Below are 72,089 nucleotides of genomic sequence, written 5' to 3' on the forward strand. Positions count from 1 at the left end.
TGGAGCTTTCCCCTGCGCCCCATTACAAAACCTATGTGCTCTGCCATCCCGCTCTGCACCCTTGCTTGCTCCCTGCTGCATCCCAGGACCGGGCCCTCTCGGCACAAGGCTCCTCTCCCTGGATGCAGCCCAGCTCCCGGCGAGCCAGAAGCGGCGAGCGTTGTGTAAGAGTGTTGTATAAGGGTGCGGGGATGAGCCAGAGATAGCAGGTGTTGCAGGTAGGGTTACAGGAGGGACTCGTGCGGATGAGCCAGGTCACCCCGTGACCCTGCCTCTGGCTTCTAAAAGGGGATGTCCATGGACAGTCGGTGAAGGGCAAGGAGCCAGGTGCCTTGTCAGTGCTTCTGAAAGGTGCAAAATCCCTTTTCCCACCCACTCCTGCCTTGAGAATAAACAGGAGGCAGCAGTGCTGGCCCCCCTGTGCTGTCTGGGGCAGCTGCTGCCATGTGGGAAGGCACGCCGGGAAGCGTGTGGTTCATGATGCGGACAGAGACCGGGATTCAGACCACAAAATTACCGTGCCCCTGGCCTAGGGGAGACTGGCAGCCACCATCTAAACCTGAAACAACAGAGTAAGGTCAAAAGCACCTTCATCCCCAGAGCAGCACGACCCTTTCATATATCCACTGGTTAATCCAATGCATTTGTGTGAAGGAGGAGGCACTTGGTGAGAGTGGGAGAACGCTTAATCACATTGATTAATGTTAATTGGTTAATCACCTTTCATTATGGGAAAAGAAAGTAAGTGCAGTAATTGGCAACATGGCTTGACAGTGTTTCTAGATTGGAGACCAAAGCCTGAGAATTAATTCCAAATATCACTTTTTCAGGCCAGAGGAGATGAAGATCCCAAAGATGTCTTTTATTTTTAATTTGGGGCAAAATAGGAATATTCTTTTCCTGGTGCAGGGCTGTAGATCTGAAATACAAATCAGTATCAGAGTGGAATGAGCATTTTGCAACTTTTATTTGAGGTATCCAGTATGAATGTGAGGGCTACCTTGTTAAAAAAAAAAAAAAAAGAAAAGAAAAAGTAGGGTTGAACTTGAGTGATGGAGAAAGAGCACACTGCCTGGTCTGCTGCCTTGGCTCTCTGGCGGGGAGATCATGCGGGATGTGAGATAGCAACCTCTGACGTTCATGCTGCGCGCTCGGGGCTTGTGACTCAGAGCCACGAGACCTCGGATAGCTCTTTGTGGGCAAATGAGTGCTCGACACACAAAAGATAATCTAATGAAACCTGCTCCCTGTGATGTTAGCAAAGCTTAAACATAAAAATCGTGTCGCTTTTGGCAAGAAAGAAACTTACTCTGCAATGTCCGTGAAGACTCCCAGACATTACTGGCCTGATGTGGTGGAGCCTCGCCTGTGACTCATCTGCATCCTTCTCATTTCTGCCTGTTCACATACTTTTTAGTTGTAGACTCTGAAAAAGAGTCTGATTTCCTCCGGCATCTTCTGCATCTATGCCTTGAAAAGGAACTTGATATAATTAATGTAGATACCACTTATTTTTCTTGCTCATGTAAAGTAGCAGCCGTGCTGGGCCTTCAGAACACAATCAAGGTTTGGGGTGCCAGAATGGTTAAATAGCTCTGTACTTATGTTTCCATCCATGTGGCATATTCCTTAGAAGGAAAAATAGAAAATTACTTCTGGCATATGAAGTGCAGGATAAAAGCATTCTTTTGAAAACATTTCCAATACATTTGGAAAGATTATTAAAATCACCATCAGGTGCAAAGCAGGTAGTACAAATGGGCTCAATTACTCTTTCTTTTGGCAGCTGCGAAGTTGACCTAGTGGAGATGCTAGATGGGTGAGATGCTGTACATTCACACAGCAACACCAAGACCTGCTCCGATAAGCTTATTTTCTAGACAGATAAGAGGAGAAAAAGAGGATGCACAGTCTCCATTTTAAACTGTGGGACACATGAAGACTGTGCCAAAGCTAGATACGTTAGTATAATGCTTTAAACAAAAGACTATCTTTTCCTACAGTCATTTCGTAATTAGTTTTTTTACACAAGTGACAGCTGCCTTCATGCCAAGTCCTGGTCTCATCAGGGAAAATGGCAAAGCTCCCAGGATAGCTGGAATTTTTCTTTTTATACAGAATTCATTCAAGAACTTTGTTATTTCTCCTTTTTTTCCCCTCCTTTGTAATAGATTGGCGCAAAAACAATAATTTTAGGATTAGTAACTAATGATTTACAGGAGGGGCAGAATTTTTATTTAAAACACTCAATTGTTTACTTCAAGAGCACTTGTGTGTCACTGAGTCACCAAACCACAATTAAATTCTGGGAAACGGCTTATTGTTGAGGTTTATGGGGTCCCATGACATGGTGGGATGGGTCAGAGTCTGATTTTAATTGGAGGCCTGATCTAAATTTGTATCCTCTTTGATCTTTCGATTGACAGACTGTGAAGGATTTTGAAGTTCCACAAGATGTCAGTAGCAAAAGAAAGATCTTGTATCGTCGCCTCTGGTTGTGTTGTTTGTACATGGCAAATATCAAGCGGAGTATTTGCTTTTCCCTTAAGAGCTGAAGGAGATAACTGTCTTTTCTGAGAAGAGCCCAGACGCAGTCTCAGGTGGTTTGCTTGGAAGAAGAGACAAGGAGATAAAAATACATTGTAATATGTATGCTGGAGGATATTTTACCAGTTCCTGCTGTAAAACTTTGAGTAGGTTTTACTTTGCACTTGCTTTACAAATACAGTAAACATAGTGGGGGTTCTTTTCCCCTTTTTTCTTGTTTTTTTTTTTTTTTTTTTTTTTTTTCCGGGGGGTGTGTGTGTTTTGTTTTGTTTTTTTTGAATCATGAAGCAATTCTGAATCTTGGAGTAGCAATTTATTTCGTTTAAAGATTTACCAGATATGCCCGGTTAATGTAATGAGGCATAAAGTGATGAAAAAGGGAATACATTACGGAGAAGGTAACAGAGCTTTTAATTCGGAAGGTCGAGGTTTGCATGGAAAGAACACACACACACACACGGACGGTGCTACAGCGCAGCCGTGGGCGCGGTGCGCAGCGCGGGGAGGCCGCCGCGCCCCACGCGTGGGGCCGAGCCGCCCGCGGCGCGTTGGGCGCTCCCGCTCCCCCGCGGGCTGCTCCCGCGCCGCCGCCAGGGGGCGCCGCCAGACTGCGCCGCGCCGCGCCGCGGCCGGGCCGGCCCGGGGGTGCTTGTGAGAGGGGCCGCGCAGCGGGGGCAGCTCCGCGCCCGCCGGCCGTGTTGGGAGTGCGAAGGGGCCGCGGCTCTTCCCTGCGCCTCCTGGGCGCGGGGGAAGGCGCTGGCTCCCACCCCGTCTCGAGTAGCGGGACGCGAAGCGGCGCCTGGGGCGAGGGGCCGGGGCGGTGCGGGGTCCGCAAAGCGCGGCGGGGGCGTCCCGCCGCCATCTTGTGGGGCCTTTGAAGGGTGACGGCAAAGCCTCGGGTGTCTGAGCTCCCGGCAGGGTGTTCTGCCCTCGCCGGTGTAAGCGCTGGCGGGGTCGATGAGCTTAGGTGAAACTGCGAGGCAGCGTCCCAGATACATTAATTACACGGTACATGCGACTGCTGCAGTTCACCTGCTTTCTCATTCTAGCGTTGTAGTCTGTGCCTACGTAGAGCAGATGCGCGCGATGTCCTTTCAGCCTGCTGGTGGTGGAGGATATTCATTTCAAGCACAAGGAGGATATTCATTTCAAGCACAAGGAAGGGAAACGCTCCCCGTGTGAGGAGACAGTGCTTGAGAGGCAATACAGACAGGGCTGTGGCGCCGAAAGGATGGAGAGAAATAAAAAAACAGAAGCTCGTTAACAAAGCAAAGACCAAAGGACAGTTTCTTAACATAAAATGTCGATCAGGACAATCTAAGAGAGGTTCTTCTTCCCCTGTAAAATGTCACTTGCATGCTAACATTAAAAGATACGTGTTGCCTGATGATCGAGAGAGCGTGACGCTGATCCCGGGCTAGTTTTCCGCTGGCATTAGTGGGGTCAGTTGTAGGCCTGGGATTTCTTATTTAAAAATTCTAATGAGATCTTGTCTCTATTCTAGTGTAATGCCTTTAGGATTGTCTCTGCTCGAATTGGATTGTTGGTGCTTAAACTAGGGAGCGAGCCGGGATCATCCAGCTGGGCACCGTGTTTTGGGCTGGGATGGCTGAATGAGGGCAGGCTGCCTATGATACCTCTGTTCGGAAAACATTAATGGCCAGTACAAATACAGATACTGCTGAAGGAAGATTCCGTGACTGGTATCAGTGATTTTCCCTCCTGACACAAAATTAGCTTGCAGGGCTTTGGTCTTTGCTACCAGACAGAAAAGGAATATAGTTAATATGTCAGTGTGTATGTATGGACATATGAATGGGGGAGGCAATCTAAATATTAAAACCATGACTTTAGGATGCCAGATCCAGTTCCTCACAGCTGCAGTTATCTCTTTAATAAAACAGAAGATGCCATTGTTCAAAACTTAAGTAATAACTACATATAAATTAGTTTTCTACCAAATGAATAAAATTACTATTTACATCTCCAAACTTTGTAAAAGTTGATAGACTTCTGAGTTAAAATTATTGAAGATGAAGAAGAATCAGTGTAACTGTAGACAGAGAAGTTCCAATTCCTTTGAATCCTCTGTTCTTACTGCAGCTGAGCGTAGTGGGCATATATCATTAGAAACTGTAAAGTAAAAAACAATTAGCTCCTAAAGTTACATATTAGACCTAAAGGAACTTCTGCAAAAAATTAAGGGAAAGTGTTCCATGAACTTCACAGAGCATTTTTTTTCTGCATCAGTAGCTGCCAGCTTTTTCACCTTGCTTCCAAATCCCTGTTACCCACAGCTCCTCCAGTCCACCAGGTTTTGGACCTGTCTTGTATTCAATGCCTCATGCAGTTCAGCAAGGTGCATTGAATTTAATGTGTTAAGCCATCAAATGTGGACCGTGGTATTCAAGATCCAAAATGTTCCATCCTGTTTAAATGTTAATGGTATTCTGCAGATTTGCATTTATGGACGTATTACATGGGATTTTTTTCCTTTTTTTTGCCAGGTGACTTTGGTGACGGAAGAAGAACGAGAATGATTACATATCCATAACTCCCAGCAGTATGTCAGGTAATCATGTTTTGTAAGAACATCTATGCAATATTTCTTGCTTTGCTGGAGTGATTATTATTAAATATTTACTGCAGTATACTGCTTTAACAAGTTCTGAATGCATTGGTGCTGGGAATTGAAATCTTTCCTGTACCCAGAGAAGAGAGATGTGGGGGCACATAGTAATCTTCCCCAACATTTTTGTGCTGAAACTCTCATCCTGCTTGCTTTTCCTTCAGAAACAAAGTTGTATTTTGTTCTAAACGCACATTCCAACTTCAACATTTCTGCTGAAACTGCTGGTACAGTGATGGTTTCTGCTGAGTATGTTGGCCTAAGTTATTTTGTAACATGGACATATCCCCTGTGGTTCAAAGTGAGTGAGACAGTCAAATTCATTTTACATTGATTACCAAGTACTCTTCAGATAATAATTGACTAGGTCTGCAGGTGGGCTGAAGATCGAGAGTTGAAATGACCATTAACCGTTTTAAGTCCCCTTAACCATCTTATCCCGGCCAGTTGCAAAGCATTTGAAAGCTATACATAAATTAGCTGTGTTGAAAAAAAACATATCTTCTAATCCCAGAACAGGGTGTCTAAAAAGATGTAGTTATTATGTGGAGATCATATAGAAAGCCAGAGAATTTCAGACTTCCAGAATTTGTTTTAGTATTCATCAAATAGCGGAACATTTTCTTTTCTTATGCAGATGCTGTTTGTCATTGCGTATTTCAAGAGCCAGGTGCCATAAACAGGACCTTTTAAAAGCCTGTTTGTAAAATGCAGCATGTGCTACGTAGGGAAAGTCGTAACAAACAAGACTGAATTCCTGGTGTTATGCTCAAGGGACAGTTTATTTTTACCGACTGGGCAGATCAGATATCCTTTCCTTTCCCCTAGAAGACTCCCATCCTTTTGTATTGGCCAGCAAGGGGTAACAGCTGCACTCACCAACCAAGCTGGTCTTTTAAGTTTAGGGTCCTACATATGAGGGAGAGAGTAAAATTCATTGGCAAAACCAGAGTATTATTTAAATGCATGCTTTCATAATAAAATGTATTATTTGATAATTTGCAAAGATGTGTCATTTGACTTCTGTTTTTATGGTTTCATTGCTGTCATTGAGGTGGAGGTTAGGCAGAGATGAATATAAGATGGAGGCAGAGGGCTCTTTGTGGAATGAAGTGGAATACCTGACCCTTGGTTGATGTGTCAGGCTCTGGATTAGCATCACCACCACAAGGATCGGGAAGGAGTTAGTGTCCTTAGGCTACATTGGCAGGGCCCACTAGAATGTTTTTGCATTCTTCTGCAGGCATTCTAGGCATGGTAATTTCATTTAGCAATTACTTGTTTTGGAAGAATTTGTGTAACTCAGTCTCTCCAGCTCTCTGTTGTGCTCTCTTCTGTCTTGTGTTAAACTGGGGTTTTTTTTGACCTTTTACTACAGGGCTTCATTTTGCTGTAGTTTTGGAGGGAGCAATTAGTAGCTTGTGCTATGTGATGGCAAGAGATGGGGAAGGAAATGCAGTGTACCCACTTTATACTCACCTTATCTGTTTGGGGTGTAGCTTCCTACAGAGGGGGATTTTCTGGAGAACTCCCACTAGCACTTCTCCCTGGACTTCCCCGTGGCAGGGCAGCTCTGCTAAGCTCAGTGAAACACAAAGCCTAATTGGAAGGACCTGCATTTTCTGCATTTCTTTTGAAAGAAGTGGGCAGAATATGTGCAAAGAAAATAATCATCAGGCAAAAAAAAGGTTCATTGCAGAAGATGACTGTTGGTACAGCTGTAGATGTCCAGCACTTTTCATTATGAGCAGTTTATATTTTCTGTTTCTCATTATAGGAATGAAATTCCCTACATGAGTGTGAATGTGAAAAGAAGCATGGATGAAATAAAAATCTTTCAAACTCTATAAAAACTGCATAAATACCACTGTCCAGAGCCAGACAGGACTCCTTTCCTAATGAGTGAAAATGAAAGCTTAGGTTCTGTTACTGAGTCACTGGAAAGCAAGAGCAGAATCTAATCCAAAATGAAACCAGTTGCCTAAAATAATAGGCTGTATTATTCTGATTTTTTGATAGTTTCTCTGCCCATATGTTACATTTTTACTGCAGTAAGAATTTTCCCCTTGTAGGCACTGCCCAAAAGCCTCTAGTTTCTAGTGCAAGCGAGAAAAGTTTTCCTGACAGAAGATTGTAGAATTTGGCCTCTGGTAGTAAAGCTGGGCTTTACTACATTTTGCAGTTGCCATAGGAAAAATATTTTTAATATTTTGACATCTCAGCTTCAAAAACATGTACTGGTGTGATTATTTTATGGCACACGTCTGTAATTTTATGTGCTTATAGCTTTTAGTAAAGAGAGAGTTCCAAGTTTTTCAAAATTATTTTAGGAACTTCAAAGTTATGGGTAACATTTTTCACAATTTTAATTTCAGTTATGGGTAACATTTTTTCAGAAGTGTAGAAGCCCTTACTTAAAAGTGAATAAAATGAAAAATAAAAAGCAAAGTGAATGCACCAGGTACAGTTTTTGCATGCAAAAAGATAAACTGAATGGCAAATGTGGAGTTAATGAAGTCCAAACTACTCTTCTGTTTTCTTAGAATGCAGTCAAAATAGAGTTCACAGAGCAACACAGCTGGAGTTAATGAACACCTAATATTGGGTACTTGATGACGTTAGAAGCTGACAAGTGAAAAGCTGGACCTACAGGTTTTGTAAACACTGTGTTTGTCAGTATACTTTTGCAACTCTGCCAGTTCTAAGTGTCAAAACTTGCCTAACCAGTTTTATGTACACATAACTCAGATGATGACCAAACATTGAGGTAAAGGGATGCTTCTGGAGAGGGAGAGATGGACATAATACGTCTTGCAGTTGAGTATTAAGTCTGAGACAGACGCATTCTGTTCTTATGAACTGAAGCTTGGTACATCCCTAATATAAATAGTTTTCAGATGAGTGATCACGCACATGAATGTGCCAAAGCAAATTTGAAAGTTAGCTTTCCTGTTTTGAAACCTGATTTTTTAAAATGTTTGCTATCTGTTATGATAAATGCTGCAGCAGATCTGATGCTTTTCAAGAACAGCATCAAAAATGCATTTAGGCAATGTAGGTAAAATATGTTTGGGTTTGGTTTTTTTTTTAAGTAGAAATAAGTGGAAAATGACTGATTGGATGCTCCCCCCATAGTTCATCAGCAGCTTTACAGTTGGCACCAGCAATTACTGTCCACGGAGTAATACCTGGAAAAAAATTATAAGCGACTTAAAAATTAGTACTATCGTAGCAATAACCACAAGTCTTTCTGCCATATATTTGCACAATAGAATAAGGAAATTAAAAAGTTGGAAAATATTATTTTCTCATGGAGAAAATAGTACTTTCAAATAAATAAGTATGTAACATAGTTCATTAAAAAATTCATGCTGTTTAAATACTGTAGTGAAGCTTCTGGCTTTAGCATCACTACTCACTGGCAATAATCATTATTTAGTGGCAGTAATCTGTCACTGAAGGCTTCCTTCTATACATTTTCTCCCAAAATGCAGCACAAGCCCTGAGACAGATCTTTGTGTTACTTCGTTTACTGGAGTGAGAACTGAAGAAGGAATTCAAGAATGGGTTCTAAAAACCAGAAAACAGTATTTGTAGCATACAGTAAATCTCATTAATCATGGCAGATGAAGATTGAATGTAAAGAACGTAATAGCAGTGTCAATGAAGTTTGCAGCAGCTCTTTCAGTGACTTCAGTAAGGCCAGGATTTTACTCTGCTTCTGGAGTTTCATAATCGACTCTGACATTGTGCTTCTACTCTCAAATATTCACACTGTTCTATTTGGTAATGACCGTAAAGTTAGATCAAGATAGGAATTACAATAAAATTAAGTGCTTAGATTAGGGAATATAATTTAAATGTCATAAATGCATATTTTCAGTAAGTAGAATTTGATATGCAGCATTCTTGTAACAGGTCACTCGTTTAGAGAAGAAAGTTAATCAGCTTTTGTGCAACAAATCCATTTGAAAACCAGTGTCTCCGAGCATGCTGCATGTAGTTCCAAGAATTGGGAAAAGTAATAGGATAGGAAAGGTACCACCTTTTCTTCATGAGTCTTTTCACTGTAATGCTCAGTACCCTGCAAACTTGCCATTAATTCACATGGAGACTAGTTTATTGTGTAACATCAGTTGAGAAATTATTTCTCCTGAATTTCTATAATGATTTTCCTAGGGTAATTTAATTTGACATACATCACTGTCTGACACTTCTTGTCTGCCAGACCATGATAAAATCCGACTAACTCAAGTGTGTTATTTCTTTTAAGTAATGGACTTTTTCGAAGGACAGTAAATACTTTAATATAAGGTTTTGTTACTCCAGGATTCAGCAGCTTTGTAATGAGCTTTTGGGGATTTTCAAAAGGTTAACAAGATTTATATTGTGGGATGTTTTTGCATGAAGCTATGAATCACTCCATGATGGCTCTTATTACTTAGAAGCGTATTTTTGAATATGCAGTTAAAAATATCACACTTGGTAAGTTCTAGGTTACAGACATTCTGGTTTAATTTTTTTGTTTTAAACTTTAATGTTTTAAAAAGTGCTTTCAAGAAGTGCTATGTAAATACAAAAATTTCAAAAGGAAAGTAGTCTGTATAACATTTTGTAATGTTTCAACTTTTTATGCAATTCTTTAATAATGTGTTGGGGTTTTCTTTCCTGTCATAGGGGGAAAAAAGGCTCTCTAAAGAGTGTTTTTTTCTTGAGGAGAAACATGAAGATCTTATGGCTAGGTGTTTCTAAAGGTGTTTAAGTTTGTATTTATAACTCATGGATACCTGCTGTATTTTCCAGATAAGATACACACATTTTTCAAAAAATTGAGATCTGGTTAGATTTCACAAAGAACAGAGAAATCAAACGTGTATTTTTTTAGCTTTGTAACATCTGCTAGTCATTTTCTTAAGTATGTTTTGTTATGTTAGTGCTGATATGTTTTTCCTTTTCTATTTTTTCAATAATCCATCAGTATACTTAGTCCCTTTCTATAGTAATTTTATTTAAACCAGAGGTGCTTCTTTTTGTTAAGTCATTCGTCTGAAATTTATTTCTGATGGGAGCAGACTGTTGTGTTTGAAATATTGAATATCATTCTTAGACTGTGTGCCACTGCTGCCATCAGTTAGGAGGAAGTGAATAGTGTTGTCAATATAAAACATACTTGTTAATTTCGCAGGCAAAAGCCTTTTAAAATAGTTAATTAAAAAAACCAAAATGTTCTTGTGTTTTTTCTAAGTCTTCTCCACTAGCCTATAAAATAAACCACTTTCCTTTGCTGTGCTTGCCACAGGAGTTGCAGTCTGCCATTTTATGGTCTTCATCAGCCTGACCACAGACTGCTGCTCAGTTCTTCTGATGACTGTACGTCAGAGCAATGAACTTACGCTACTTGTCCTTGAGATGCAGTCCTGTATGTAGAGGGGACTGTAGGTTTTTTTGTGCCAAATGTAGAGCTGTCAATGAACTATAATATCCAATCAGGCATTTTCCAGTTATTTCCATGTAAACAAAATACCTTTTACATTCCCTAAATGCATTTCTGATCATGTTCTTTAAAAGCATCAGATTTGCTATAACGTTTATAATAAAGGAAGTTAAATGTTTAAGGAAATGTTTAAAGGTTGTAAAACGTGAAGGCCAGGCTTACACATCTGCTTTGTTATATATGTGATCACCTGTCTGAGAACTACTTAGAGCTGTACCAAGCTTCAGTTTATTTCAAGTTTTAAAGAATTCTCTCCTCACATCCCAGTTTGTCTTTATTTCTGAAGAAGCCTTTGCATTATTTGGGCAAACTTTATTTGTTTATTTGTTGTTTTTTGTCTTTCACAAACTATATATTTGTCAAGACTGCTTGTTTTAGTACCTCTGTTTTTACCTGGCCATTGCTCAAACCTTGGTCCTTGAACAGGACGTGTTACGTCAAGATACAGGGTCTCTCTTTAAGCAATTCTAGAACTAAAATAGCTTGAACTGTTTCATCATGTGAAAAAACAAAGAGCTTCAATTATATGCACATATTCCCAGGATTTGCTGTTAGTAAACAGTGGCCAAATACACTGTCAATTCCTCAGTGGGGAGGGGTGGAAAGTCTAATGTGGGACTGAGGAAAGACCATATGAACTGATTTGAAAGCTCATGACAAAAGCAGTACTCAGAATCAGGATTTTACAAAACTGTGGAAGTGATTTGGGTGATTTCCCAAATGGTTTCACTGTAACTTACATGTTTTTAAAGATCTGTTTAATGGTATTTTGATCCATAATCTGGAAATGGTGTTTTGGCTTCTCACTTTTATTTTAGTAGGTTCCCAGGCATTAAAAGAGTTACCTAACACAATATGAAGAGAGTAAAAATCCATTAACATTCCCATATTCACACAAGCAGTAGTCTGCAAAATGAGTCCTGGAGAGGTGGGTCACTCTCTGTTGGGCATCAAATTAATCTTGGTTTAAAACAAAACATGAGGGAGGTGGTTCTGCACATTAAAGGGAGACAGATACTGGAACTCCTTGCCAAAGGGTGTTGTGAATGCAAGAAGTATACGCAAGAGGAGACTGGGCTGCACTGCAAAGAGAGATCCCTTGGGCATTACTACAGTTCAGTAAGGCTGCAGGGGCATAGGCAATCCCGTGGGCTGACAAGTAGCTGGGGACTGGGAGACTGTTGGTGGGAACTCTCAAATATGCTTGCTTTGTTCTTACTCTTCCCTGGGTGTCCGTTTATGGCTCCTGTTGGAGAACAGTAACCAGGCAAGCCCTGTGGTTTGAGCAGCGCTGCGGTGCTCAGGTATACCTTGTTCTTAGAAAAACTCCCTCCCATGTGTTGTACAGAACTATGAGAGGCATTTAGCATCTATGTGACTCTGTTGGTTAATGTCACCTTTCTAGTTCCATTGTCTATCCTGGTATGTTACTGCTTTTTCCTATATAGCTTTGGTCATTCATTTCTTTCAATAGTTTTATTTTATCTGTAGCTGTCACAAGATTCCATATTGGGATACACAACTCCTGTTCATTTCTCTAAGGAGAGGGTTCAGATAGCTCTTTACGTACCAAAACCCTGAACCATTTGCTTCTCTGTGCTCAGAACTTGCCTCTGGTTAACTTAGCAATGAGCTGTCCCGTTCTTCTGGATATTCTTTTCCTCTGATTATTTTTTTCTTATGTTTAGAAATTTGAGCATAATGTCAAGCCTGGTTTCTTCATGAGATAAATACACATCTAGTATTACTTTAATAGTTAATAGAAATTCAGTGTGTTTTTAAAAAGTGATTACACTGGTTCACACAGAGGAGCTCATTAAGATATCTGTCAGCAAGAACAAGGATAAAGCTATTACACTGTATATCGCAAGTTTCTTAATGTTACCTTTTCTTACACATTAAAAACTGTACAAAGTTTATTGTAATATCTGCACACTCTTCTTTCATGATAATGTAATCTTTGTCTGAAAGATTGTTTGAAAATATTGAAATTTAATTTATATTGAAAGTGTAATATTTAAGTATTTTATAATATTTACATTTATAACATATTTATATAATATTTATAACATATTTATATAATATTTATAACAGTCATGGATTAAATAATCCTGGCTCTGTTTACTTCCACAAGCATACACATACACACTTGTTTCTGAAATACTGGAAACTACCTGGTGGTTTCAGTAGACATCACTAGTTCCACTTGCTAGAGTCCCTTTCTCTCATTGTACAATTTTTTTCTTACAGTCACTGTCATTTTTACATTTTAAAATTTAGGAAAAAAATCACATGTTCTCAATGGTTTTATGTAACACATTATATGAAGGCAGGGTTTGCCTATTTATAAAGAAGATTCTGGCCAGTCTGTATTAGCTGTGCTCCATCCTTCTGCTTATTCAAGGACCACACAAACCTAGTTTAAAAGTTGAGAAACTCAATTGTGGAGTGTTTCCCTGTTTGATAACGGAAGAATAAGAAGAAAATGCTGTGGTGTTATTTGGGAGAAAAGGGAAGGAAGGGAAAGGAAAAAGTAGAGGAGAAGCAAAATAAAGAAAATGAAATGCTGTGAACCGACTGCAACATTAACGAGAAGAAATGAAACCTTAGCCTTGTTTGGGACAGATAGTTTGATCATTCCCAGCACAAACACATGAAAATTTTACATGCTTTTACTTATAGTTACTTTGTGTGCTTTAAAATGCTTGTACAAAACATGAATTGGGTTTTAATTTTGCTGTGGAGATGTCCTTTAATTGTCGCTTGCTTGCCTTTTTTTCTTAAGTCATTAAGTAAAAATCATCTAGTGTTATTGGGCTGGGTCTGTACAAAGCTAGGCTGCTTGATCAACCTGCTATGCACCCCTCAGTCCTAATCCTGATTACCTTTGCCTTAGGTGATCTCTCTGAAGCCAGCCCACTTCGATGTCCTTAGATGCTTGCATACTTCAATGTTTAAAAAAAAACACAGTAAAGTGCTGTTGCGCTTACTGCTCTGTTTTCAGTAAACTTCAAATAGGAGAAGAGGCAGAACTTTATATAAGAATCGCTTTTGTCGATCTTTTGTTTTGCAATCAAGTCAGTTAATGAGAGTTCAGAGACTGCTAATATATTCACCTACTGCTACTATTTTGATCAGCTACAAGTTGAAATTCTTACGGGCTGTGAGCAGTTTCGGAATGTAAAATAACTTTTTGTTGTGAGAGAAAGTGTCTTTGTAACTGTAAAAATAGCAATCCTCTGACATCCCCGAACTGTTGATTTACCTTTTGCCTCGAAACTAGGTGACAGCCCGTTGCTGAGGGTGAAAAAGAAATGTTTGCACTCCCCAAAAAAGTGTGAGCAATGTAGTCTCTGAGGAGCAGGGACTGATTGCCTGTGTGGTCACACAGCAGCTTTCATCGCCAGCGGACCTAGTTGTCAACCAGAGCTACTGCGGTGTAAAGCAGTGACGGTACTAACGGTAATACAAACGCCAGCCTTGGGCGTAACAGGGCAGATCCCGAGCTAGGAAAAATGGATGTGGCTCTCAGGGCACAGCGGGGTGGATTTAATGCAGTGCCTCTAGGGTTGTTGTGGTGAGCACAGGGAACAGGCAGTCTTTTCAGTGTGCTTTTTGGTCCTGTGCTGTGCACCCTGAGTTTTTGTGAGGGTCAAAGTTCGGGATAGGTACACAGCTCATTCCGGCAAGAAACGCTGTCCTCCTGGCTGGCTGGCTACCACCTCCCAGCTTTCTGGAAGAAACGAGTTATGAGTCCCTTCTCTTGAGATGTACTGAAGAAGGGAGAGGCTTTTTGTATCTCTTCCTTTACCACTCTTGCCAGATACTAGTAGAGAAGTAGGAAAAAAAAGCATATAACTGAGATGAAAACAAATTGATTGTTCCATTGTTTTTTTATAGTCCTTTATATACTGACATTCAGCTAACACTGCACATCTGGCAACAGGCCAACCTTTACAATGACCCATTAGGAGTCCTTGTCTTGGCCTGTAACAGACAATTTCTGAGGGATTCTCCTTGCCTGTCCTTTTAGTTCAGCTCAACGGGCACTTCATCTACTAAAACTTTTCAGCTTCTATAAAACAAACTTACCTTTAAAGACACTCTGATGGGAACTTGAGAAAGTCTTTTGAACTGTTGGCTGCTCAGATGCCAGTTGTTGCTACGATGTGCTGCTTTTATATCTCTGAAATTATTTGATGATTCCTTTACTCGTGTTGACAAGAGCAGCTCTAGGCCCTTCTTATTAGTCCCTCTTTACTCTGAAATAGGGCCTGTGGTTTTAGTCGTGATTCATCCCAGTAGGCTGTACTGCTTTCTGCCTTGATTATAGCCATTTTAACAGTAGCTAGAGGGAAAGAGAGATGCTTCTCTTACAATTAGGGAGCTCAGGCAAAATTATATTATCATCCTTTATCAAGGGTTTTGGTTTGACAAAACTAAGAGCAGATGGAGGACATTTAAACTGCATTCTCTGTTGCAATAAAAAAAAAAGAAAAAAGCTTTTGAGAAATTCAGGCAAGATATGTTAAAACAAAAGGAGTAGAATAAATAACGTAGTCCTGTAGTGAAACTTTTAATTTAACATTTTAATAACCTGAATGGTAATTTAGGACATACATATCTGCTGCATCACAGTATAGGAAGTATAAGAAAAGGAGAGAAAATATGAGACCCCTCAGTGGTAGTTCCTTACGACTTAATCCTCATCTAACAAAATTTTAATGTAAAATGTCCCTGCTGACTGAAGGGAATTTGTGAAATAAAGTGGAAGCTTGTAAAATTAAATAAACTGTAGCTAGCATAGGAGTCAAAATAGTGAGACAAATTTCAGAGGAAGCTAAAAGGAAAAGAGGGGATAAAGCTGCTTGATGTTGGGTTAGCCTTTGTAAACTCTGCCTGGGCAAATTCCAAATGATGGAAGCTATAATAGAATTAGTTTCTTCTCATAGTTTAAATGTGTCTAGAATCATATTTTAAAATCCCACAGATGCTTTTCAAACACAGAAATTGGAAAATATGTTTTAATTTTATTTTTTAAGTTAAGGAGGGTTTTAGAGTCCCTTGCTAAACTTAAAAATCTGTAAGCCTTGTGTGATGTCCTCTCTGAATCCAGGGGGAAGGAAAGTTTTACCATTGCGACGAGTGTATGTTTTTTAATTAAAATCAAACGTAAAGCAAATCTGTATAATATAGGCTAAAAGATAGCAAAGATGGCCTTTAGTATCAAAGATAAACTTGGGAAAAAGATACAGAAATTTTTGCCTGACAAGATTGAACAGCCCGGATTGTGAATCACTGATCTCATTTCCAGGACCAATAGCAAGAACTGAGTAACTGAAGATATAACTTTTTTAAACAAGGTCAAGAATTGTGTGGGGTCAGTGGTCTGCTCAAGAAATCGACAAAGCATAGAAGTATCTATTTATGAGTGAACTATAGAAACGCCTATGTTTTTAATATATATATCGCACATACCTGACTCTCGCATTTACATGAAGGTGCAATATATATGCAATAATATAATATTATCCATGCAGGGAGATAACTAGAATGTGAAGGAAGACAAGGAAGAGGAGAGTAGCCTTGTACTGAAGGGTGCGTTATCTGAGGTTACACAAAGCCTGGTGGAAGGGCGGGTTATAGTGCACAGTTCGTCTCCGTGCCAAGAAGAGCGAAGTGGCCAAGTTCGGTTCAGATCTCACAGGGAAGTTCTGTGTAGCTCCCAGAGCGTCTTACCAGAACAGTCCAGTCTCTCCCTCTGAGCTTAAATTTATTATGAAGTCTAGAAGATATAAAAGTGTTCAAGTTATGAAAAAAAGGTTTATATTCTGTTCTTTTAATTTTTTTAAATTGCCTAGTATTTTCTGGGTTACTTTCACTATTCTATTTTAATTCCGATTATCCTCCTACAAGTGATACTCTCTTGCCATATTACCTGCATTTAGAGTTAGTTTTTAATTTTACTAAGAAAACCAAGTCTAAACTAAGAGCAAATCTGTAAAGCCAGAAGTAAGTAGGTAAGTGGAAATTCCGTAGTTAACTTACTTGCCCTATGCATGAAGTCTGTGATGCCGGATAGTTTCTCACACAAATTCATGTTATTGATGTCCAGCTGAGATACAGTGAGTAGAAGGCATGGACTTTTAACTTCAAATATCAGGTGAGCTTACACTCCCAGCAGAAAAAAAGGTATGCATTTACATTTAAAATTAAATAAGGTATTGAGGAAAGCTATATATACTGTCAGGGATTAGCACAGGATAACAATATTTCATACTAACCATAATTAAGTCTTCTGAATATGTCCTATATTAGCAATGTTCCACTTAACAGAAGTCTTAAGACAAAATTTTCACAAACAGCAGTAGTATGATAGATCTGATAACTGAAATCTAAAGTTATTTTTAATCATTTTTATCAGGAAATTACTGACTTAGTATGCACTTATTTACTAATATGTATATGAATGATTTTACTGAGGGAAATGTATGTAAAATTAACTCTTAGGTCAATGAAGAAAGCAGAATCTTACTATGATTAAAACCACAGTGGATATCAGTCATTGAGTGTCTGGAATTTGCTATTTTCTATATGCAAGTTAGAAAGCTATTTTGTATTTGAATTTTGATACATATAAAATAAAATAATTTCTTTAAATGTGGAATATCATCTCTGATGTGTCATTTCTATAGCATTTAGTTTTGCTACCCAAAAATAGAAAATGGGCTATATTTAGTTCTACAGATTTATCAACTAGTGGTATCTCAGCTTCTTCTATATCAAAGAACAAATAAATTTGTCTAATTATTATGACTAATTAGATCAAATCATGCAGCTTTAGTGATTTTCGTTATCCACACTGGACCCAAACGTCCAAACTCCTGTGATAAAACTAGCGTCTCTGCTACTCCACTGTGACCACAACTAGAGAAAGGCAGTAGGTAGCACAAGCGGAACTGCTAAGCATGCCCACATAAGAATGTCACACTTAGGTAACAGAGTGTCCCTCAGGTCAGCCTACGATAAGAGCAAAGTCAAACAAGGCTGAATCCTTGATGTTTTGTGTTTTAAGTATCTGAAAATTGTTCACGACCAGCCTCGACCTACAAGACCTCAAATGATCATATGAGCACGGCAATAAATTGGTGGTAACTTGCCCTGAGGCCCATGTTGTAGTTGTGATGTTGTGAAAGTTACATCTAGTGTTAGCCTGTCCACATAACATCTGCCTACTTGTTCAGGCTTCACAGACTGGAAAATTTTATATTTACTTGTACCGAAGGGGAACTATGGTGGCTGAATGGGCATGGCTGAAAGGCTCTGCATCGTATCAGTGCGGTCAAGTGGAGATGCACGGGAATACCACGCCATCAGGAGAGCTGGGGAACCACTTGCTTTCCAAAACTCCACACCTGAGCAAGATTTTGGCAATGCCAACAGTTTGTAGCCCTGCAGTATTTGCCAAACATCCAGGACGTGGCCTCCTGTCGTGGGACAGACTGATTCACCTTCCTGACAGAAATCAGAAATGGAATGTAGTGGGCGTAGCGGAAAACTGTTTGTGTAGGAAAAGACACTCCAAAAATTATGATATCCAGAGGAATGGACAGCAGTTTTCGCAATGCCGACATGCTTCAACTTGGACTAGCACAATTTTACAGCCAGGCCATACAAAGGCAAACTTTGAAGTCATATCAAGTGCCCAGGAATACCAAAAAGAAGAAAAAAAGTGTAAAGGTAACTGGCATTATTTTGCAAAGCACAACGAATGCGGTATTTAAAAAAAAAAAAACAAACCAACGGGTTGTTATATCTTTGCTTATGGTCAGGGGTTTAGCCATTGGTAAAAGCATTATTATGTGGGGGGTGTTTTCTTGTTACCAATTTTTTTAATTTTAATTTTTTTTTTCAGCAGGGATAATTGTGATTTTTAGTATTCCTTTTTATTCAATTTAATAGCTTTGTGAAGAGCCCTGATGACAATGTGATGAGTACTTACTGGGGTTTTATGTGTGATACCTAATATAAAATAATTTCTATTCCTTTAGCCCTTTAAAAATTTATTTGTCTCTCTATGGTCTTGATAAGCTGATCAAAAAATCTTTTCTGAACCTGGCCTTTCTAAATAAAGCATATGCTTGATATATTAAAAATGCAAAGACAAACTAAAGCATTCTTTTACTACTTTCAGGGTGTTCACCTCTCACCTGTGACTGTGTTGTTTGCCTTTTCTTCTTTCTTATTATTAACCATCCCCAAAGCCTCAGCAAGTGCACATGCAGAACTCAAATAAATGGAACTTCTTGTTACGAATATTCTTTGCCTCAGCAGTCAGGGGAGTTAACCGTTTTCTTCACATAGCTTTTTTGTTCACATCAGAGCAGCATTGAAGGAATTCATTTTAAGAATCACAGTTGCTTGGGTATTAGCACAAATTTAGTGCCTAAGTTATTTTTATTCCTTTTTAAACTGGGATAAATAGTTCTTCATTGTTCTTTGCCTAAAAAATAATTACTGCATATTGGGAGGGAGGGACTATAGGTTGTTTTCTTTTACTTAAGTCTTGCGTCACTCTAGGAAGAAAGATTACAGTGTCAGGAAGGATATCACCTCATGAAAAAGTTAAACTGGTCTAAGTACCTGATTTCTTTAGGTTTAGTTGCTCTTTACCTCAGAATGCCTCTTTGCTAACAGATGTCAGGTGTTGATCGCTTTAACGTCTTACTAAGGGCTGTCGGGAGGCTGCCAAACCCAGACAGTCCCACCCAAGAGTCTGTTAATTACGTTGTGTCAAGCTACATTAGCTAGCTTTCTGCTTGGTTTTATTTTTGAACAAATGGAACTTTTTACCTTAAAGTTTTCATGTGGAGTTGGGGTAGGGAATGACTCAGAAAAGGTACATGTTTTAAGTATTGGCGGTTACTTTCTCAAGAGATAAGCTGTGTAATTAACTGATGTCTGCTAACAGGGTCTTCCAATTATGAGATATGGGAAGACTTAACAAATTGGGTTGTCTGGGTCACAGGTCCATAATTACTCTTAGCAATATTTGCTCAGAGACCATCTCAAAAGTTGCCAAACACTATTCCAGAATATTCCAGAATTTTGTTAGCCAGTTTGTTGGCACACCTCTCAAGGAGCAAATGCTTTCTGAGAAGACCATGTGCTACCTACATGTGTCGTGAACAGTGCAAGGAAATTGTGCAAGAAAAAGCAAGAATGAACCCTGGAAGATTCTTGATCATGAAAGAGCAAGCTCCATTCTCCTTAACCAAATTTATTCAAGTTGTCAAATATTTTCAGGGAGAACTGAATTTGTAGTGAATCTGAACATTTAAATATAAACTATGACATTCTTTGTTATCCAAACAGACTAATGAGTCTGAAGCGTTTCAATAAAAGGCACATCACACTGGCATTTTATGAGTCACATACGGATTTAGTGGCATGTCATAACCGACGTACAGCAGGTTTTGTGAGAGAAGCCGTTTTAGAGAAAGAACTAACTTAATACATGTTGAGAAAAGAGGTGTGCTGTTGTGTAAATAACTCTTCCTCAGGTTTAAACAAGGGGCAGTTAGTTTAAAGCTTGCTGCATCTGTTGCAAACCCAAAGAAATTATTTTATGCCAGAAAGCTTTAGCCCTTTTTCCCTCAACTGTATCACTCGCTATAATAAATATAGTGTAGACAAAATGACAATTTTAATGTCTTTGATTCCACTGAGACATACTCCAGGAACCATCAAATGCTATTGTAACTTTACAGCACTAGAATTCCATAATTCTACATACTTTATGATTTAGTCGTAGGTAGAGTTTTCAAAATAAGATAAATACTATATGCAGGTCATTTTCTGTTCTTGTCAGCGCTCAGTATTATTTTGGATTCTGATGCTTGAGGTTTTCTTTCTTAGTTTAATCTGTAATACTACTATCCACGAGGCTTGGAACCAATGTGATAATCTGATATGTAGATTCCTCAAACAATAAGTTTGCATAGTCATATTTTTGAGGCACCGTTTTGAGTCTCTGATCACAGGGCACAAGGTGAATGAATAAGGTAGTGCAAATATATACATTAAAGAGAGGTGGTAGCTCGTCATGTGGGCACAGAGATAGCTGTATTTGACAAATGATGTGTGTTGGAAAAGCTGCATCAGTGCTTCTGCTCAAAAACCGTTATAGTATTCAGTATATTGTCTTTATGATATGAAAAGATGGGGACTGTCTGGGATATGTTCCGTGTTACGTGGTGTGAATCCTGAAGGTGCAGATTTGCCTTCTCCTTGAAGAGCAGTGATTTAATTTTTTTTTACCCATAACCTTCATCAGAAGTGGCCAAGAGAATGCAGGCAATGAGGAACTTATAAATAGGAAATATAGCAGTTATTTTGTAACATGTAAAAATATGCATTATAAAACTAGGAGCTGATAATACAAGTGTACACAACTGTTAGGAGTTTAGAAAGGTGTGTTTAATTCTTGCCACTACATGTTCAAATGTGTAAAACTTTTTGACCAAATACTGTATTTTTATTTATCTATATGCATAAAGTGTGACCACAACCAACGTAAGCTCCTTCCGTGTGGTCCTTTAGAAGCAGCACTCTGCCCTGACTAATTCGAATGCTCTGCAATACTTCCCACATACTGACACTGCCGAATCTTTCAGAAGTGGTGTGTAGGGGCCCTAACTGCAGCGTTCGGATTGCCAGGACTCTAGACCAGGGGTGCACAGTTTGGAAACAGTCAGGAGAATATGACTCCTGCAGGTAATATCCCACCCGCACACTCACTCAGGTAGCAGGGGTACACAACAGGAGTGGATTGCGCTGAGCGACACTTCTTTTTTGTGTGTCGGGGATCTCGGTTGGTTGGGGTGTTCCGTTAGGAGGATCATCCACAGGAATACTGTCTTGCCTTAACATTTTTCTGGGTTCATTTTGGTGGTGTTTGTGACTGAGTGAAGTCACAAGAGAAGTGCAGCTTAGCAGGGCATTTGATTGTTCGTAATTAAAAGTTTTAGTCAGAGCTTTTGAAAGAGGAGTCGATGAAGAGCTGCATGGTGTAGCTCAAGGCAGTCTCTCCTGCGGACACCTCCTTTCAGGCATTCTCGGCCTGACCTCTGCCCACCCAGTGTAACATCACTGACTGCACTACGCTCGCTTCTGATTTACACCAGGGCGAGTATTTAAAAACCTTTGGGGCATTCAAGACTCACGTTCAGCAAGTAATTTCTGTCTTTTTTAATACAATGAACTGACACCTCAGACTGTGAAAGGTTCAAACTTTGGATCCTCCTCTGCTGCAGTATCAAAGTTTCTGTATTACCACTGCCCTGTTTGCTCGCACTGGGGGTTTCATTCTGCTACTGATTAATTTCCATGCGTTCACATAATCAGACACTTGCGAACTAGTAAAATTCCAAGTGCGATACTACATTGCTGAAGGCAATGAAAGTTCAACATGACATGATTTAAAGACTCTTAATATTCACATCAGAATACGAGACAAAGAAATGTTGTTAATATTATTTTCTACTTCGCTTTCAGACTTCTGATAAAGACCCTATCTGACTGTCTTTTATCAGATGATTTAGTTCAAAGTGGTACATGAATGGGACCTACAGGATTGGACCCTAAGAAATTAAAATTAAAATATGTTAGGAATATTTCAGTTTTAATGGAAATGTTAAATCTTTGCAGTGTTTTTTGAATGGATTTGTTTCCAAGGGAACAACAATTTGCAGTGCTATAAACCTCTTTAATGTTAACACGTTACAGGTAAGGAAACTCCATTCCCTGGCAGTGTTTATCATTCTTTTTTTTTGTCAGAAAAGGCTCTCATCCATTTTTCTTTTTCTTCTCATTCTTCACAGTTTCGTGTAATTTAATTTCCTTGCAGTATTAGAGTAATTCTGGCAAAAGTAATGCATATGGCACATTTCTAAGCATTATTGATGTAGCAATAGAAAATAAAAAATGTTTGAGGGATTTCTTTTGGAACAGAAAGTAAGTCACGGGCTGTGCCACGTCGAGATACCATATCCTCAGGTGCCATCCTGGCTGGGACGGCTCTGTCTGCACCCAGTTTCAATTCTGTTTAGTTTTTCAGTAACAAACCTAAATCAAATCAGGGGGAAAAGAACAAGAGAAGAGAAAATTCATAGGAATTTTAACTCCTCTGGCAAAAGAAATCCACGGGGGGAAAAATTCCCGCTAAGAATTTAAAGCCTAGTTCTCCAAAGCTTTACTGGGTGGTGTAAAAGTATCTGGGTATTCTGCTCTGCTAACCTGTCAAATAAAGCCTCACCTCTGTGCAGGCTGTCAGATGAATTCCTGTTAGCTGTACAGGGGATCGTTTTGTGGCAAACGAACAACCCACATATTGCACTTGTGGAATGGTTTCTTTCTGGGGAGTGTGGAGAATTAAGCTCGGCAGGTTGTATGTGTTTACATTTGTATGTACTACAGTATTAGCAAGCGATCATACAAATGGGTATGGTTTGGGGGTTTCTGTGTAAACAGCTATTGCAGAGTTTCTTAGGAAACATGGGCGTGTTTTTATGAAGTGCTGAACATCCATTCTTGAAAAATCGGATCTAAAAAGATCTAAAAAGATCTAAAAAGCCTAAGACATGCTTTTTATCACAGACAAAATCACTGTTTGTAAAATCTAGATCATGGGCTTGAGCTAAAATGAAAATGAACTTTTATTGTGTGCTTTTTCACATTGTATTTCACAATGCTATTTGTTGAGTTAGATCTTTGGTAAAACCAGTGTGGAGAATGAGGGTTCATTTGTCTTTTATTTCTGGGGTTTCAGTAACTATTCGTGCTCTTAATGAAGTAAGGTGTTAGTTTAAATTATCGGAGTTTTAGCAGAATAAGTTAATTTTGGAAGCAACTTCATTGACTTCAGTAGAATTGATCTTGATGGAGATCATTTTGACTTACCAAATGTATTATTGTTTTCTGAGCAAGTTAATAAGAAATGTGTGTTAAAGATGCTTCTTTTATAGTTAGAGGGGAAAAAAAAAAATCCAAGCATTAATTTTAACTTCTCAGATTCTCAGAAGCACTTAGGAATTCTGTTAGCCTGCACATTAGATACTAATTGGCAATGATTCTTATTTAGATAGGTTAGTTACGATTGTATGTTGGAAGGGAGAAAATTTCTCCATTGGCTCTTTGCATCAGACTGAAACATTAAACAATATCGAATAGGGAGAAATATGCATATGTCATGCCCAGGTCTTACCTATTTCGCTGAACTTTTGAGAACCATTTAGGTGTGCGTTCATCGAGGTTGTTAGATGTATACTTAAGATCCTAGATGAAAAAGGGCCAACCTACATGGTAATTTTGGCAATCCTGTAGATTGTTTAAAATCAGTGAAATAAGAAAACTAAGACTTCATTATCAAATCAATAATAATGCTGCTTCCTAATAACAAGAACAGACATTAAAGAGGGATACCGTCTTGTTACTGACTTCACAAGTTTTACCATATTTTAGCTGTGCTATAAAGAAAAAATATATTTTGCCTAGGAAAGAAACAAATAGCAGCTAGTATAAGTTAAAAATAAAATAATTTCTTCTAGATCAAAAAGAATGGCTGATTAAACAAGGTATGTTAGCCGTATTGAGGTTTGGGGTGCATTAAGCAATTTTAAGATTATATAGTTTTTGTTGTAGAGGCATTGACATGTTCATAGCTCATAGGTGAGCCAAAACGAGCAAAAAATCCTCCTTACTCTACTCAGTCTGTTGTCGAAAAAGATGCCCTTCTAAAAGTACTTCATTACTGAAACATAAAAGATAACAAAGCAGAATAGCAAGGCAATTTGCTTATTGATAATATTTAAGCAGTGTTCTTTTTGCTGATTATAGTATTTTGAAGTTTCCCACCTGTTGAACTCAATAGAAATGACCTCCCCAAATCAGTGGAGTTTTGAAAAGCTGCTTTCCCGTAAATGCATTACCAGCCAGTGGGGAGGATTGTGTATGTGTGGAAGGCAGGGGAGATTCATGCATGTAATTCTGTAAAAGAAAATCAATAAAGCTGATGACAGATTAAGTTGCTAAATTTTGTAAAACTAGACTACTGTTTGGGTCATCAGCACAGCACTATTGGATTTTCTATGGTTTAATGCTGAAAAACAGGATTATTGATTTTAGGATTTTCAGCGTATCCCCTCTGGGAGTTCTTAAGCAGTCTTTATAATGCTTCACACTTAAGTTGACAACTACAGTGACATAACTGTGTCCTCGCCTTAGTAATCATTTTCTAATCATATTGGAAAAGGCTGGAAATGGTTTATAAAATGATTATTCCAGACAAACAGGGGAACAGGAGGGTTGTCCGGACGTCGCTTCTTTGTCTGGTGGTCATTGCTACCTGCCTGCCATCTTCCCTTGGAATTAACTTACAGTCACAGATTAAGACCTTTGACTGTCATAAATCTGCTTCCCAATATGTTTGACTGGCAGGGGAGTTCACAAGCCGTCCCAATATAAATAGGATTTTAGCACATCAGGTGCCGCTCCAAAGTGAAACGGGCTATTTTGCACTCGACTTTGTTGGTGTATATTCATTGCTCCTCTCCCGTTCCATGTGTATGCATGCCTGCCTGTGTATGCATGTGTGTGTGTACGTAAAGTGGAAGCTGAGATAGGGTAACAAAATGAACTACTGTATGCAAGAAATATATGAAGTGCACCCAGCTGCTGGCAGCAATTGCTACATGCAGTCCACTGATTATTGCACATATATCGAAGATAATCAGGGTTACAGCAGTTGTGATGCTCAGGTCCTGCACAGTAACAACATATATATGGAACAGGCCTGGGCGGTGAATCAGCCTTATACCTGTAGTTACCCTGGAAACGTGTTTAAAAGCGAGTACTCTGACATGGACATGGCCCTGAATCAGTACAACCAACCTGAATATTTCACCGAAGAAAAACCTACTTTTTCTCAAGTGCAGTCGCCATCGTACTCTCAGAAGAAAGGTAGGGGCAATTTCTTTAAATAACAACAACAAAAAAAATCGCTGGTTTTGTTTTTGTTTTGCTTTAAACTTACAGTTGCATCAGTTGGCTCAGATACATCTTTGAATGTGAAGGCTGCCTGTTCAAAATTGAAAGCAGCAGTAACATAGGTTGCTAGGTGATTGTAAGGTTTTCTGTGAGCGATGAGGATTTCCAAGCACTTTTTCTTAATCTATAAAAGACATTTGCAAATATATTGCATGTTTTCTGCTGTCTGGGGCTATTAAGTTCATTTGCTATTCACCAGTGAGCTAGATAAGAAAGTTTCTCTTCTGAAATGTCGTCGTTATATATTCTGCGTCTTAAAGCTGTGTTTCTGCTTACATACAAACAATTTGTGTGAGTCCTCCTTATCAGTAAATGTGAACTCTGTTTACTCAGCAATTTGGGCAAAATATTTTGAAAATACAACTGTAAATATGTATGGGAAAATGATTACGTTTAATAGAGTTACTGTCTTCTAGAGTGAAAACCATGTAGTTTCTGATTATGCAAAGCAAAAAAGACTGCAAATTCAAGAATTTATCTATGCAAGAAAGACTATTCTGCATCCAAAAAGTTGATCTAATCAATATGTTTGTGAGAGGTAATCAGAGTGCAATAGCTGCTCCCTCAGGGTTAAATCATCGCCTGTTTTTAGAATTTATTCTTTTGCTTTCAAGTAAGCAAAGCAGATTGAGAAAGAGCCCAAAATACCAACAAACACTTGGAAATATTTTCGGAGGTTTTTGTTCTGAACTCAGACAAGCAAACTGACGCATAGAGAGTATACGTTCTCTGTGTTTCTTTAAAATCACATTATTAAAGAATAAAAATACAGTCTGTTGTACCAACATAATGTCCTTTTTCTATTAAGACCAGATTTTCTGTAGGCAGTTATCCAAAACCCAGATGAATCTGATGTAGTTAGGTAGATAGAGAAAACACCATTTACTACTTTTAAAGTGGCTGTGTAGTAAAAAGTAGACTGTTTAATCTTACTAACTACATGGAAAACTGAAATGTTTCCCTTTTGTATTCATTAGCACTTGGTGCAATAAATCTATATGTTTGGTAGAAAAATGTCTTAATTTTATACTTTGAACAGCATTGTATTTCAAATAAAGGAAATATTTTTTAAAATCCTGTTCTAGGAAGCTGTAAGAACATGATCAAGTTGTAGACTAAACGTAGTTGTGGATAATGCATGTTTTTGTATTGTGCAACATTTTAAATGCTTTTTAAGGCTATTTATCTGCTATTGGCTTTTAACTAATGAATTTATAACCCTTTGTAGACTTTTCCCATGTCTTATTTTTGGTTAAAGTAGTACTCAGGATTAACATAGAGACTTGCTATTGCAAAGTCAGTGAAGCATGGATTTTTCATAATGTTAAAGGTTATAAATAATAATTGATATACCTAGATCAGGGCTTTAAGTAAGTTATTTCAGTACTCGGACACCTGACATATGCTCGGTTTAAAGTTTTTGTACTTGTTTGGTTGAAAGAACACGGAGTTGTTTTTAAAAACGGCTTGTCTGCCCTTGTTTTCTACTACCTCAGTTTCACTAAGAAATGGCAGTGAATTTTGATGGAAGCTGGCTCTCAAGCAGGCTTTTAATTGATCATTCACGGAGACTGAGCAACGTGCTTTAGGATTCTTTAGAGCCTTATTACTGTGATAATCAATAAAAAGTTGCCTCCCTCCTGTCAAACCTTTGCAACGGGTGAGTTTGTTAAGCAGAAGAGATCTAAACTCTGTGGGACATATGCATCTTCTCTTTTTTTGTTTTTAATTTCCATCTTTTAACCAAGCTATCATAAAACTAACGAATCTTTTAATCCTGTCCTAAGAACAGAAGGCTCTATACAGGGCATGTGTGTCTGTATTGATCGAGAATTGATTTGGGGGGGGACAAGGGAGTTTGTTAGAGAAGCCTTGGTAATAGCCCATTAAAGCAAAATTAAGTCCCTAAGCAGGTGTTTGTGAGGAGTCTTGATTGTTGCAGTTGGTATTTCTGTTAGTCCCCTGAAATTTGTAGTAGTCTCAATAATATGCTGTTCAAATCAGATTGTACTTTACAGTAGCGCATGGAGTCTTTTCCTATCAAAACTTTTGCTAGTTATTAAATGGTTAAAGTCTTCTTTTCCCTCTGGAAGAAAAAAGCATCAACATTTTATATGCTGAAAAAAATATCATTTATGAAGGAGAGTTTAATTATTTTTCTATCTTTATGTCACTTTAAAATAATTCAGAAAATAACTTTAAAAAACAAGAACCAAAGATGCAACAGTGTGTCAGTAAAGGAAAACAATAAGTATTTAGGAAGTATAGCCACTTATTCTAAAATATAAGAAAGTACATAAGCTGCTCCAGTTATTACAGTACATTAAAAACTATTATTTCCTGATTATCTGTCACAAATTCTGATGAAAGACTTGAATTTTAAAGGAAAAAAATTGTGCTCCAGAAAATCAAGAGGTTGAGGTGGGGTTTTAGCTTTGCATCTGTTTGTTGCTCCATTAACTTTTGTGCTGTACTGTGCACTCTTAAAAGGCAGCAGCACAATATTCGTGCAATACTTACTGTTTTATTAAGGAAGCCCTTTTGGACCTGGTCCTACCATAGGAGACAGGCAACCAGATACACTTTGTTTTCTACACGAGGCTGTGAAATCTGATGAGCAGAACAGGGCTCATCATCATGAGAACGAGGTGCTATTCCCAGTTCTGTCCCAGAGAGTTTAAATGGGAATATTTTTCCCCTCCTACAGTGCTGCTGGCCGTAGTGAGCTTGCAGCACTGCACGCTGGATGGGCGATGCTCCGGAGGAGCCTGTGCCACCCTTCCCTTGCGTGGAGGCTGAGCAGATAGGCAAAAGTGTCCCTGCATCTCCTCGCACCCCCCATACAGTGAGGAGGAGTACCCAGTGACAGGGTAGAGGTAGTGCAGTCAGGAAAGCACAAAAGAAATACGTACAAATGTCCAGAAACCTCAGTATCCCCACGTTTGGTGTGTGTGCAGTGTTTTGGCCGTTTGGACAACGTGGGAAATAGGTCTGCAAAGTTAAAACCAGGATGAGAGTTGGCTTTCACTTGCCTTTGCACAGACATTTCCCAGACAGAGTTAGCGAAAGGTGCCCGCAGGTATCCATGAAGTTAGGCTTTAACTTCAGGCTCTGTGGAGGCGGACCAGAAGTAACCAGAGGCTGTCCCCCAAACCAAGGATTTGCAGGCAGGAATTCTTCAGTCGGGCTGTAGCAGTGCTGGCTCCTCAGCCCCGCGTCTCACCTTGCTTCCCAGATACAAGGTGAGGTTAATGCCACCTTTTTAAGGGCTCTTTGTACAGTGGGAGAATGGGGCTTTGAAAGTTGTTATTGTTGTTATTATTGTAATTGTAATTGTCATTACTATTTCCCTTTATATTTTCTCAGGCAATTTACATGCAGCTGAGAGTACGTACTGTATGACTGGTAGTGTATGTGACTGAATTAGTCCAAACCGAGCTCTCAGCAGTGTGAAAACATTAGGGTAGTTTCTGAATAGCGAAGAAAATACAACATGGAGGTTTTGTCACAATGTCTTCTCATCAGTGCAGGGAGTATGTGTGCATATAATCAATTTACAAAAACACTGAGCATTTGTCATCTTGGCCTTTGCAGCAGAGCAGCTCCCAGTATGTTAACAATTATTTTGGGCTTAAAAATGATGAATTTTGCTCTTGACCACCCATCTAAGGAGATAGCACTGATCAGAGAAATTGCATCTTATTCAGAAAATCATTATGCATTTGGAATTATATGTTTCTTTTTTAATAAAAATGTCAGTGAAAAAACTGTTCTCAGCTCCTTTGCTGTAACCTTTCCACAACCAAATGACGGATGGGAGAGTGAACTAAGTCATACTTTGCTTCTGCATCAGTAGTAAAACTGATGTTCAGTGAGGCTTAGATTTCTAAATAAGTTATTTGTGATACTAAGCTATGGTCTCTAAAAACGGTTAAACAATTTTGGGAAAAATAATTGCATGGTCTGACTCTTACTCTGTGCATTTTGTACCTATAGTTGGTAATGGATGCAAGTACAGTACTGATCACAGCAGTTTAAGTGATAATACAGTTTGGGCTAAAATGTTTTCAGCGCATCTATGCAAAATGCACTGTTATTGATAAGGTTTCTGACTCAGCCCAAAGAAAAGGGTTAATAACATAGAGAAGCCATTGAGTGAAAAGAGACTATAAAAAATGTTCCAAATTCTATCTTTGCAGAATCTCTTGCCAAATTTTAGTAATTCCATAAACCAAAGAATGTCAACAAAGATCAAAATTGCGGACAAGCAAGCCAGTTAGCTAACAAGAAATGTGTGAATCTGTTTAACAACATTCTCGGTGCTTCCAAGCTCTATGGAGAAATAAGCAATTTTTCTCAGTAGGAGTAATTTAAAGAAAGTGGGAAACAAGAATCAGTGTATCAGCCCAGCCTTTCAGATCAATACTGATAATAGCACAGACAAGAACGGAGTATGCTTTTTCTCACTCAGCTCTATGCTTTCTCCAATAAACACTCGATTTAAGCTTTTTCTACACAAGCATGTCAAGGATGATATCTGGATGGTTCTTGTAATTTTTTATAATTTGCGAAGAGTTACAATGTGACTATGGAATCAGTAGAACAGCAGTATGAATTTTCTTTTCAGTTCTAATACAGTTGGGGATTCTCAAGGTAGTAATTAATTTCATCTTTTTCATTTTCATACTGCAGTGTCTAGTAAGTGAATACGAGCTTACTGATAAGTCCTAAACTCCTCATTTTAGTGAGTGGTCTCTAGTCACGTAAACCATACCAGATGGGGGAAAGAAAGATTTCAGGGAATATAATTAATACATGACTCTGCCAATGTACGGTGAATACTGAATAATGGTCTTAAAACACAAGTGTCCTTGTGCAATAGCAAAAAAATGGCTTTTTCTGCTTGCAAGGTATAAGCCTATGGTGGATCAGGAACAAGCCAATAAGGAACATTTGCATTGATGTCACTCATATCCCTGGTTGGTAGTCAAATACGGTTTGGGTCCTAGAATGTTTTTTAAGGTGTGGTTTAATCCCTAAGCCAATATTCCATGACCTGTACAGACAGAGACCTGGAGATGTAAAGTCTGTGCAACAATACTTTAACAAAACTCAAATCAGTTCTTTACTTTTCTCAAAACATGGGTTTTTTTTAGCGTGTGCCAGGTACAGAGTTAAAAAACACTATCATTTTTCAGGGGTTGTTTTCATTTCAATAGCTTCTCTTTGCGTTGTTGCGGCGGGTGGAATAGCCACCGAGTGTCTCATTTGTGCCTCTCCACTCTTGCCCTGTGCAGGGTCTCATATACTGCTTTAAGGTATCATTCCTGCAAATGGTAATTTGAGAGTGTAGGCATACAGTATTAATGAAGGAGGGTACCTCAGATGACTGCATAGGTTAGCAGATCTCGTTCTGTCCTTAACAGCTGCCGGGGCAAGCTCATTGCGCATTTTCCTATCGAAGGGAATTGTTTCTTGCCATATGTTTACAAAGCTACAGTTACCATTTAAAAGATATTGTAAATCACCATCAAGGTTGGTTATAATGGATTATACAACGTATTCTTCTAGATAGCGGCAAGTGGTCCTGCTGATTACTTAGCCTTGCCAAGACAGTGAGATTAGGCGGACTGGCAGGTGGGAGTCTGGGGAGCAAAGGAGTTACTTCAGGCTGCAGGGGACACACCAGACTTGGCAGGTCAAGGTCATTGATGGATGTTCTCCGCTCAAAAGCAAAGATCCGAGGTGGGCATTGGGATGAACAATGTCACACTTGTCACACTTGACAGATAGTTAACTTTGAGGATCATTCGAGATGCACCAAATGACAGTCCGTGCAGATGCTAGAATACAGCAGACAGAGGCTTGAAAGACCAAGGAACAATATTGTCTATTATTGTACCATTCAGTGAGAGTGGTGTTGCTTTTGAACGGTTCCTCTTAGCTATTTAGTTAGTAGATTTTGACCGAGAAATAAAGGATGAACTATGAACACCAAAAATAGGAACCTACCCAACGTTCCCATGATATTTGTTATCAGACATTCTTCTTTCATAAGAGAGCACCTGGGTTACTCTGTCCAGACAGCATCTGCTTCTTCCACATCGGAGTTTTTATTTGTGGTTCAGAGTTATTAAACACATAAGATGCCAAAGTACTTGCTGATGGGAGAGCCAAGACCCTGTTAGTCTGCCCCTCCTCTTTTTCCCCAAGTGCTGCAAGGAGCGAGAGAAGTCTGTTGCTCTGCTTCTTCCTCAAACCATCCAACAGACAGCTCTGCTGCCATCCACGGCTTCCCCAAGAATCTCCATTGCACTGTTCATGGCTTCCATGCTGGTATCAAGTTTAGAAAAACACTGCTGAATTTCCTCCTGCTGATATTGTTTCTGAGTAGCAGTGAAAATGCACTGAGGCTGCTTGTCTGCACGTCTTACAAATGAAATTGCATTGAATTTATACAGAGGTGAGAGTGGATGTTTGCAGCTACTAGAAATTATTTACAGTGGGCGTTACGGTTTGTAAGAACTGAATGTAAGTTCCCTTTGTTCCTCTTGGCATGATGTCTGTTTGTCCGAATTATATCATTTTAAAATACTGCTGAAGGTCCAATTTTCCTAGTTTCTCGCAGCTTCTGACCCCATTAGCTGTTGGAAGGAGGGTTAAAAATATACAAAAGTGTAGATATTACTCTCAGATTTGTAATAGAAACAAAAAATATGTTTATTGCACACTTTTATTGCCAATGATTTCTTCGGATAAGATTTTTCTATCCACGTTTCCTGTTGAATCTGTAGAAGAGTTCAAAGTGTGTGCTTACCTTGTGACATGGGCACAATCCTGCAAAAGTGATGAACATAACACTTAACATTTAAGTAGCTTAATAGCTGGCACTTAAATGCTTCTGATGCAGCAAAATTGGGAACGTGGTTGCATGTAAGGATGCCATTTTTAGTTCCTGACTAGGAGTGCCTGTAGGAGATTTGTCTTTTCTGCCAGATTGGAAACTTTTCTGGGTTGGATAAAGTCATGAAACTCCAAGGAGGAGATGGATGCCAGTGGTCACATGCACAAGCTACTATATATATTTAAGGAAGAGGTTTAGACAAGTGGTCTCCTGCTCCTCCAATAGAACAGAGCTGCCATTACATGAGCAGTGCTAACCAGATTATATACTTAATGAAATATCAAGGCGTTTAATTCAGAAGTAATTCCTGAGGAAGCAAACCAGGAATACTGAATTTTAGAGGACATAGTCTATGCTACTCTAAGTCTGCATTTCATGAGTAACAGTAACCAGCAATAACAAGAAGCCATTAATCTTTACAAGAAATTTAGTGGAAAGTTCTGCATCCCTTTGCTGACTCTTCTGCCTCCTTTATCAGCTCCGTGTTACGTATGTGTTGCACGTGCAGAGGCAGATGTGAGCAAAAGGGGGGCAGGATGGAGATAATAGCCTCGGAAAGTTCAAGTATTTAAAGCTCAGTTAATTTCAAGTATTTTCTCGCTGATTTGGGCTTTTCTTTCTGGAGAACCTCTAGCAAGTGTAGCCCTAGGAAGGCACTTTCATTTTAGCTGTCTATTACGGAGCTGACCCTCTGGCATGTTAGTCACAGGAAGATGACAGCCACCCCCCTTGCAGCATCCTCCAACAGCCTTCTGCTGCCCTGAGTCTTGTTGCTGGTTGCCCTCCAAGTGGCTGGTGTGCCGAGTCCCTGAGCTGTACCGAGCCATACCGGTGTGAGGGCTGTGCGAAGACAGCAAGCTTGAAGGCTAGTCTAACGCGTGGTGCTACAGATGGGTTCAGCAAGCCCATGGCAAGGGATAATGGTACAGGCAGTCACATCCGAAGGACTCTTCCCTCATTGCACTCATAAATTGCACTCGAGCCAGTTGGCAGATGATGCAAAACTGGGAGGAGTGGCTGGTGCATCAGATGGGTGTGCTGCCATTCAGAGTGACCTAGGCAGGCCGGAGAAATGAGACAAGAGGAATTTCTTCAAGTTCATCAAAAGGAAATGCCATACCCTGCACTGAGGGAGGAATAATAAATGCAGCAGTACGGACTGGCTGCCGCCTGGCTGGTAAGCACTTTTCATTGAAGTACTTGAGGGTTCCTGGTGGGCAGCAAGTTGAACGTGAGCCAGCAGTGTGTTCTTGAGGCAAGGAAGATCGATGGCATCCTGGTCTGCATTAGGAAGATCATCACCAGCAGAATGAGTGAGGTGATCCTTCCCCTCTGCTCAGCTCTGGTAAAATGCATCTGCAGTGTCAGGTCCAGTTCTGGGCTCCCCAGTACAAGAAAGACATGGACATACTGGAGCGAGTCCAGCAGAGGGCCACAAAGATGATGAAGGGACTGGAGGAGAAACTGAGAGCTGGGACTGTTCGGCCTGGAGCAGAGAAGGCTCACGGGGCGTCTTATCAATGTGTATAAATACCTGATCCCCCATCAGATAGAAGGCAGAGCCAGACTCATCTCAGTGGTGCCCAGTGACCAGACAAGAGGCAATGGGCACAAATAGAAATACAGGGAATAAAATAGTCTTTTCTTTTCACTATGAGGGTGACCAAGCACTGGCACAGGTTGTCCAGAAAGGCTGTGAAGTCTCCATCCTTGGAGATACTCGAAAGCCATCTGGACATGGTCCTGGGCAACTGGCTGTAGGTGGCCCTGCTTGAGCAGGGGGATTGGACCAGGTGACCTCCAGAGGTGCCTTTCCAACCTCAGCCATTCTGGGATTCTGTGAAATATTGCCTACACTTTAATAATCTTATGCAGTTACACAAATAGCTGCACTTTCCTCTCTCCCCGAAAGGGAATCTGAGATCTCTGTGCTACATCTTTACAGAGAGATTTTTCAGAAGGAAAAGTTATGTACCATAACTCCATTAATTATGAGTCATGGGAACACTTACTTGAAAGGTTTGTATTTTACACTGTTTCAAAGTTCTCTTTAGTTTAGCATTAGTTTTTGGTTGCCATCAGAATTGTTTTGGTTTTTTGCTCAAATTGAAAATATGTTTATGTTCTCAAAACAAATGTCATTGTGGGAAAAGAACCAAGCATTGCCAATGTTTTTCATAGCAGTAATATTTGATTTCACTTGTTGGGTGTCTGGTAAACCACTTCAGAGAGAAAATGTCATTCTAACACATGCATGTACACACACACGTTTGAATGCCCACGTATTTTGCCCTAAATTCAGGCTATATTAAATGTTCCTGCAGAACACGCCCAGGTAAGGACTGATCAATACAGCTTGGGCTATCTGTTCCTGGTACTTCTCTAACCACACCTGTGGAGCTGTTTTGAAACAAACGATCTCTCAGTAAATATTTCTTAGCACCAGGGCCCTGAGTCACCCTGCAAGCTGGGATCTCATCTTCAGCATACAAGTATATCGGGTTTTTTGTGAAACAGAATAGAGTATACTGTATGTCTCGCAGTTATTTTTTTTTTATTCACATCAAAGCCTTTGAGGTAAAAATAAATATATCTCTTTTTCTCAGGTAGTATTTCAATCGGGAGAGCAGTCATGTTCTAGCTTCTCCTTGACCAGTAGATGCTGAAACAATGTGAAAAGTAGAAGATGATAGACTATGTTTAAATAAGTCTGTTACATTGTTAGTATGAGCTTTTTATTCAGGACATTCCGTGAGTTCAGATAGACGCGTGGATTTTCATATAATATTTGTATATCAAATATATCATATAATTTTATATGGAGTTTACATGCCACGCCCTCTTTTTCTTTACAGGGTATATACCCAGCTACTTAGACAAGGATGAGCTATGTGTAGTGTGTGGGGACAAAGCCACTGGATATCATTATCGCTGCATCACTTGCGAAGGTTGCAAGGTAAGTGGCACAGTGGGAAAGTGGGAATCAGAAATAGCTCTCCAGCTCCTCCATTATACGGACTTCCTGAGCTGTGCTGTCAGATAAAACAAAGACAGATTAGAAGCGAATAAGAACATCCAGTACTGATGATAAGCCGTATCTGGCTATGCCGCTGCTCTTCATATGCATAAGGAATATAGTTGATTTTTGCAGTGTTTGCTTCTGAAAAGAAAACAAGAAATTTAGATTTTTGTTTTTGCTGTTTAACTGTTAGCTTTTACATTTCCATTTTTTAATGTTTCTTTGGCCATGTTCTCAGCCAGCGTACATCAACATACTCCCAGCAACTCCAGTGAAGCTGTTTATGCAATAGCTGAGATTCTGCCTATGGCCATGAAGAGTCTGTAGCGATTAACAATCTTCCAGTGCCTCTCATCATCAATGCGCAGAAGCAAAAATCAAAATCCCTTCCACATGCTTATACGACAGTGACATCCATCACTTTGGGAAGCACTGACACCCAATTAAAACAGTTTCAAAAAAATTTTAACTTCTTTAACTTAAGCATATTGAAATGTGCTTTTGGCCCTAAATTGCATCTCCAAAGCTACATGCAAAATTAAAAAAGAGATTGCTTTGGGCAAGTAAAAAAAAAATTGAGTAACACAATCATGCACATCTTACATGATGTCACTGCCATAAATTTGCCTGAATAGCTTGAGATCCTGTAAGAAAGCTATTCTTTCCTGCAGAAAAGAAAAAAATATTATGTTTTTCTAAACAAATGGGACCACACATGTCATGCACTAGTGTCATGGGACTAAGCCACAAAAGCCGTATTCTGTTCATCCCCAAAGTGGAATATTTGGATCTGAGATTTTGGGTTTGGAGTGGCTTTAGAGCTTCACATCACAGTAACTCATGTGTTGAAGTAGTTCAGCATTACCCTCAGTTACATTTATGAAATGCACAAAGACCTAAATATCCTGTGTATAGCAGGTTTGTGGTAATATTCATAATGGTTTTATACACATACATCCATAATATGTATGAAAAAATACTTATATCTGAAAAAAACGGAACTGAACAAGTGATTCTTACATTTGCACCCCATATACCAGATGACAACAGTACATAAAATGTATGAATGTGACTTAATTCGGATATAATGAGAAGTGAGCGACACTGTGGCATTATGAAATATCTTTTGCTCCCAGCTGAACAGCTATATCTGTCGCCAGCTTTCCTACTCAGGTTTTTGTTACTCCAACAGAAGTATTTCTTGTTATGCCTGCCAGCTATTTTAAAGATATAGCATACAAAACTTACTCTTATCTTCAGATACGGTTCTTCTGTCTGATGTACAATTTAAAATAATGCTTATGTGCACAAGAAATTGAGGCAACAATTTGCAAAAAGTAATTAATTTCTTTCTCCTACTTATAGCTGGCTTACAAACAGACTGTTTTGTTTTGTTTTGATTTGATTTGTTGTTCTTCTTGCAAATGTATTCATCGTACAAGATGGGGTTTTTTGTGTGGACAATTTCAACCCATGCTTTGGAGGATCTGCATAAACACTTGAAGTTGTATGATTTATCAGCAAAGTTATATGTAATCAATTCTCAATGAACTTGACATTTACTAGTTGCTTCCACTCAAAATCACTTTAATTTTGTAACAACATTAATCAGGGCTGACAGCCAAAAATTTGCTTTGGCAAGTGCTTTCATGAACAAAGCATCCTCACACATGATTTCTGAAGAGTAAATTGTAAGGAATTTAAACACAAATAAACGAACAGTGAGTTCTGACATTACTGAAATGTTTCTCTGGACTGTACCCATTGCATCTGTTGCTATATAGGTGCATAGTAAAGGAATTCAGGAAGAGTAGTTGCCTTACAATAAAGTGTGCTTTCTTTTATTGATGAAAATAACAGTGCTGTGATGAAGTGTTTGGACAAATATAAAGAGCAGCTTCCTTATCACATTGTATCTAGAGATGATCAAAGAAATTTTTTGCAAAAAGTTTCTGAGAAATGCAAACAAATGGGAAGGTGAAATGTGCTGGTCCCAACACAGGTGGTGAAGAGCCTTGCCATTGTAAAGCTGGAGCTATGTTAAGTCCCATGCAAGGTTTGGAAAAGGGAAGTTCAGTACCACTTCCTGAGATTCATCGGAGATTTTTCCATCTCTTACTGTAACTAGAGATTACCCCGTGTCCCTGGTTGTCCAGAGCCATCTTTGATCTTCAGTGAGGAGAGAGGCAAGTCCTGTCTCTAGGAATTCGTCACAGTGTTGAGAGTGGATCCAAATCCAGTTGTTGGGTAGATGAGAGTTTGAGACCTAATCCAAACCCCACATAAGGACATCTTGCCTGTGATTTCCTGGATTTTGGCTCAACCCAACAGGTCCCAGTCTTGCTAAGGCTCACACACATGCTTTATGCACTCAGTTTAATTGAGATTTCAGGTCTTATCATTATTAAGGAAGAGTGAGTTGTACTCTTAGCTCGAGCTGGATCTTGTAAGAGAAAACTCTAATGAGGGCAAGGCTCTTTATTGTCTTCACTGGTGTTAGGAGCTCAAGCTGAAATACAGACTTATCCATACGTCTTAATTCAACGTTCTGTATTAAAAGAAATTACACACTGCTGTAAGATTTTACCGGGTGTTATTTAACATGATTAAAAACAAACCTTTCACCTAGTGAAGGGAAGACACTATTCATTGGATAAAATCCCAGCTGAAGAGACTATAAATTAAGTAAAATCTCACTTGAATTTTGCCATTGTTTTCACTGAAACCAAAGCCATTCTCAGTGGCCTCAGTCAAACAAGACCAGGGTCGCAGTGTGTTCTCTATGTCAAAGTGGTCCCAAGCTGCATTGCGGAAGGTAGACAGTCTCAAACAATGGTGAAACCTGAAATTAAAGTGAAGTCTAAGTTTCTTGCTTTACAGCCTGTCTTGTCCATATCTTCCGGCCTTGGGATAAACAAAAGAAGTCATGTTGAAATTAGTACCAGGATTAGGTCCGTAATGTTCAGAGATAAGTTGTGTCTGATTTCTTTACCTAAGACGAGGGTCTATGGGGTGTATAAAGCAATTAATTCAGTGGAGCTACATTAGTTCACATGAGCTTAGGATCTGACCTCATATCCATGTTGCAATTGGCAATATAGATCTATATTATGATAGGTAAGTAGGTAGATAGATAGAATGGATTTATATTTAGAGGGATCTTTATTGATGATGTTTGTTTTGAATACAGAGGTCTGTGGTAAATACGAATTAAATCCTCTTCTCAGAAATATAGGTAATTTTAAAATTATGGATCCATTATTTAGAACCAAACTCAAAGACTGTGTAAGTTGTGTTTGCAAAATTCTCAGTCTTGCCCAGATTTGGTTGGTTCATTGGTTGGTTATTTGGCTTTGATGGAAAGAAAGGAGTAGAACTGTTTGTTCTTAATCCTTTAGTAGCACATACGCACCACCATTCTTACTATTTGCAGAAGCTGCTCTTTAATTACAAGTATGTATATGCCTCTTAATATCCTCTTAAGATATGTAATTTAGAAAGGGGCTCAAAATAAACTCTCTAATTCAAATACAAAATATTTAACACACAGAAACATAAGACTTCAAGAAGACATGTAGACAGTATTTGTCCCTCAAGACAGCATTACTTATGCCTTTACTTACCTAAGATGTCTACATGTTCTTAACTTTTAGGGAGGAAATGTTTTATGAAACTCAGAAAACAAACACCATACACTATAAAACTGTTTTGTTCTTTTCCTCTTTGAGAGTTTCATGGAATGAAGTATGTTATCTTGCATACCTAGGTACATTCCTACCAAACCAAAGTGGCTCCCAATTTGAAAAAATTGCACAGGGCTAATGCTTTCCAATGTATTTATTTATTGCACTTAGGGTTTTTTTAGAAGAACCATTCAGAAAAACCTCCATCCAACCTATTCCTGTAAATATGAAGGAAAATGTGTGATAGACAAAGTAACAAGAAATCAGTGCCAGGAATGTCGCTTCAAAAAATGTATCTTTGTTGGCATGGCAACAGATTGTAAGTATATTTTTCTGCTTTTCTTTCTTTTCTCTTTTTTTTTTTTTGTTTGTTTGTTTGTTTGTTTGTTTGTTTTTTAATGTGTGAGTTTGCTTGAAGTATGTTGATTGGTGAAGATCGCTAAAGTAGAGCAGAACTGCCAGCACTTCTTTGTTTTTAATAACTTGTACCGGGGAATTATGCTCACTGCATGAAACCACTTTCATAGGGCTGTAATTTCTTGTTTATCCTTCACCAGACTGCACCTTCTCCTGGCCTTAGCAGGCTGAGTAACACTAGGAATGTTCAGTCTTTGGAGGAGAGGAGGGAGAATTGCATCTGGATGGACACTTTGCTTGAAAAAAACCCATCTTGTTTAGAAAATTCTGGAGGATGTGAAATTGAATGTCGTTGAATGAGTCATCCTGCAGTTGTTTGTTTTATTTTTAGCCCTGAAGAAGTTAACTACTGCAAAGAATTCGACTCTCATTCTAAAGAACTAGAACATATGGCTGTAAGATTAACCCTTAGGGGTCATCTTTTCCTGCCGTTGCACAGGGATTTACACTGATAACTTCAATTAGTGCAAATGGAAGGAAGTCAGTAAATCCCCCTGTGCATTAATGTTAATGGTTGTTGCCTGCGTAATCCTCTGCAGAACTGACGGGCAATCAGGCCCAATAAACAACAGAAGAATATTCTAACAGTGTTTTTCATTCGTGATGTAATGTATAACAGTGTCTTCGGTCTAGAGGGAAATAGAAGAAATGACGAAATTTCAATTTTAGCCAGGTAGACCTTCAGGAGCAGGGGCTGGATGACCCTGGGTCACCACTTCACATCCAGCCCAGTCTGACACGGCAGGCACTGGTGAGCATCAGCCGGGTAGCGGCCGTACAGAGTGAGGAGTTTCTCCGAGTCTGGTTCTGCCCAGCAAGTGCCAATACCATAAAGCTGGTACGGCCTTTGTGGGCTGCGCCTGCGTACGCACCAAAGGAGCTGTCGGTGAGCACGGCAGACAAGCCGGCTGTCCCCCAACTCAAGAAGGGTTTCTCCCACCTTAAAGTTAACGTGTGAACAGAAGCGTGTAAGCAAGGCTTTCGTTGCTGCTACCTGCCTGCCACCAGTTGTGGATCTGAATGGTCCTCCTCCGCTAAAGCGGGCCAGTCTGTTTTAAGTGGCCTATTCATGTTTGTACGGAAAACTGGATAAAACCTTCTGTGCTGGTCAGAGACGTGCAGCCCTGGGGCCTGTGTGTCTGGCATCACTGGAAGTAGCGGGGCTCTAGGGGAAAGCCACAGAACAGCACCATTTTTAGGGCTTACGGAAGGAGCCAAAGGCAAATTGTTTCTGATTGCATCATGCAACAGGTAGTTGAGCCTCCTGTGAATAAGTACTCCCACTTTCTTAAATCCGCGTTACTTCTGCTGGCTTACAAGAACACATTCTACACAACTCAGAGCAGTGAGTGTGCTGATACTACTTTAAAGAAAACAAAAGTGCATCTTTCCCAACATGAATTACTCCCAAGTCCGTTCTAGGAGCACTTTGTCTGAGTCCTCACAAAGCTTTTACATTAGTTTTATTGGTGGAATAAGCCACTGAAGGCAATGGTAGTATACATTGCGTTAACAGAAGGGTAGGCTGTTCTTTGCAATCCAGGCTTCTGAGAAAATGAAGTTTCAAGAGAGAAATAAGAGAACTATGTCAACCGTGGGTCTTACCAAAGTACTTCTTTACTGATTAGTTAAGGTATTTGTAATCAATTAGTACCTCAGGCATAGAAAAGACCAAAGTTCAGTCAGCCTTAAAGAGCTTCCTGCCATTTTTGTGTGCTTTTTCCCCTGCTAGTGGTGTTGGATGACAGCAAGCGGCTGGCAAAAAGGAAGCTGATAGAAGAAAATCGAGAGAAGAGACGTCGGGAAGAGCTGCAGAAAACAATTGGGCACAAACCAGAGCCAACGGATGAGGAATGGGAGCTCATCAAAATTGTTACTGAAGCACATGTGGCCACCAATGCACAAGGAAGCCACTGGAAGCAGAAAAGGAAATTTCTGGTAAGGACTGTAGAATTTTACACTGCTCTTGGAGTCAGGTTCCTTCCTTTCTTCTGAAGTCCCTTCGCAACATTGCAACCCCACAGAGGAGCTATCTGTCAGTGTATTGACATACATGAAAAATAGATTATTTTAATAATTACTACTTGCTTATTCTTACCTGAAGCTCAGTGTTTCATCAGACTATGTATTTCAAAAGATAAACTGCATGTTGCTGAGTTAAGGCTTACCCAGCTGAATACCTTTAATGTGCTATGATCAGAAAAAGTAGAGCCGTTGTTTCACTCCTGATTAATAGCAGTACCAGTCTATAATGCATACCGTATCTTTTTTATAGATTGTATCTAGGGATAGTTGTCTTTATTAGGGACTAGCATACAACATACTGTAAGTAGTAAAATCAATGACAAGTTTTAAGTAAAGCTGGTATTCTTTATTAATAACTGGTGGTTTTTGCTTCGTTGTTCCAAAGTGAACACATTAATTAAAATAAATTTGGCAAAGAAAAATTAATTTCAATGAAAGCAGGATAATACATACACTATAGTATTGGGATTGCAGACTACAAGACGACTTAAGTTTTCAGCCTATAACTAAGGATCAGAAAATAAATGGTGATTTGTGATGCTCAGCCTTAGAAAAGGATTTATTTGACTTTTTCTACATTGATTTTTAAAGGAAATAAGTGCAGAATGCAAAATGCTTATACAGCACAAAAGAGGGATTATAGACTGCGTGTCAGGAATACACAGGGGTCTTTAACAGTCTGTGTACACCAAATCAGATAGAGAATATTCATTTTTTTGCAAGCCTAGGCTCCTGCTGCCTAATTTACCATGGGAATCTCGACCCACTGTTAAATTGCTAAGAGAAATTATATATTCAAACCAGCTGATCCCTTTTATAATGTTTCATTAATTCCAGTGGCACTGTCTAAGTTTCTGTATGAATGGTTGCATGTTCATAGTAGCATGCAGTCGGGAAACCACAGCCAGTGATCACTGGCAAGAAGCAGCAGAGCACTTTCCAGTGGTGATGCACAGCAAGGTTTGCGGCACTGGTTTTAGCAGACCAAGAAGCAGCTGCAATAGTGCATTTGATTAATGAGGCAGGAGTGCTGTTCTTTCAGGATCTCCTGGTTTGGGATGAAGCATGGGGAGCTTGAGGTTTGGGCTGGGAATGAGGACACGGGTAGAAAGCTGGTAGGGACTGGGCCACGTAAAATGTGGTCGTTGAGGGACTTCAGGTTCTGGAGACAGTCACAGCAGAGGGGGAGCCCCCAGCAAAGGGTGCCCAGAGGCAGGGCATGAGGTGATGTAATGACAGGGCTGTTGGGAGAGGGGACGGATCATAGAATCATTTAGGTTGGAAAAGACCTTTAAGATCATGAAGTCCATGTGCATTAACCTAGCACTGCCATGCTGGATGGGGAGAGGCAGGGGTGGCAGCTGTAATGGCCAGACCAAACTGCTCTCGGTGCAGCCCTTGCTGCAGGGCCTCCTAGTTCTTTGCAGTGCTCATGTGCTGAAGCCCGGTGGTTTCAAGGCAAGTGTAGGAAGCTCACCGACACCTGGCAGTGAGCACAGAAGGGAAAGTCCAGGATGGCCTGCCAGCCCCAGGCGGAGGGTTTTGAAAACCCCTGCCAGAAGCTGCCAGAAGCAAGAGGAGCTGACTGCACACCCCAGGAGCTGTGGGTCAGTTCCTTAGGCAGCTGAGGCTGGTTCTTCAACAGCAGGAGCTCCTTTGAGGTCTGGACCTCTTTTCCTATTGAGGTGAGTTAGGTAGCAATGGCTCTCCAGTTGCATGCCCTTCTGGAGTGTGTTAGCGTTAGCTAGCAATCCTGACTTCTTTTGCCTTTCCCAAGAAAATGCTGTGTTCTTTCTTTTTCTCCCTAACAATGTTATTCGTGGGTTTAAGCATTTGGTCTTCTTGCTTGGAAGTGATGAAGGTTGTTTATCATGAGCACACAGACAATGCGGTTTAGTTTCCCAAGATTGAGGGGGGGGGGAGCCTAGAAGTGGCATTATTTGAGTTTTTTAGTAGGAACCATCAGATAATTGAGCCCAGTCCTCTTCATTGTTCTTTTACAATTGGTGCTTGCTTTATTAAGGCATTGCTGAGTTTTTTCTTGAAAGAAGTTAGATTTGGATTCAGATTGGTGACAGAGCTGTGGAAGGGTCTTTTATGATGTGTTGCTTTAAAAAACTACCGAGCACAAGTTTCTGTTATAGACAGCACTTTCAGCACCTCTCCCGTTTAAGTGCCCTTATATAAATGTCATGTAGTCCATCAGTCTTAAAGGCCTTCTTCTTTGGGTTTTATCCAGTTTTTGACTCTTTAATGTGAACAAAATGGAAGCTTTGCATGGTGGTTGGCAGGTCTTTTACAACTGCAGAGCCACACTTAGCAAACAGAATGGCTTTGATATGCCTGTTTTTAAAATACATGGTAACATTGATGAGCTGTCATAAAATCAGGTGAACAAGTTGAAGTGCAGCTGGAATAAAAAAACACTCGTCACAGATTCTGCTTGAAACTATTTCATTGTATATCCCTATTGAAATCCTCAAAATATGTTGTTTTTTTTTTCTCTGTTGGAGAAGTCGTGGCCTGAAGTCATGCAGAAGGTGATTTTCAACCAGAATTTTGCCCAGATGAGTTCAAATTCTAGTCACTTTATCCAGACTAGCTTTGTGTTTGCCCATTCCTAGTCATCAGTTGTTTTGCCTAGTTTCGGAAACAGGCCTGGGCAGTCGCCTGGAGCTCTGTGATACCAGGCAATCCGTTCTGGGGAGGATTTCAGAACTTTGCGTAGGTGAAAGAGCCCAGTTCTGCAAAGCTCTCAGCATCTTCTCGGGGGTAACAAGTCACCTCAGCTCCCTTCGCTTTTAGAGAAACTTGAGAGTTCTCAGCACCTGTAAGAAACAAGAACATGCCTATATTTTTAAGCAAAAAATGCATAAGCTACACCCACAAAATACGCAGATACAGGCACAAGGAAGAAACTGCATGTGCACAAAAATGCAGCTGCCCCCACAGGATGGGTAGCAGCATGCCAGTCACCCATTTCTCTGTGCAGTCACCTCTTTCACAAATGTCTTCCAAACAAATTCACATTTTGTGGCATAATGAACATTGCTTATAAAGTGAATAGCATTATTTTTTGTTTTAGCATATCTTCCGTTGCCAAGCAGGACTTTTTAAGAGTATAAAATACTTGCTCTAAGATAGATTGTTCCTTTAAATATCTTTGTTTATATCCTTAGCCAGAAGATATTGGGCAGGCACCAATAGTTAATGCCCCAGAAGGTGGGAAAGTGGATTTAGAAGCCTTCAGCCAGTTTACAAAAATTATCACACCAGCGATTACAAGAGTGGTGGATTTTGCCAAAAAGTTGCCTATGTTTTGTGAGGTAAGAAAACTTACTTGCACTCCTCATTTATATGCCTGTTGTTAAAAACTATTCAAAATACTGCTGGCATGGGACTAAAAAATTCACTATGTTTAAAATCAGAAAAATTAAGGGACTCAAAATAGATGGGACTAGAATGACCTGCATTTTTATGAGTTTTCTTTTTCCTGTGATTACTGAAATCCTGATTTTGTTCATCTAGAAGTCATCATGGTTCATTAGGGACTCGAATGTGTCTTTAGAGGTGGCCTTGAACAAAGCAAATGAGCAAAAAGAGACTGTCTAGAAGCATCTTTGATACGTTTAATCAGATCTTTCAGCACACAGTTCCCTCTGTGCTTTCTGGCTCCTTGGCAGGTATAATACTGGGGGGTTGGATCTACACAGTAACAAATTATTCAAATTCAGGAAAGCATCTATATCCAGGAATGGCACTCGCCTCATTGTATTCCCCAGGCATGCTTTTCCTGAACGGGGAGGTTGTGCATAAAAGAGTCTGTAAAAGTAATGGATTGTCATTCCAGGTAGATACTCACATGTAAAATATACAGTAAATAGACTCAAATAGACTTGGTTGCACATTAGGAGTACAGAGGCCCTAGGCTGATCTCATACTAAGGTATCATTTTTATTGAAGGGCCAGATGCAATGGCTGATGATATTTTTTTCCTAACTTAAAAAATGTTATCAGAACTGCAACCTGAAATAATATTTCAGTCTTAATAATCTTAATCATTTTAAATCTTGTGAGTCCCTTAGGATCCACAGCCATGGGAGGTTTAGTATGGAAATAATCCCAGTCCAGCCATGGAAGGATGCCTGCCTGCTCGCCCACGCTGCAGAGCAACACTTGACTCTGCTGGTGAAATGCCAAGTGAATGACATTCAAAAAAGGAGTGACCATGGTCAATGAGTTCATCGGGCTCCCTAACCTAGGAACAGTGTTTCCTCCTGATAACTAAACATCAGTCAGGAAGGAAGTTTAAGGCAGCTATATAGCATTTTACTTTTCTGTGGCTGGCAGCTTTTCTTTAAGGTCAGTCAAGGAGAGCTATTTATGTCCTCTGGCACCTACAGAACAAGGAGCGGTAAATATCAGTAGTTGGCATAGTGTAAATAGCTCTCCCTGGCTAAACCTCAGCATTGGCTCCATCAGCCAAGAAAGCATGAAATAGTGGCCAAGCATGAAGATTTTAAAATACAAGGAATGTATCCATAGATCAAGAGGCCCCTGCAGCATTCAGTGTCTGAGGGAGTCTGTCTCCTCTGATTTGGCGTTCGTTGGTGGGAAGTTGCAGTGACGTACCAAGGTAGTCTTTTTAATTTAGAAAGCTTTGCCAGTCACACACAGACTGCAGTGCCCATCTGACACCTACTGCCCCTCCTGGCTACTGTGGGCCCACTTGTGTCAACGCTAGGCAGGAAGCACGGATGAAGAAGTCAAGGCGTCGTTGGGCATGACCTCTGTAGGTTATGCGGCTTGGCTAGGACAGGCTTTGTTTACAGCTGAGCCACGGTGTAAGCCTGACACCTGTATACAGCAAGGTCTGATGGCAGAGTGAGGGACAACACCTCGTGAACACAAAGGGATAGGACAGCTGTCCTCCTGCTGTAGCATAAAGAAAATGACAAATATTTGCTCCTTTTTGAAGGGGGACTGTCCTGTTAGCTTTATTTCAGTTATGTTTTTTAACCTGTATCTTTTTCTTAGAAGCAACACTGTGTGGCTGTGGATTTGTTTATGAGAAAAAGCCCTCCTTTCTCCCATAGGACCTGCAGAGCATTTAAACATTATCTTAGTTCTTAATTTCCACAGAGGCTCAGGCTGAGAGGGTAGTAAATCTCAAAGACGGAGGGGCATGGCAAGGAACATCCATGGCCACTTGTATATTCATGGCTACTTTTCCTTCTTTCTCTCTTCTTTGGACACATGCGCAAGCCAGCAAAGCACTGTGAGTGCCCAGCTTAGTTTGTGTGCATCCATTGGCCCATGCCTCAAAGCAAGAATCTAATCCCAGAGTAATCAAAGTATAAGGAAAACTTCATTTACTTCTCAGCATTTCTGCTGTTGTTTCCTTTTTGCATTTCCTTCTGCTTAGAAGATGAAGTTTGAGGAGCATTTAATCAGTTTGATGTGACTTTTAAGTGTCACAGGCATCAGTGGTACCGTGTTGGGTGAAGCTGTGTGAATACCCCTCTAGGTAGCTCAGCTCAGTTCCATGGCGCTGCATTACATGTGTGCTGGCTGCCAGTGTGTCCTGCAGAGATGAGCACCTCAGGTTCCTGCCTTTTGCTTTTTCTCCCTGTGGAGAGAGAAGGAAAGGACAACATGTGGCAGATCATCAGTCACATTTGTTGACCCCACAGCTGGAAGGTGCTCTGGTAGCAATGCTCAAGTGGTGAGCATAGGTAGCGTTGAAACCTGCGTAGCTGGGAGCAGAACTGACGTTCAAGCCCCCTGTCTTTGGTAACTGCTGCTACTGGCAGGTAAGACCTGAGGTTTGGCATCCGTGATACAGGTGTCCCATGTATCCTTCAGAACTAGGAAAGCAGGTAAAGGACCGGCATAGTCAGATCACCACTACCATAAAGAAGTGTTAAGAAGGTTCAAATAGGAAGAGAAATTCTCATTGGTTTAATGGCTCACTAATAAAACAGCTGAAGCATCACAAAATATCTTCCCTACTGTTATCTGTCTGTGTCTCTTCCAACATTCTTCCTTCTCCTTAGTCTTTTTTCCTTCATTTCTCTTTTCTTCTCCCTTCTCCCTTCCTTTCCTTCATGTCCCTTTTTTCTCTGCAGTTACCTATTCTGATATCTCTTTGTGGTTGCTCTCACACATCTTTCCTTTTATTTTTATTTTTATTTTTATTTTTATTTTTATTTTTATTTCTTACTCTGTTTCTTTCCCTACTTCAGTCTCAGCAGCCAAACAGTGGCATTGTCGTTGGGTAGCGAGACTGCCACTGTGCCTGTGCAGCCTTCCCCATGCTGCTGCTGAGCTGAGCGTGGTCCGCCGAGAAAGTGATTTGCCCTGAACAGGATGAGTCATTTTTCTTGTGTATCAAACACCTTACACCTGAAGTTGGCATTGCTGGAAAAACAGCTGCATGATTCAACTCCTTTTTCTGACTGGGGCTGGCTTTCTGCTTAAAAGTCTTCTCTAACAGGCAGCTGCTTTCCACTTGTGTTAGGTAACTGTCTGGCGTCCACTCTACATCATTTTACACCAAATCAATGTGTTTGCTTTGCGAGTACACAGTTGCCGTGTAAACCTATAGTTGGTGTGGGTTTTTTTTTTCATTTTGAATTGCAAATCAGGTAAATATAATAACTTTATATGAATCAGAAATGGATGGATTTTTGCCTCCTTTCAATCTGAGTAGAAATGAGTTACTTTTTCATATATGTGACCCTTTGCTGTTCATTTAATGACAGTCTCAAAATAGTCTTGGTGGGTTTTGCTATTATTGAATTACCTATGAAAGCATAAAGACACTCTTTACAGAAGGCATTCTCCTAACATGTCAGCATCCTAGTGACACTTTATAAATACAGAACCTGCCTCCACCAATTCAGGCAGCTTACCTTTTTTAATGTTGTGGAAAAGACAAATCTAGCCAAGTGCCTGGAAGATCATGGCTTATGCACCAGCATGAAAGCTGGAGCTATACCATAGATTTTCTGTCTGTCCAGCAATAACATAGGGAGTCTAGAGAGATCAGCCTTACCAGGTTAAATATAGCTTAATAAGTTCTCTGTTGCTTAAATGGGTAGTGAGAATTAAGAGTACGTGCCCCACTGATTGAGGTCTCTCTTCTAGATAGAAAAAATTATTTCATTTCTTTTATTTAAAAAGCAGCCCACTCTTACAGACCCTCCCAAATGTCTGTCTTTTGCTCTGGTCAGGTAAGAAATAAGCATGGCTGGCAGTGAGTTTAACTGGGATGGCTGAGGTCTGTACCAGCCCCAATTATAGTTTATCCTGTTATGCTAAGTTGTAAGCTGAGGGAGCTCAGGTGTAGAAGAGAGAAGGGGAAAAAGCTGAGAACAGTGACCGCTTTAGCCATCTCAGCTAGACCCACCCCTGATGGGAGACAAACCCAATAGTTTATGTTACCACCAACCTGGCACCTGACAGGTCTGCTTCACCCATCACACTTCGTGAAATGTTCTGCAAAATAGAAAGGTACGTTTTTAAGGTTTATTGGACTTAACTTTATAATGCTCCCACAAACTGAGCAGTCCCACAGAGAGCAGCACTTCTGCAAGCTGGGTCACTTCACCTCAGCATCTGAACCAGCTTGGTTGGCTTTGAGTAACTTGCCCAGGACCACTTGCCTACAGCTGTGTCATCACTAGATTTCCTAAGGGGGTATGGGGATGTTAACCTGCTGGCAGTTTCTGGAAGCAGGAATGCGAGTCTTGGAGGTTTCTGCAGTGCGCTGGAGCTAGTCAGTCAGCAGCATGTTTGGTGGGTAGCTACACTATGCGAGGTAGTGTCCTGGGGTGTGAATGGCAACTTCATGCTCATGGGTTTATTGTAGTTGTAAAACCAACTCAGTTTGAAAAACACATCTTTCTCTTTACCGTTTCTAATTTCTGCAGCTGCCATGTGAAGACCAGATCATCCTTCTGAAAGGCTGCTGTATGGAGATAATGTCCCTCCGAGCAGCAGTTCGCTATGACCCCGAGAGTGAGACTTTAACACTAAATGGGGAGATGGCGGTGACAAGGGGCCAGCTGAAAAATGGGGGTCTTGGCGTAGTGTCTGATGCCATTTTTGACCTGGGCATGTCTCTTTCTTCATTTAACCTGGATGACACCGAGGTTGCCCTTCTTCAGGCTGTTCTGCTCATGTCATCAGGTGAGAACAGAAATACATTGGGACCCCAACCATTTTGAAACTCTTTAGTCTTTGTCACAAGCCTCTTTTTTAAAAGAAACAGGGTATGTTAGATCTTGAAGTGTTGACTAGAGTAATGTGGGAGTTCTCTCTCAAAATCCCAGTGCAGCTTGGAACTAGTTTGGTGAGCAGTAGGAAAAAAATTCAGGGTATTCAGAGAGATGGGCATAAAAGTGGCTTTGGTAACACACCTTGCTCAGTTTAGTACTTAGGGAGGAGGCAGGGATGATGACCAGAAAGAAATCAGATCTGGTTCTGAGCCAATTTGCCTTGAATGAAAAACTGATAATTTAGCAACACTTGTCCTGACAATAAGTTCCCTCTTCCCCTAAGTACTGTCATGCAGTGGGTGGGAAGTACAGTTCATACACGTTTCCATCAGTCTCATGTGCTTAGTTTGACCTGCTTTCTTGTTTTCCTACCTAACGGCAGCACCGCTTGCTAATAGCCTTTTGAGAGCTGTGCTGTTTCCCCACACTGGGACCATTTGCACCGCGTCCCTTGGTGGTGTGACACAGTAGCAATACCGACCGTTTCATATGATTTCCAAAGAGTTTCTTCCCTTCTCAGATCAAGAATGTTTTCAAATATGCTTCCACTGACTGTGCCAGCCCAAAGAGGAAATTCCATTCTTGGGCAGTGACAGATTTGGCAAGGTTTTGTTTTAAGACCACTTGTAAAGATTGGGCACTAAATAACAATGCACAGTTATTGTAAATCAAACAATGTTTGATTTACAAGCATTAGCTGTGTCTGAGACAGAAAGGTTTCCACATTAATCACAACACAGCGCTTGACCTTCCCAATCAAAACATTTTGATTTCGTTTTAGTTCCCTACACAGTGATACATGAGTAGGGGTTTCAGAAGGCAGTTGAGAGGACCTGCTTTCCCAGAAGTGTCTCCTGAAGAGTGACTTGTGAAAGGAGCTTTTCCAGCACCATCTGGGTGCCGGTTGAGACAATCAGCCACGCTTTTGGCCTTTGTTGTTCCTTGGTGCTCCATAACAATTTCCTTTGCAGCTCACCTGTGGCTCAAAGCTTGATCAAAGCATTGGTCAGGCTGTAGGGAAAGAACTGTAATTTAGATATCTGGCAAGGAATTTTTTTTTGTTCTTTATTAGTTGTTTTACAGTAAGACATAGAGAGAAGCCTTCACTGAGATCAAGTGTCTGTTGCTCTAGTCACTGTAAGGAAACACTTCTCGAACAGGTATACTCCAAATGGGCAAAGCAGGCAAAGGATGAAGAAAAGGATTATCTCCTTGTTTTAATAGGGGTAGTACTGATAAGTGATGTACCCAGGGTCAAAGAAGTTGTTTGTGGCAGAGCCAGATGTCCTCGGTCTCCCTCCTTCCTTTCCTAACAACAGAATTGTACTATTTTTCCTGATTTATGATCAGGAATTCATTAAGGTAAATGAGTAATAATGATAATTCTGCTTCTTTATATCTGCAGATCGCCCAGGCCTTGTTTGCGTCGAGAGGATAGAAAAGTGTCAAGAGGGTTTCCTCCTGGCATTCGAACACTACATTAATTACAGGAAACACCATGTTGCACACTTTTGGCCAAAACTGCTGATGAAAGTGACAGACCTGCGAATGATCGGAGCCTGCCATGCCAGCCGCTTCCTGCACATGAAGGTGGAGTGCCCCACAGAACTCTTTCCTCCGTTGTTCCTGGAAGTGTTTGAGGATTAGAGAGACTGGAGCGGTTCTCCGCCCCCCCGTCGCACTACTGGCTGTCATTTCATCCCGTTGCCCGGCTCTTCTCACCTCTGTTTGTTCTTCTTCTTTCGTTCTCTTCTGTTTCTTGAGGCGGGGTTGGGTTTTTGTTTGGGTTTTCGTTTGGGGTTGCTGGGGGGCAGTTGTATACACATGGATGAAAACATCCCTTTAATGCGGGTACTTGTGACTATTGCAATTTGTTCTTCAGTCCTTTGATGTGAATGCTTTGACAGCTTAACAGTGAAAATACAAACAGACCAATCTCATTCACCAGCACTTGCATGGTCACCAGCTCACACACATCATTGCTTGGAAAATACGGGAGAGAAATTGAAGTGGCAGAAAATAAATTGGCCTCCGAGTTAAAACAGCTATGGTTAATTTGACCCTGGCAATTCTGTCTAGTATTACCTCATTTTGCAGGGCACAAGTGACCGATTCATGAGATGAAATTTCTAGTCTTCATGGTTGTTTCTATTGTAACAATCACCATTATGATCTAGGATCTTCATCATCGTCATGATCCCATCATTATCTGAGGATTGTTCCAGCAGATAGAGTTTAACTGTGCCCCATAAATCAAGTACTTAATGCAGAGTGTTAGAAGGGACTGACTCACTTTTTTTCCATGTGTATAAGAAAGTAAGATCCTTCAGTTCTTACTACATTTGAACTCCAGGTAACTTCACTGGAAGGTCGGTTGGAGTAAGGAGGGGAATTTGATCCTCTGAGGTGCTTTTCCTGACAGTGGAGAGGTCTGCTTTTTCTGAGGTGCATGGAAAATTCGTCACTCTGAGGGAGAAGGCTCTCTGTCAGGATAGCAGGCTTTCCTCGGAGTTATTCAGGGATATGAATGCTCACAGAATGAGGGCAAGGAGAACGAAACATCCAGGGTGACCTTCAGATGGGACAGAAACCAACTGTGTTATTAACGACACTCAAGACTGTACAGCTTTATCCCAGTAATACAAATAGTGTTGCTTGGCAGTAATCTTTTGTTTTATATATATATATAAAGTTTATATGCACATATATATATAATTTTATATATATATAATTACAAATCTTCAGCAGATGTCTTAAACATATTTCGATATTTTTATCTTCTCTCTCTCCTTCTCTCACCCTCTCCTGTGCATGTGTCCGTTTATGTGTGTTGATCAGCTAGGTTCTCCCTACTTGGTGTCTGTATGTGTTTCGTTTGGCTAGATTCTCTCTTGATTCCTTTAATTTATTTCCACTAACTGCACTAGCAGGAACCGAACTGAGCAATGACAGGATGTCCTGCTGCCAAAATCTGCAAGCCAGTACTCACAGTCCTGGAATGTTTGGAGGCCGGTGATGAGGGCATTATAGGTAGAGGTTCTTCTCTGTCATCCATCTCCATTCAGGGGTGTTGTCCCTGGGTTTTATAAACTTGGTATTAAACCATTCTCTGAATTTGTATGATACATCAAAAGCATCCCTCTGTTCTTCCTGGGAACCAGAGACTTAGTTCACATATTTTGCACTTCCTCATACCCCATGTTCTTTTGTGTTGTACATTCACTTGTACCCGTTTCTTTCTCTGCTATTTATTGATATATTTGCCTGGCAAGTCAGTGGGCATTGTTAGGGTGGATGTGTTGACGTTCAAAGCTCATGGCCCATATCTAAACTCATATGTTACGTGTTTATGCCCTCATGAAAACATGATACTCGGGAAAACTTATCTTGTAGGTAGAACAAAGTATGCGTGTGTCAGGGGTTAAATTCTTTCCACCCCTCTTTCCCTACATCATTGATTGATGATTATTGTACATCATTTGGAGTACTATTGGCTATGTTTTCAGGGATGTGGAATCTTGTGCTCCCTGTTCTTTGATACCATATGCACCCGTGATGAGTTGTGAGCACTGGTGTTACCACTTAGGGGTTTGTACCCATAATTTTGTGAGAACATAAAACACAATGGTGTGTTTAGGGGTTTTTTGCAGGTAGCAAGGAAGACAGACCATTGGAAATTTGTTCTTAAATGTTTGCTGAAGTCGAAGAACCTCTCTTGTGGGCTGTGTTTGCTCCATCTCGAAGCATGTGTGTTAACAACATCAGTCTCTATCCAAATTCCTTGTAGAGCACTATGTCTTGGGGACAAGGAGTTAGAAACTTCCTAGCTTTTTGGAGCAAGAGGCCATACATACTCACATGTCCTCCTGCAGAATCTGAGATGAGCAGCATCCATGGTCAGTAAAGAGTGTTAGATATCTGATCTGGGGGTAGCTTGATAGGGAACTGATAGCTTATAGGGAAAGCAAAACAGCAGCTCATCCATTGCTTGCATCAATACCCACAATGGCTTGCAAAGAAAAGAGAAACGTGCGTGTCTTTTCGAGTTCTGTTCTGCAATGGATCTGAGCATGGAGTTCCTCCTGAAGCCAGTGCAAGTATCTCACCTGGTTGCTAAATGTGAGCTTGAGTTAGTGTACAAGCTTCTGACTGTGCTGCAGATGAGACTCAGGAGAAAAAACATCATGTTTCTCCTAGTAGTACTCACAGTGATCTCGCTACAAGGTCCATGATGCTTCATGTATTTTTCAGAGCTTCAGTTCCTGGAGTTGTGCAGCTGCTTGAGAGGTTCAGTCTGTCATTAAGGTCAACAATGCTTATCCTTTGGGCTATAAAGAAAATCAGTAGCCTAAATGCTAATTATTCAGGTGAGAAGTCACTACCCAACAGTGACTTAGCTCATAACTATTGGGGCACTCATAACTGGCTTTCGAACACTTGGGATTGTCAGGACTGCATTAATCAAAAAATAAATAAAGATCAGAGGTTAGAAAAAAACGTGAGAATTACTGGATTGACTTGGGGAAGCAGCAAGAGATGAAAGAACTTGAAACGCCCTGGGCAGAACTGCAGTTTGAGACAGTGCTGAGAATTAACACTTTCCACACTGGCTGTAAAACTTGTTGCTTATGCAGGGACTTGTTCCCTAAGGTCTACCATGGCAAGTTACAAAGTTTCCTAACAGCCTGCATAAATGGATGTCTGAATTGCATATATGCTGCGTTTAGGCATCCAAGCTAATGGCCTGACTTCCCAAGATGTGATGCAGTTTGGAGCTGTGCTTAATCAGGGTTCAGAAGATCAGGCCTCCTTCCTTAGGTGACTGCAGATGGACTGAAGTGCCTAAAATCAGGCAACCAACTTTGACAGGTTCGGCAGTGCTCTAAGCAGAAAGGACATAAGTCAACATACTTTTCTAGCTTTGTAGATTAAGTTGGAGTCTGGCACTGATTAACAGAGGGGGATTAGTAGTATTCCTCAATTGAAAACTAAGACCAAGCTCTTAGTTTGACAGATTTGATGTACTGACATCTAATGGCCTCTGATTTCCTACCAGTCTTAACTTTGTGTGACTTCATTGACTCCCTCAGTACAACTCCTGATTTATGTGATCATGAGATCAAAATTAGATCACATGAGGATGCTCTTGCAGACTCTTACCAGTGGATACTGACCTTAGTTCTGCAAAGGAATGCTTGCTTTTAAATATCAGCGGTCTCAAGCCATTGTAGGATTGAGCCACTGGATTGACCATCAGACATCACCGCTGCAGTCAGCACCCTTCGTAGTAACTGGCCTTCTGAGTGAAATAACAAACGTGCACTTGCCGGTGCAGTCCAGAGTCTCGTTTCCGATGGTGCCACGTAACTCTCATGTTTGCTTTGTGGTCTACGTGTGGGTCTTACAGAGAAGATTCTTCCTGTCAAACCTGATTGTCACCATTGATGGTTTTGCCCTGAGTAACACGTGCATTTAGATATTCATTTCATGTGTAATCTCAGTTAAGTTATGATATTTATAATGACATATATAGTGTGTGATAATGATTTTTGTTTACATTCTGCCAAAATGTAGATGTTAGAGTTTAGACCTCCAAGGTCCAAAATCATCCTTGAGCAGACTGCTTGCTTCTTCAGAGGCAGGCATCAGAAAGAGGAAAAAACTGTCCAGAAAGACCATTTATATCAGAAATCTGCCAAGACAGGGCTGTTGATCACAAGCGGAGCATGTCATTGCTAGTGATGTGTTTTTATGCTATGGAACTCTAACCTGTATGTGTCATATTGACTTCTTGCTGCATGAATCATAAATTATAAAAAATCAGTCTTATGGTTTTGAGATGTAGCCAGCATTCCTAAGGCTAAACCTTTTTCATTGACAGAATCAAAATCCACAACGAAGGAACGTATTCCTCTCACTGTGAGAGCAATTGAGAGTGTTCAACGTCTATCTTTTCACAAAGGAAGAGGCGACAGGACCTCTTAATGTGTCTTGTTATTGTGATCATCTGGAAATGATTGCCAGACGTTTCCTTTTGATATAGCAATGAAGTGATCCGTATTTAAATTTTATAGAGAGAATTTTATTCTAGTGTGATAGAGATTTATTTTCCACTTAAAGACTCAAAACAGTGTGAGCACATTTTTTTACTATGATATATTTTTGCTTTAAAATTAAAAACAAAAAAAAAAGGTTTGGCCTTATCACAGTTTTAGTGTGTCGTATAGATGTTAGCAAATGCAAAGAGTATGCATTATTTGTGTGTATCCACATTGACTGATGTCGCCTTCAAAAAGCAATATTGTGCAGGTAATAAGTTGTTTGTGACTGTCCATTGCACAGTTTACCTTCTTTAAAAGCTAACCTTGTTTATGCACAAGACAATCAAATGTAAATCTACATCATCACCCAGGTGTAGATTAAGTTTATGTAAATTACTGAGCACAATGTAAAACATTAAAAGACACTTTATTTAATTACACATTTAATGTTGGTAAAGATAGTATCAGGGCATGAACTAGCTGACATACTGTAATTTCTTTTTCTCTTTTCCTACTTCCTTAGCACTCTTCAGTTTTAGTTTGCTCATAAATACATCAAATTAGTCATTCATAATTTTTTTGAAGAGAAGGGTGGTTTGGGTTGTTTATTTGTTTTTATGAAGTTGGTTGGGAGGACTTCTTACTTTGTCTATGAGGTTTGTGGGTTTTGCTTATTTGGTTTATTTTTTTTTATATCAGTTTCGTGCCCTGAGGGTAAGGCAAACATTACACCGTACGGTAAAAAACAAAGTACCTTGGATGATGTATTTTTTTGCAAACAGTGTTAAGAGTTATGCTAGATTGGTAATATTTTTTCAGCCTAAAATATATTAAAAAAAAAATCTGTGATCACAAATGTTTTAAACTATCTAAAGAGAAAATTTGTATATTTGGGGGAAGAAAATAATTTTTACATAGCTTTTGTATGCAGATATTAAAATGTAATTATGAATATAGTGGGCATAGATAACTGTGTAAGCTTGAATTCTAAAAAAGAAAAAGCTTATAACTGAAAAGTGGTCCTGGTGTCTCTGTCTCTTCGTTACAGGCTGTTTCGTCAGCTCTGTCGCACACTTCCAAGCCGCTGGAATGGGAAAAGTAGGACCCAGAGTGCGATGTTTTATCAACTCTAACCTGTTCACATTTCTATCCTTCTGCATCCCTTTCAGCACCTACCTCATATCTTATCTCCTCTCCTCCCCTCCCTTGGGCACCCAGCTGAAGGTTTTCACTTCCCCAGTGTTCGCATCAGCCACACTTAATTCACTCCAGTGAACCGACTCTTGATTTATGTCTCAACTCAATTATGTTTTTTAAGGGAACGCCCTTTCTTTCCTTCTCCGTTCCCAGTCTAGATGGGGATGGTGTGACAGGAGCAATAGGCTTCCCGTCTCTTCACGCTTTCCATACCTCAGTCTCCTACCTGTTGGAGAAGGTGTTCTCATTCAGGTATTCTCACTAGTCTCATATTCCTTTGCAGTTTTGATTGCTCCTCCAATTCTTTCATTCCACTGGGGAAGAAAGGCAAGAGCTGGCGCCCGGATCCAAAATCGCTTCTTGGCCTGCCCCAGATGGGAAACCTATTTAAGGCTGTTGCTTCACGGTGATTTCCACAGGCATTTCCTGGCTGACCGCCAGCTCCTGTTCCTGCTCCCTTCCCCGTGAGGTGCTGGGAGCCTTCCAATGGATGCTGAGCTCCCTGACCCAGCGTCGGTGGGAGCGCCTGCCCCATGCCAGGCTTGGTGTCCCTGGGGAGCGCTGTGCCGGCACCTCGAGGGTTTGTTCCCGCTGTTGCCCGTGGGAATAGGGCCTGCCTTCAAAGGCAGAAGCTCCACCTGAGGAGCCTGAGGGAAAGCATGAAACCTGTGCTCTGCCTTAAATTAAATCCCTTCAAGCACTTCAGTTCAGGCACCTGAGTGAGGAAGCCTTGCCAAGCCTCTGCTGGGGTTGCACTGAATTGGCAGTGCTGTGGGCTGCTCAGGCCCTCCAGGACCAGCTCTGGAGCGAGGAATTGACTTGCTGCATAACAACTTGTTTACTCGATGGGAAGCAATAATTCTGCTCCCACAGCCCCCAGTGCATTGGCTGTGACGTTTTCAGCCTTCTTTTGTAGTGGTGAAATCTGTGTTTTTCAAAAAGTAGCGTGAGGTCTGTGGAGAGGAGCAGTATTCTGGCAGCCACGTGTATTTGCTTCAGTGCGTATTTATCACTGCAGAGAAGGACATAAAAGACGGTCAGCTCTCCCCCCGAGCACTGGCACTGCAGCAGGAGCGTGTTCTCGGCCTGTTGTGAGCTGCCTCGTGCACCCTGAGCCCGTTGTTGAACGTATATTTGCCATTTGTCCTTCCTCTTAGTGACAGTGGGTGAGGGTTTTCTCCGCTTGAAAACTGAGCCACGTCTCAAGGATTTTCTCAGTGTGAACTTAGGAGTCTTAACATTAAACAGCCGTGTGTCTTACGGTGTGCTGTGTGGTATTCCCAATACCATCAATGGTTTCATAATGAAGCATGTTCGTGTTAAGAGTGACTGCAGCTGCACCACCTTTGAAATAAGGTTAAGTACAAAAGTCTCTCCACTCTGTTTATTGTATTGCACCGCTCCTTTACGGTTAACCAGGTAGAGAAGACTGCTTTCCAGATTGGATCACAGAGCATCTTTCTCTCCTCTCTCATGCCTGTGTGTGGGGGGAGCACTGACCCTGCAGGTACTGACTGAAGCTGCCCTGGTAGGCACAAAGATGGATGTGCCAGAAAACCCTTTTGCCAGCGTCAAGGAGCAGATTTCAAGAAGAATTAAAAAAAAATGAGGAAGCCCCTTTGAATCATTTATGAGAGCTTTGAGACTTCTGAGGTCAAGGAATATTGAAAGACTTGTGGGATCCCTGAGTCAGAGGTCCCAAAGGGAGAAGAAAAGGCTCCTAGGTCATTCTGACCTTGTGGTGCCTTGGAAAATCACAAACTTGGAAAAGTGGTACAGGTTCAGTACCCTGCTGTGCAGAACCAGGGTGGCCTTCTACAGGGAAAACAAGACAATCTATAGTGGATTGTGTTTGGAAAACACAGTGTAAAAAAGTAGAAAAAGACATCAGCAAATCAAAAGAAAACCCACGAATGAGTAATTTCCCAAATGCCATTGGAATTTGAATTTGCAAGAAACTGTCTGGGTGCGTATGGGATAGCTTTAAGCAGTGTGTCTCTGAACAGAAATGCTCTAGTTGCAAGAAATAAAAGCAGTTTCGCAAAATCCAAACAAAAGCAGTATTTAAAGGGAAAACAGTATGTGTTATAAGTAGCTGCAAGGTCTTTGATATCTCCCTGCTCAGAGGTAGGAGAAAAAAGGGAAAGAAGTTGTCTTTCTTTGCTGGAATAACTACAGAGAAAGCAAGCTTCACTGCCTGATGTAATGTTTAAAATGGAAATGAAAGCTTGGGCATACCTTAGTGTGTATATAAAGTTGCAGTAGGAGTTGGTGAGGGCTGAAAACACATCCCAAGTGAAATCTCAAAGACATTCTCCACGCTAGGGAGCAGGAGCCCAGGAAAATAAAAAGTTAAAAAGTCAAAGACCTGAAAAAACCACAAATACAGCAATATCTGAGGATGAGACAATTCCTGGCGAGTGGCTAAAGCACTAAAAAAAATGGAGACTGATGAAGGGGGGGGGGGGGGGGGGAAGAGAGGATGAAAGAGAAGAGAGAAAGAAAAAAGAAAGAAAGAAAAAAGAAAGAAAAGAAAGGAAGAAAGAAAGAAAAAGATGAAACAGCACTATTAGAAGAATAGAAAGATCAGAATAAAATGCCTAATTTCTAAACTATTGCTTATGAGAGTTTGTAGTAACAGATCACTCCTTGTAAAGAATCTTTTTTTCTCCTGATCAGACTGAGGAAGGTGCAAAGAGATTTCTTTTCCCATACAATGCTACCTGATTTTCTCCTGTAGTAGAACACCACCCTGTGTGATCCTGAGAACTAGTAAAATAAGAACACTTGGCCAGAAGTATAATAATAGAGCATTATGTTTTAATATTTTCTTCTTCTGATTCATTATCTGAAAATAATGAGCAATTCAATGTGCACATGTGACTTCACATGGTCCAGACAATCCTAGGTTTGTTTGCTCATGATGAAAACATGCATGCTGGCTTTACATTATTATTCTCTCTCTCCAGCATTAGCCTTCTTGGGAAAAGGCAAAGGGTAATGTAAGCTAACCTTGCACCTTGGGTCGGTGTTTACTAAGGTATAAGAGAGCAGCTGCAATAACTGCAGGTAATGGGCTTTGCAGCTTTGTCAAGGAGCGCGGCTCTGACCACGTGTCGCATCAGGGCCTGCTTAGCCGGCGCGCTCTGAGGAGCGGTGCTGTCAAAACTGTTAGGAAGATATGGAGAGAGGCTGAAGGGTCGAACATCATCTCCTGCTTTTGCAGGAAAGTTACAGGCTAGCATCCTTCAAGCTGGGACCCTTATTTGATGAAGAGTGAAGTATGTTGAGTTCCTGTGTAGTCAAATTTAAAAAACAAAGATGGAAATAATTAATGGGTCTGAGAGGCCAAATCTGGTGTCCCTTGAAGTCAGAGCTGTAGATAATGGCAAAAGATGAGAGCCAGTCTTGGTGAAGTTGTTCCTTGCTCCTGTGAAGTGTAGAAGAGATCACAGGTACTGTCAGCTGCTTTCACAAAAGGCACAAGAATGTGTTTGGAGACTATGACACACAATTTAAAAACAGCACATCTTGGTGAAGCGGGTCAGAATCAGTGAATGTGAGCAGTGGAGAGCCTACAAGATGCAAAACCATTAACATCCCAGAGGACTGAGTCAGAGAGGGGCTGGGAACATCTAACTCAATGCACTTGTGTTGCCAGTAGTTCCTTTACTTCCTCTGTGCAGGACTAACTGTCCTCTTCAAAGACTCAGAGGAGTCTGACAGGCATCAGCTGCCAGCATCTCCCTGTCCTTCCTCACCCTCTGCCAGCAGCAGGTAAAGGTTTTGCCTTGGAGCTCCCCTCCTGCGTCCCCTGGGTCCCCCCAGGCTGAGCCCACGGAGTTTATCAGGGCAGCCTCTAACGCGGCAGTCTTTGCCACCTTTCCCCATCTGTCGGTGGCGGTCTCCTGTGCTCCTGCCACTGGTGTCTGCAGACTAGAAGCTAGCCTCTTTGTGCCCTTCTTCACACTCTCCTTTTCAGAAGAGTTCAGTGGAGTTGCTCTTACCCTGTGCACGTGTCTGGGCAAGAGGGATCTACTGTCTCCTTCCTGGCATGGCTTGTGCCTCTGTGCTGCCTTGGCAGCCTTCCTCCAACTCGTGCACCAGGAGAAATGGGGCAGCCCAAACTAAATCACTTCTGCAGATCTACTCATGGCAGGAGCAGTCCTTGAGCCAGCTGGTAAATTCCTGTGGGCTGTAGGGAGACAAAATGTGCTGCTGGAAGGAGCAATAGGCCTTTAATCCTTCATGGACGGGTTGCATGGCTTGGATGTCCCGTAGCTCATGTCAGTCTCTCTTTTACTGCTGTGCTCCTCCTGCCTAAGAAACAACTGGGGCAGCTTTGCCTGCCTGCTCTGACAGTGGTGGGGACATTTGCAGGGGCTTGCAGGAGGTGTCAGACCAGTGTGAAGCAAGAAGGCACTTGAGATGGATGGCAAGAAGTGTGGGGAAGGGACTACAGCCAGCACTTGGGTCGTGCATATCAGGTTTGAAAAGCCAAGTTAAACAGTCCCAGCCTTGACTCCACTGACCACAAGGGCAAGAGCCGCTCTGGCCGAGCTGCAGGAGCCTGCTTTCAGGCAAAGCAGTGGCTGACGGTGTGCTGGAGGCTCCTGCTACAACTGCCAAGTGTCATTTTCTTGTGTCCCTGATGCCCAAGTTGTCTTTCAAATGGAAAAGTTGGTGCTGGAAGTGCAAGTCACTGCTCTGTGGTGGCATTTGAGGCCAGTGGGAAGCGAGCCGTGCTCCCCAGCCACCAGGTGCTTTTTGAGCCATCTCTGCATGGTCGGATCCAGAGACGCGAGGGGCTGACGCCATCACTGCGGTGCAAAGAGTGAAGTCCTTCACTGCACTCTGGATGACTCTGGTAGTCCCAGCTGAAGCCTGGTTGTACATTTTTTTCTGTAAGTCTGGGCGTTTCCTCGCTGTGACCCAAATCTCCCTCACCAAACACGCTTTGGCTGTGAGGCTGTGCAAGGCAAACGCATTGCTGAGCTCTCCGAGGCCCCAAACGTACCTTTGCTCTTTTGCTCTTGTCCATACAGATGTAGCCTGAGGTACTTGTGTGACCCCAGAGAGCAGGACATGACCTGCATTTGGCTGTGCCATGCCGATGGAAGAATTGGACCATTTTCTCTGCATTTGCCTTGAGGAACTGGAGATGTGGGGCATGTAATAGATGGTGAGCTTCTCTGAGAGGTATGCCAGTGAAGCTGCCACACCGCCCAGAAGCTTTAACCTCCTCCTGGCAGATTCAGGGTTGCTATGAACTAATGCAGCCCAGGCCTCTGCAGTGCAGTGCTGATTCATGCTAACCGAGGCCCTGGCTCTGCTGCAAGTCCAAAAAAAGCTAGGGCATGCCCGTGGGAAGGAAACACCAACCTCAAGCTGCTTGACCAAACAGAGAGCAGAGGGACAGAGTGGGCAGCTAATGACTGTTGTGCAGCACCTTGCCAAGTAGCTGTGCCCGCTGGTGTTTTGGCTAGTGGTAGCTGACGGAGACTGGCTGACTTATTCCCAGCCAGGCATGAAGGCTGAGATCCTAAGCTGCAGCAGGAGGGGCTGAACAGAGGCATCCAAGCTGCTGTCGCTGGAGGAGCAGGAAGAGGGAATGGGCCACCAGCTCCAAGAGGGTGTCTAAAGATGACAAAATATATAGGCACCCTCTCACTAAATATCTGAGGCAGAGAAGTAGCCAGTGCCCCAAATGTTTCAGAAGAGGCTGAGCACAAGGAGATGAGCCATAGGCTTCGCCAAGGTGCTGAGAGCTACAGCTCATGGTTAAGCACTTCAGGCTGTCCTCAGAGGGTCGGACTTAGGTCTTAGTACTGGAAAAAAGTGGTGGGGCAAGGAGGATAGCTTGATCACCTGAGTCCCAGAGCACACACCAAAGCTGCCGGCCTCTCCTTCTTCCAAAGTGAGCTCTTTGCTCTCTGTGTCCACAGTCCTGGGTCCAGCCCTGAGGCTCCCCCATGGGATGGAGAAGCTGAGTACACCCTGCTCTGGCACAGCGGGGTCCCATAGAGGCCAAGCCCATCTTTGTGACTGCCTGGACAGTAAACAGGGTGCTTCTCCATTCAGTCAGCAGCTGCTTTATCTATTGCGTGCAGATCATCTCAGTCCTAAACGCTGTTCTCTTCCAGAGTTAAATCATGTCAGGAGGGGAGGGTTTCTCTGCCCCTGCCAGGTCACTACCTGTCTTGCAGCGTGGTAAGAGAGCATCTGACAAGAGGCACCCAGGTAGAGTCCCTACCAGGTAGACCTGGAGAGCCCACCAAGCTGGTGTGTGTGGCAGCGCCAGGCTCCATCTGATGCTTTGCAGGGGACATGGCAGCCTGCAGCTCTCAGAGAGAATGCTTTTCTTTGCCCAGTATGTCCTGCTCCTTTCCTGTACCCCAGCCTTTGCAGTGCAGGAGGACAAACAGGCCCTCAGCTCCCATAAATGCCCTGTGAAGGCAGGTCCTGACGTCAGTCGTGCATTTCAATGCAGCATCTGTGCAGCAGAAATGTACCCCAGAGGCACGAGCCTTCCCTGGAAGTCCTGCTGACAGCAGACGTGGGATGAGAACAGACTTCTACTCACCAAGTTAAGAACTACAGAGCTGGAGAGATGGTCACAAAGGTCTGCATGGAGGAAACCGCTGGTGACAACAGGGACAGATCTGCTGCCTCTGAAGGCTGTATGCAAAGCTCAGGAGCAAAGTATTCTTCATCAGGAGACTGTAGTATTAAAATGGGCATCTGGTTGTTATAAAAACCCAGCATTCACTTGTCTGGTCTCCTCAGAAGTATCCTGTCACCCAAGTTTGCAAGTTGTGAATATTGTTGCCAAGACCCAAGGGAGAAATGAGAGTCTGCGGGAGAAGCTCTTCTGACCAGAAGGAGAGGGGTTTGAGCTCCCTGCAGGCTGTGCGTTTGTACAACTTTGCACTCAGCACAGAGCCAAAAATCCAAATGGGGCTGATCCATTTCCAGTCTATACCCCCGAAACCCTACGCTGAAAAATAAGTGCTGATTGCCCTTTGAATCAAAGCTCTTCTGGGGCTGACTGGGAACCAAGGATGGCTTCAAGTCCTGGGCTGCCCTGCACTGAGGGCAAGGGAACACATCGGGCTGGGAGTATCTGTGGTGAAATCACCACATGCCCAGAGCAGCCTGCAGGCACGCAGCCCTGTGAGCCTGGAGCCATTAGAGATGCGCTGCGGCACTGGCACCGGGGCCTGGCTGCTGGCCTGAGCTCAGGGTGGAAAGGGCACACAGAGACCACTCGGGGCGCGAGGCGTGAGATTCCTCTTAATTTCTTTTTTATGGAAAGTTCTATTTAAAAAAACAATAGTGAAATTAAGTAATCATCCAATGTTAATTATACCTCGTCGCATTTCTAGCCGTGCTGATCCGATTTGCGTCTAGCCTTGGCTTCAGGCAGTTGAACGCACCTACACGCTATTTTTCCCACACATGTTCTTTTCCTGAACTGGTGATCATGACAGTGTTTCAGCTTCAAAAAAAAAAAAAAGCTCATAATCTCCATTTCTTTTTTTGTGGTGGAAAAGAAGGTGGTAATAAGGATTTTAACCAGGAGATATCAAGACAAGATAGGTGTCTAGGACAGGACAAGAGGCTGGACTAATAAGCCAGGTTTCAGAATCACTTTCATGTGCTGTGATGTTGCACTTTTATCCTTCCACAGCTCCAGGAGGCTGATCCCAGTAATATTTTCATTTTCCTCAAGGAAGTAAATAATATTTTTTTTTCCTTTTTCTGGCCTTCAGAAGAGGCTTAGTGGATGTTTGATTTCCTCATAGCCAAGATGTTTAACTTCTGCAAAGGCAAGTGAGCTCATCTCAGCTGTTGATGTTTTGTGTCTGCTGCAGATGAAACTCTCCTCCTGCCCGATGTATATTTTAAGCAGAGAGGTTGATCAGTAAGAGGGAACGCTTGTTTGCACTGACCCTTTAGCCTTCACTCCTGCATGTCACACATACGCACATGCTGACTCCTGGGTGTTTTCTTTTTCAGCTCCCACCCTTGGATGGAGGTCAGGTGCCAAGGTCTTGTAAGAAGGAGGGCTGTTCTGGGTGGATGCCAGCGCTCTCCATAGAATGGAAACTGCCGTAATTCTAAATGTACTGGAAAAACTTATATTCTTTGTGAGAGGGAGCAGATTTTTCCTATTGCATGAATTAAGTATCAGTTATGAAAACCTCACTCTTCTCTGCTGTTGCAAGCTGTGGGATGGCTCAGGACTGCATTATTCTTGGACCAGATTTGAAGTAGTCTGTCACTGAACATAAGAGCATATTCTGAGCTTTAATTTGCTTGGCCCTAATTTTAGAAGTTGATTGAATATTATTGTATTAAGAAATCTGCTTGTTGCCTTCCCTCGGAGCTTCCATCATGTCCCTGAAATGGGTATTAAGTGGTTTCTACTGAATTTTTCCATTTTTTTCCTCTGTCACTTCAGGCCCACTGGACGTAGGGTGCCAGGAATAATTTTTGTATAATGCAAAGTAACTGATGACTAATAATAAGACCGAAGACTTGAAACTGTTTTTATAATTCCCCTTCTTGAAAGGAGAGGTTGAAAAAATATCTCCGATTCTCTCCTCTGTGTATAGATGTGCGTAAAATGCCTTATCTAATAGACAAATGTATCCTTCCGCTTCTCCATTGGAGCGTCAGTATTTTAATGATTTTTAAATGCAAATATGGTAACTAACAGATGAAAACTACAGCCCGCAACAAGTAAACAGAGAGATAAGTGATAGCTTAGGATTTTTCTAGTTTAAAGAGCTGACCTAACTGCTGATGATAGGGTTGGGTTCAGGCCTAAATGCTGTTCAGAAATCAGGTGGCTGTAGAAAAATATCTTACTTGCATATAAGAGTCAACCATTCCCATGATTTTTTTCAGTGGGGCTCTTTCTGAGTGAAACATTTATTTTTTCCCTAAACTGGGCTTCACAGCATTGAGAAGGGATATATTTGTGTAACAATCAATGAGAGAACTTTTTGGCCTTTACCATCAGTTTTACGAAGCGCAGCAAATACAGGGAAAGGTTTAAAGGCCCAGTCTTGCTAAACCTTTACCCCTGGGGCTGGGCTTACCCATGACAGAACTTGTCTTCAGCAAAGTTGAGCCAGTTGAATTTTGTGTATGGGTTAATCTTCGTTAAATAGGCACAAAAAGAGTTGTGTGGAGATTCTGCCTGTGATTCAAGCCCATAAACTAGGTACCAGTTTAAGCTACATTAAATCAAGATCATTTCTTTTCCCTGGTCACCTCTGCTTGGCTGTGCTGACTGAGTGAAACCAGTAAAAGCCTAAGGACCAGAGATACATCTCAGCCTGGCTGAGGTGGTTATTTGCACCCACAAAATGGGTTTCTGAAGTGCTAGCAGGGAAGAACAGTGGCACTCTGACCTTGGCATCATTCACCCCAAAACATATTAAACTATAAAGCACTGTGGACTGGGCCGACAATTGTGTCAAGCATTGGGGAAGAAGTGATGCCTGTATGCCTGTGCAAGGTCTACATCGCCTGGACAGTGTGTACAGGCCCTAAGGGCCCTTGTGTTGCACTTGCTGCATGGCTCTGGCCTCCAAGCCCCTCATCCTTGCCTCCACAGAGAGTCCCGCTGCTGTCAGTGGAGCCACTGAGGCAGTCAGACACTTGCAGAGTGTGAGAAGACGTGAATCTGGCCTTACTGCAGTATTTCAAAGACAATTCCTACGGGTGAAAAAAGGTGATGAGAAGGAACATATGGTTTTATATACAAAGATGTATATATACCAGCCCAATGCACAGTCACAAATGAAGTTACAACAGAAAGTGGTTTTTACTGAGCCCTGATTTTGTGACAGCAGCCTACAATGCGTGCCCAGCATGCTGGGTGCCTGGTCAGACCATGCCAGCCGTAAAGCAGGGCAGAGTGTTTGCACCTCGGTTGTTTAAAGTGTCGGGACTCTTCCCACATGGAAAGGATGGTGCATTATGCTGTGAATGTTGATTTTGCACCTAGGCAGTAAGTGGTAGCTTTTGTGACAGACACACCGATGAATAGATGCAGGGAGCTGTTTATCATCTAAAATTTCTCAGCTGAGAAATACAGCCTGGCTATGAGTCTTGATGCACCAGGATTGCTGTCAGAGCCTCTGTAAGGGCCAGGGTGATTTTAGTCTGATTCTGCATAGACTTTTCTGAACTGCTCCATGGTTCTTGCAGCACACAGCTGGTGTGGACATGGGTGAGGGAGGCAGGAATTTTTGCTGCCTGAAAATCATATCATATTCACAACACAAAGGTCAGTTACACACTTTGTAGCCGGGCCTGCAGACAGGCTGAGCTTGTCCCTTTGAGGGGTCTAGGCACAGAAGTGCACTGAGAAGGTCAGGTAGTTGTTTCCTTTGGATTTTCCTTGGGCTGGTTCGAAGATTACATTTCAAACTGGGTTAGAGAGAAAGCTGGCTTTCCAACCAAATTAGATGCTTTGTAAAAACGTTCTTCTTTCCAGCAGCTTTCTTGATTCTGCAACTCAGGCATTCTTCTTCATGTATAACGTTGCAGTTTAATCTGGGACTGTAGCATGAAAACTGGGAAACAAACACCTTCAGCTGGAGCAACCCAAAACCTGGTTTTGGAAATACAACCACAAGATCACATGAAGCTTGTTGATAATTGTCTGCCTAGCCAGACTGCCTCTCTTACCCCTTATCATCTGTCCTCTTTGCACAACGCCAGAAACTGTCACAGGAGCTCCGAGCGCCAACGAGCCCAGCCTGTGCAGGAGAAGGAGGACACATAGCATCCCACGCCACATGCTGCTAGAAAACATCTCTGACATTTCTAATAAAATAACTATAGGAGAAAGGGGAATTGAAAGCTTTTCTTTCAGCTATCTTCTTTCCGAAAGTGCTTAGCCAAAACTACAAAAGTCACAGAAATAAGAAAAATCCAGCTAAGGTAAACTACAGCACACCCCAGGACAAGGAGCTTGCCAGACTATACGATGAACAAGATTTAGAAATTACCTACTCAGACTTACCCTTCTGCCTCCTCTCTGCAGTCTTTTGATTTCACAAGTTTTGCTAGGACAATTATAGTTTAAATAGAGGAGCTTTTCCCAAACCAGTAGCAAAAAGTGCTGGAGAGCTGAAAACCCCTTGAAGCGAAAAACAGGAAACTCCTACACCACAGGAATCCTGAATGTTCAGTTTAAAGAGGATTCACTGGTTGGAAAATGCTAAATATTGACTTGAGGGTTATAAAAATGATAAATGTTCAGAAAAGAGGACAAGATCAATTTTTTAAAAAAAGAGGAGTGAGGTCAGTCCAGCTAAAAACCGTGTTTTGCCCTTTGCGGGGGAAATCTGAAATTCTGTGTCTACGCAAAAAGCCTGGGATAAGTGTTTAAAACTTCACAGGATGAGGAACTCCATTGAATAGTAGGCTTTGTATGGCCTCTGAAGCTTGAAAAGGGATGGTGAAGCCATGCCATGAAGGCCAGAAAATGTCCATTTACTTTCTTCCAAGTACCAGACTCTCCCTCCAGAGATGGGAACAGACCTCAAATGCCTGTCACAGCCCCAGTTATTGCTGCCTGCTCTCTGGACATCCCGCAGAGCTAAGCTGAGGGCTGGTGTTTGTGGAAGGCAGCAGCGAGCTCTTCTCTCAGCCCCAGGCCGGTGCCCACCTTGCTGCTCATCAGGATGCTGGCCACAGGTCGGGCTGAGGGCTCTGGTTTCCAGGAGCAGAGGCTCCTGCTCACTTCTTGCACAGCCTGGAGGCAAGGATCTGGCATTGCGTTGACTGGGAGGAACACCCTCATCCTCTTCCAGGGGCCAATGCGGTTTGCAAGGCCTAGGGTCAGGCTGAGCAGTATGGGCAGGAGTAGCAGGAGGGTTAGGGGAAGGAGCGGCTGCCACACTTCATTCCTTCCTGGGTGTTAAAAGCCTCCCAAAGTCAGGGTGAAGGCTGGGACACACAACCATTTCTGAGCTCTCCTGCCCTTTGATGAGCCCTCCTGAACCCCAGGCTCAATAACCTGCATGGCCTGACACCACTGACCTCACCCCATCACTGCACAGACAGAGACAGCCTGGAGCTCCTGCGCCACATCCTGGTGTGTTCAGCTCCATGGGACCACACAGAAACATAGTTCATCAACTTCTTTACCAAACTTAAATCTGAAACTGCCACCAAGACACAACCACCTTCCCCAAAAACACGGGGGAGCCCAGACTAGCCCAGGACAAATAGGAGACATCTCCAGCCTGAACTGCAGCTCAATGAGCCTCCCTGGTCTCCGTGCCCAATTGTGGGGCTGTTCCTCCCATCCTGGGCCCAGATCCCAGCCCTGTCCTCAGCTCCAGCCACACATGAGATGGAGCAAAACCATCAACTTGCTAGGCGAAAATACTAATTCCTAGCTGGCCTGTGCCATCACAGGGCCACTTTCCAGCTCCTCCGGGCATGCAGACCCAATGCTCCATTTTCATCCTGGCCCTACACCATCTTTGAGCATTAACAGAGCCAATGCTGTCCTTCTGTACATGGGAAAGTCACTTCTGTATTTTACATAGTACTGTTTATTCTGTTTGATCTTGGTTGATTTTTATTGCTAACTTCATTCCGCTTTTCTATAAAATGTGATGTGTTCCTTACATGCAGGTATAACTTTCACTTCTATTTGCTTTCCTCGGCAGGGATAATACTGTACTTTTTAATTCTACCTAAAAGTCCTGTTGCAGCCTGTAGTAATAAATTAAATTGTTCATCACACATGGTTTGTTTTTATGATCATGTGTTCATCCACCTTGAAAGAGTGGGATTTATGCAGAAATAATTGAGTAAATTAACTATCTAGGAAATCTCAGGTAGAACCTAATAATGTCCTTAACGTGCTTTTGTACTGAAACTTTAAATCTTCAAAGTTGTAATGCAAGAAGTTCCTGTTCTTTCTCACCTTTTTGTATGATAGGATAGCACCTGTTACAGCCAGATTCTGTGCCAGCCTTGACAATATCTCAAGACCATGAAAATCACAAGCTTCATCAGATCCAGCGTGTCGTTGAAGGAGATGCCCTTCCAGGCGGGCATGGGCACTAAACTGTAGTCCCCCAGTACTCTGGCTTCTCTCCTATTCTGCCATCTTTCTTGTAAAATATGCTCGTTGACAGACTGCAGACTAAGCCAACCAGCCTTTTCTGGCATGTGAGGTCACTGATCAAAAAAGAGCTCTCATCTCCTTGTTCTCAATATACATTCAAGAAAAACAGTAGACTGGAGCCAGATGATAGTCTGTTCCCAATGTGTGAGATCTGACAGGTCTAAAGAATATATGGAAAGAACTGGTAAGACTTCATTTATATGCCAGTCAGGACATGTCCTCCAAAGCAGACCTGTCTTCTAGCCTTATCTTGCTGGTTTGGAGCAATTCAAAATACAAAGAAAAATTATGTGATGAGAAGATAGATACAAAAATGCCAGAGAGCACATATACTCTCAATAATAACTCCTGATCATTAAAGATCATGATGGCAGAGAGCCTGAGCTCTGTTACAGCAATTACAGTAGGCTGTAATTACAGCAGGCTGTAACACAGAATCAGAAGCCAGAGGAACTTCTACTATTAACACTTCTTTAATTAAAATGTCCCATACATATGGACAGGAAAGGAAAGAAATATACTATGGGGAAAGAGTTGCTAATCTCAGTGCAGTATAGAGAAGGTGTTTATAGTTTGGCACCCTCTCATTTTTTCCTCTTAGGACGTTCTGTGTTTTACACTGTAAATACATTAGGTCCTTTCTCACTTGTATTAAAAGAATTTAAGAGACAGATGGAAAAAACAGCAGATATTTTTAAAAAAACATATAATCAGTAAAAAGAATGCACAGTTTAGCATCAACAGTCTGAACTTCTTTAAACTGTGCGAAACCAGAAAGTGACAGCTTTTGATTGCATCTCACACATTTGCACATTAATTACCAAATGCATCTCTACTGCACTTCTATCCTACTCCAGCAAAAGGTAATAACTGTTCTCTCAGCTGGCAAGACCTTTACTTCTCCTATGCCAGGGTAACTAAAAGCAAAATTGTAAAAATTCTGATTTCTCAAGAGATTTAAGTCCCCTGATTCCCCACTTTCTTTCTCCAATGTGCTATTTAAAAATATGGACTTTAAGACCTTCTTCACAAGCCACTTGTAAGGCACATTCTATTTGCAGAGTAATCTGGCTCCACCAAGTGACAATTGTTGTGATTGCTAGTCCACACCGGCAGCTAAGATAACACAAATCTGCAATAGGTACTGCAACAAGCCAGTAACATCAGAATTTCATTGGAGAGCTTTCAACTCCAGTAATCCCTGCCCTTTAGATTATTTGACTGTAATACCTAGGGCACAAATCGTGGTGGGGTAGAAGGGTTGAATAAAAGCAAACTGTTTCCCACAGACTAATTTCACAGCCTTCCAGATGCTGGGTGCGGTACATACCTCTAGAAATGTGATGGGAACTTGAGGAGAGTGTAGAAAAGGCCATACTATGTGGTCTTTACCATCCAAAGGTCTGAAAGAACATGCATTGGAAGGCCCAAAGTGGAGAAGCTTGCTGACATGCAGCCATGAGGCAGGAGGTTCTCATATCTATTCTGCATAACTGTTTTTGAAAGAAAAGGTAGAAAAGGTAGAACTGCAGAGCTGTTTTTTTTCTCATACGATGCCAGTGTGCACGCAGAGCACTG

The 72,089-nt window shown here is 41.4% G+C and overlaps 1 protein-coding gene across 2 annotated transcripts; it reads left to right on the plus strand.

The window, feature by feature from the left end:
- Positions 1-17,962: 17,962 nt before the first annotated feature.
- Positions 17,963-51,752, plus strand: THRB (thyroid hormone receptor beta; the record flags this gene model as incomplete). 2 transcript variants are annotated; one of them, XM_082327779.1, is made up of 7 exons in its annotated part: positions 17,963-18,410; positions 35,535-35,635; positions 39,553-39,700; positions 41,531-41,736; positions 45,003-45,149; positions 49,758-50,016; positions 51,511-51,752. In XM_082327779.1, the coding sequence occupies 7 exons, from the start codon at positions 17,963-17,965 to the stop codon at positions 51,750-51,752; spliced, it is 1,551 nt and encodes a 516-aa protein (XP_082183905.1). The 2 variants fall into 2 exon arrangements, with proteins under 2 accessions (XP_082183905.1, XP_082183906.1); XM_082327780.1 differs by lacking the exon at positions 17,963-18,410 and adding an exon at positions 25,361-25,688.
- Positions 51,753-72,089: the final 20,337 nt, after the last annotated feature.

Source organism: Platalea leucorodia (assembly GCF_965183815.1).
Source record: "Platalea leucorodia genome assembly, chromosome: 1".
Lineage (NCBI taxonomy): Eukaryota > Metazoa > Chordata > Aves > Pelecaniformes > Threskiornithidae > Platalea > Platalea leucorodia.